The 72,089-nt window shown below is 38.4% G+C and overlaps 2 protein-coding genes across 2 annotated transcripts; one reads left to right on the top strand and one right to left on the bottom strand.

Moving 5' to 3' along the window:
• Nucleotides 1-26,311: 26,311 nt before the first annotated feature.
• LACC1 (laccase domain containing 1) lies at nucleotides 26,312-35,900 on the bottom strand. The gene is made up of 6 exons (XM_068984707.1): nucleotides 35,869-35,900; nucleotides 33,613-34,217; nucleotides 32,790-32,968; nucleotides 29,474-29,639; nucleotides 26,899-27,124; nucleotides 26,312-26,471 (listed from the first exon to the last, which is right to left on the bottom strand). The coding sequence occupies exons 2-6, from the start codon at nucleotides 34,160-34,162 to the stop codon at nucleotides 26,312-26,314; spliced, it is 1,281 nt and encodes a 426-aa protein (XP_068840808.1). The 5' UTR covers nucleotides 34,163-34,217; nucleotides 35,869-35,900.
• An 8,993-nt stretch (nucleotides 35,901-44,893) lies between these two features.
• On the top strand, nucleotides 44,894-66,035 carry CCDC122 (coiled-coil domain containing 122). Its single transcript, XM_068984781.1, has 5 exons — nucleotides 44,894-44,936; nucleotides 45,453-45,568; nucleotides 52,640-53,038; nucleotides 53,790-53,906; nucleotides 65,886-66,035. Exons 1-5 carry the CDS (start codon nucleotides 44,894-44,896, stop codon nucleotides 66,033-66,035), a joined length of 825 nt encoding a protein of 274 aa, XP_068840882.1.
• Nucleotides 66,036-72,089: the final 6,054 nt, after the last annotated feature.

The following is a 72,089-nucleotide window of genomic DNA, read 5'->3' as shown; positions in this document are numbered from 1 at the left end:
GGGTTTCCCTGGTGGCTCAGGTGGTAAAGAATCTGCCTGCAATGAGGGAGACCTAGGTTTGATCCCTGGGTCAGGAAGATCCCTGGAGAAGGGAATGGCTACCCACTCTAGTATTCTTTCCTGGAGAATCCCATGGACAGAGAAGCATCATGGGCTACAGTCCATGGGGTCGCCAAGAGTCAGACGTGACTGAGTGACCAACACTTGCACTTAATTCACTTTTCATAGTAGAAAATATACTAAAAAAGCATAGAGTAACAGCCCTAGATGCAAGTGGTCTAGTTTAAAAGATATGTGATATGGACACTATAAGAGCACAGAAGAGGGGCATCTGAATGAAAATGGGAGACAGTGACACTGAACTGACTGACGATGAATGAGTCGAAGGATAAGAGGCAGATCCAGAGAAGATGATCTGAAAAAGATCTTGTAATGTTCAAAGCTTGACCACAGACCAGGAGTGGGAAAGCACACAATATTTAGAAGATGATAGGAGTTCTACTTGGTAAATGCTTTGTATGAAGGGCTGGTAAAAGACAAAAGAGATGTCTGAAAATCAGATCATGAAGGGCCTTACATGCTAAGCAAAAAAACAAAATGTTGTTTTCGTCCTAAAAGTTAAAGGAATACATAACATGTGTTTAAGAAAGGGAGCATTTTTATTACTGAAATGTCACTCCACTGAGAGGTGTAAAAATCAAAAGGAGCAACGTAGGATCAGAAAGAAATCAGTTAGGCTGTTGCAGAGAGAAGTGATGAAAACCAAAGTGGCAGCAGAGAGAAAGAGAAAAAGAAAAAATATATAAGAGATCAAATCACTATTACTGGTGTTTGATTGAAATATAGTGGTGAAACTTCTGTTCAACATAGTAAGGAAAGTCTTAAAGCAATTAGGCAAGGAAAAATAAAAGGCATCCAAATCAGAAAGGAAAAAGGAAATGCATCTCTGTTTACAGATAATTTGCTCCTATATACAGCAAATTCTAAAGATTTCACACACACACACACACACACACACACACACACAAATCTTAGAACTAATTATGAATTCAGGAAAACTGCAGGATAGAAAATCAACAGACAAAAACAAATTCCATATGACAAAAATCACTACAATATTGTAAAGTCATTAGCCTCCAATTAAAATTAATTAATTAATTAAAAAACAAGTTCCATTTCTATATATTAACTATGAAATATACAAAAAGAAAATCAAGAAAACAATCCCATTTGCCGTGACATCAAAAGCATAAAATACTTAGAAATAAACTTAACCAAATAGTTGGAAAAACTTGTACACTGAAAACTGAACTACATTGAAGAAGGAAAGAAGAAAATAAAAATACAAAAAAATGGAAAACACCCCATGTTCAGACTCAATATTGTTAAGATATCCATATTATCCAAAGCAATCTACAGGTTCAATACTATTTCCATCAAAATCCCAATGGTATCTTTTTATAGAAAAAAAAAATCCTAAAATTCATATGAAGTCACAAAAGATCTTGAATAACCAAAGCTATTTTGATCCTGAGATCTTGAAAAAGAAGAATAAAGTGGAGGTATCCTAATTTTAAAATATATTACAAAGCTACAGTAATTAAAATAGTATGATACTACAAGAGCAAAACTGTCTAAATAATGAGTAGAAAAAAAGTACAGAAAGGGAAAAGTCACAGAATAGATGTTGGCCCAAAGGAAAGAAAAGTCTAACCATCATGAAATAATCAAATTATTGGGTCTGCCAAAAAGTTCATCAGGTTTTTCCATAAGATTATGGAAAATTAGCCTTTTGGCCAACCCAATATATCTAAAGATGTCCAAGTAAATTAAGAACCTTCACCATTAGAAGAAGTTTCCCTCTCTCATAGGAAATTAATTTAAATTGGACAATTGGCTAAGCAGTTTGGTTTTACCAAAAGAAAGAAAAAAAAAATAGAAGTGATTCTGGAAACTTTGGCCATTTCAACATTTTTTATAATAAGCCAAACAAATTACCTTCTAGCTAGAAGCAATTATATGAAATTCAGATGGAGAGAAATCAAGTTTGGTGTCATGGAAATGCTTAAATTGATCAATTCCAGCCCTTAAAAACAGGCTGAGGAAAATTCCAAACATAGTCAGGAGGTAATATCCACTATTGGCAAAGAAATAGGCTGAGTGTTCCCATCTCAAATTGTTCTAACTTTTTAATTTACTCTTTCCCAAATAATTTGCTCCATGATGAGAGAATGTTTACCTTCTGATCCAAAGGAAGAGGGCCATATGTTTCTCCATCTACTTCTCTTTTAAAAAATAAGACAAAAGAATAAAAAACAATAAAAAGAAAATAGAATAGACCCTAATTGCTAGACAGTAATAATAAATAGGTCCTAATAGATATAGTTCCTTATATCAGGGGCTTGCTCACACAGGTTCATAGACAAACCATTCTAACCTTGCCTTTCTTTTATGTCAATAAATATCCTCTCCAGAGAGAGAAACATCTGAGATTCTGTTTCTTTATCAGACACACACGTGGGAAGAGCTCCTAAAACTGTAAGGATATTTGCCCACTGTAAATAAAATATTCTGAGTATCTAGACCTGCATTGGGTGATTTTTTTTTTTCCTTGTCATTATTTTCCAGATTTCACCAGAGGTCAATTGAAAGTGTGTTCCAGCAGATTCAAGAGTGAAGGCTACCTGAATAATAGGCTCAACTTGGTTCCAGTGCTCCATCATCAAGGTGAGGAAGGGATACTTGCAGATTTTCCAGGCCTTTGTTAGTAAAAGGCCTTCCAAGGTGGTTCTAGTGGTAAAGAACCTGACTGCCTTTGCAGGAGATACAAGAGACGTGGGTTCGATCCCTGGGTTGGGAAAATCCCCTGGAGGAGAGCATGGCAACCCACTCCCGAGATAGACTTTCAATACTGAGTTTCCATGGAAGGGCTTGGGAACTGGAAAGGAGGGGAGAATCGAAGTAACAGAATACTGTCATTCAGCATTACGCTAACTAGAACTGAAGTAAAACAAAATCCAGACCTCAAATAGCCAATACAAAACTCACTATAAGAAATGAACAAAATGCAAACATCTCCAGTGTAAAACAATGGCACAAAAACATTGTCCTGATTGATCAAGCTTTCTAATCCTTTCTAGTTTTCATAATTATCCCAGTTCTTGCTGGAGCACTGAACGTGCTCATTAACTTTCTCTCCAATAGGCCACACAAAATTAAGTCTTAGTGGTCAGGTTTGTTTTTGTGCCCTTCATATTCCCCAAAAGTTTGTTTTAAAAACTAAAGCTCTGTTACTCCAGGCTAGGAGTCACCAGGATTCTGTCCTACCTTGGACTTTTCCAATGACTTATTACTGTACCCAAGTGAAGTGCATATTTTTATTTCCTTCTCTAGTTGGATTTCTCTTTCTTAACACAGGAACAATAGTATAGTACCTATAATTTACCTTAAGAGAGTTATGGTAAATGTTCTGGAAACATTTAGCTCATGGATATTTTTCTGAATGAGTATGAAGAGCCATTTCATATTAAACTGTTATGGTACCCTTAATAAATACTGATATAGAACATTATGGTAATAGCTCCACAGTGGCTAACAGAGCTGAAAGTTATAACTGTACATACACTCTAGCTCTCAGGATACCGTATGACTGTCCACAATACTTCTTACTTCTCAGGAATGGAAGACCTAATGATCCATTCAGTTTTCCCTTTATCATCAAAATACTATCATCATCATATTAACAAAAATCCAATTCACTAAAAGGCTATGACCTATGACTAAGATATTTTGAAAACTGACCAACATACCCTCCAGGGGACACCTCATATTTCTACTAGCCCAGGATAAGTATGCAAATCTAGCTTACTACTTAATATTACAAATGCTAGTTTGATGGACAACCTGTCAATGGGTAAAAAGAACACTTATAAACCAAGACAAAGCATATGTAATCCTCCATTTCACATTCATCATCTATGACCAAATTCACCAAAATTTTGGCTTTCTGCTGAAGGATGCAAGGATTCCAGCATCCAGTGAGGCATTGGGCTGGATCCCCTCTGCTCTCGCTTTCTGAAGAAGGTTGTATGGAATGACAGGAAGGGTTTAGGTTTTAACTCCCTATCTCCATGCTGGATTTCAGTTTTGTCTGCTGTATAACACTGAACAAATCATTTAATCTTGAGTCTCGGTATCTCATGTATAAAGTGGGAACAAGACCAGCAAGCTTGGAGAGTTGTAAATGCTTCTGTTGCATTCATTCCCTGACATTTTGATTTGTTCATAATTCTGTCCTGGAGCTTCTTGAAGTCAAGGCCTGTGTTTTACCCATCTCTAATTTTGAATGCCCAACAAATACCCAACAAATGGAAGACACTCAATAAATGACCTGTGATCTCTCAGTAACATATGTCACAATAATAATAGTGACTTCCTGTTCAAGGGCATGCCTCTTTATTTTTTTCATTTTTAACTTTTTGAGAAACCTCCACACTGTTTTACAAAGTGCCTGCATCAATTTACAATTTCATCTGCAGTACACAGTTCAGTTCAGTTCAGTCGCTCAGTCTTGTCCGACTCTTTGCGACCCCCATGAATCGCAACACTCCAGGCCTCCCTGTCCATCACCAACTCCTGGAGTTCACCGAAACTCATGTCCATCGAGGCAGTGATGCCATCCAGCCATCTCATCCTCTGTCGTCCCCTTTTCCTCCTGCCCCCAATCCCTCCCAGCATCAGAGTCTTTTCCAATGAGTCAACTCTTCGCATGAGGTGGCCAAAGTACTGGAGTTTCAGCTTCAGCATCATTCCCTCCAAAGAACACCCAGGGCTGATCTCCTTTGGAATGGACTGGTTGGATCTCCTTGTAGTCCAAGGGACTCTGAAGAGTCTTCTCCAACACCACAGTTCAAAAGCATCAGTTCTTCAGAGCTAAGCTTTCTTCACAGCATGGGTGGCTGCGACGGCGCACAAGCGTGGCCAAGAGGATCTACCCACGTCCAAGGTCAGGGGCAGAAGCCAGGAGGACCCCATGCCCGAGAGGCAGCAGCCAAGAGGAGCTACCCCAAGTCCGAGCTCAGGGGCGGGGCCGAGAGGAGCAACCCCATGCCCAAGGAGTGGTGGCTGCGCAGGCGCAGGAGGGCCTAGAGGAGCGACTCCACTTCAAGGTCAGGAGGGGCGGTGGTGAGGAGATACCCCTCGTCCAAGGTAAGGAGCAGCGGCTGCACTTTGCTGGAGGAGCCATGAAGAGATATCCCACATCCAAGGTAAGAGAAATCCAAGTAAGATGGTAGGTGTTGCAAGAGGGCATCACAGGGCAGACACACTGAAACCATAATCACAGAAAACTAGTCAATCTAATCACACTAGGACCACAGCCTTGTCTAACTCAATGAAACTAAGCCATGCCCTGTGGGGCCACCCAAGACCGGCAGGCATGGTGGAGAGGTCTGACAGAATGTGGTCCCCTGGAGAAGGGAATGGCAAATCACTTCAGTATTCTTGCCTTGAGAACCCCATGAACAGTATGAAAAGGCAAAATGATAGGATACTGAAAGAGGAACTCCCCAGGTTGGTAGGAGCCCAATATGCTACTGGAGATCAGTGGAGAAATAACTCCAGGAAGAATGAAGGGATGGAGCCAAAGCAAAAACAACACCCAGTCGTGGATGTGACTGGTGATAGAAGCAAGGTCTGATGGTGTAAAGAGCAATATTGCATAGGAACCTGGAATATTAGATCCATGAATCAAGGCAAATTGGAAGTGATCAAACAGGAGATGGCAAGAGTGAATGTCGACATTCTAGGAATCAGTGAACTAAAATGGACTGGAATGGGTGAATTTAACTCAGATGACCATTATATCTACTACTGCAGACAGGAATCCCTTAAAAGAAATGGAGTAGCCATCATGGTCAACAAAAGAGTCCAAAATGTAGTACTTGGATGCAGTGTCAAGAACAACAGAATGATCTCTGTTCGTTTCCAAGGCAAACCATTCACTATCACAGTAATCCAAGTCTATACCCCAACCAGTAATGCTGAAGAAGCTGAAGTTGAACGGTTCTATGAAGACCTACAAGACCTTTTAGAACTAACACCCCAAAAAAGATGTCCTTTTCATTATAGGGGACTGGAATGCAAAAGTAGGAAGTCAAGAAATACCTGGAGTAGCAGGCAAATTTGGCCTTGCAATGCAGAATGAAAAAGGGCAAAGACTAATAGATTTTGCCAAGAAAATGCACTGGTCATAGCAAACACCCTCTTCTAACAACACAAGAGAAGACTCTACACATGGACATCGCGCAGTACACAAGAATTCCCTTTTTCCACATTGTCACCAATACCTGTTATATCTTGTCTTTTTGATAATAGCCATTCTGACAGTGTCGGTGATAACTCATCGAGGTTCTGATTTGTATTTCCCTGATGATTAGAGATGTTGATTAGTGATGTCATTTTCCATTCCCTTCTCCTGCTTCTTGTTTTTTCACAGCACTTAACTCTTAAGCAGTGACTTTATATTATATATCTGTTAATTTACTTGTTTATTGTGCCCTTCCTGCTAGAATGTAAACTCCATGAGGGCAGAAATTTGATCTTGCTTTCTGCTGTGTCTCCAGCACCTAGAAAAGGATCTGGTATCGTATGGATTAGGTTGTTGGTGTTGCTAGTTTCAGTGAAAGTCACTCAGTCGTGTTTGACTCTTTGTGACCCCCTGGACTATACAGTCCATGGAATTTTCCAGGCCAGAATACTGGAGTGGGTAGCCATTTCCTTCTCCAGGGGTTCTTCCTAACCCAGGGGTCGAACCCAGGTCTCCTGCACTGCAGGCAGATTCTTTACCATCTGAGCCACTGTTGTTGCTAAGTTGTGTCCACCTCTTGCGACCTCACGGACTGTTGCATGCCAGGCTCCTCTGTCCTCCACTATCACCTGGAGTTTGCTCAAATTCATGTCCACTGAGTTGGTGATGCCATCTAACCACCTCATCCTCTGCCACCTGCTTCTCCTTTTGCCTTCACTCTTTCCCTGCACCAGGGTCTTTTCCAGTAAGTCAGCTCTTCGCCTCAGGTAGCCAGAGTATTAGAGCTTTAGCAATAGTCCTTCCAATGAATATTTAGGGTTGACTTCCTTTAGGATTGACTGGTTTGATCTACTTGCAGTCCAAGGGACTCTCAACAAGATCACCACAATTTGAAAACATCAATTCTTCAGTGCTCAGCCTCCTTTATGGTCCTCCACTCACATCCGTACATGACTACTGGAAAAACCATAGTTTTGACTGTATGGATCTTTGTCAGCAAAATGATGTCTCTGCTATTTACTACACTGTGTAATATATTAGGTACTCAATAAATACTGGTTGAGTGAATAATATCCACATTCACTCTTTCAAATTATTCAACACCCATTTATTTTATGTAACAGTTCCAGGCAAGCAATAGCTTTAGATCTCAGGGTGGGATTACATGGGCTGCTGTGTTATTTACCACTCAAGTTGCCTGAATGGAGGATATTGAGCTGAGGGGCACCATTAAAAGAGGGCTGGTGAGTGGCAACAATTCTAAATTGTATCCAAACCAGAGAACGGCAAACCCAGTGCAGTCCCCTGCAATTGTTGGTGTTAGGGTGGGGAAACAATGGGATGGGATAGCCCTATCATAAGGGCAGAGCTTCCCACTATCAGGAGAAGAGTAAAGACCACAGCACTCCAAACAGCACACAAGGTTAACTGGGGAAGCTGCCAGATGTACTGGAGAAGAAGATTTGCAAATCTCCCAAGAAATCTATCAGATGACCGCGTGTTTCCTTAATTTCAGTGCAGGATCATGGCTGCCTGTTGGCTTGACTGATGCTCGGTCCAGTACCAGACATGGGGAGAGACTGGGAAAAGATAAATGAAGATTGTAAAAAGATAAAATCTGTCTTCAAAGTGGTTGGAGACTTACAGCAAGAGAAGACACAGCTAATAGGACGAAGAGCATTACATAACATGTATGTGCTCAGTGGAGTCATAGAGTCTTAGCAAATTACGCCTGTAAAGGAGGCTATTTCTGGATTGTGTTTAAATATAGAGCTAGTCTCTTGGGTACAAGAAGAACAATTTACCAGTCACAAATCTCTTCATCTGCACAATTGTAGGCTTTAAACAGAATTCATTTTTCTGTGTCCCTTCAGTTCTAAATTGCTATCCTTATTTACATGCATGTAACCCTATATACATACACATGTATATGTGGATAATAAAACCTCATTAATTGGAATTTGCCAATTTTGGATTTATGATCAACCACCAGAATACAGCTAGCTGAATTTTAATTTTGCTATATCAGATATATTAGTAGCTTGTCCAACACACAGTGTCAGCAAATTATAAAAGGAATGTTCATCAACCTTAAAGAATGGACTGTTTTCAGAGTGTTCAGAACTCCCATTAGAACACCATAGCTGAAGTGGAGCCAGCCACTTGGACTAATGTTTCGATACACTTCTTACAGATCCCTGAGCTAGGGACCCTGGAGAGAAGGGGGTTGACACACAAGGCCTCTGACCCACACCTGCTCTCACAGCCTCGGGAGTCGGAGCTTGACTTAAGGAGAAGCCAGAGGCATCGTCTCAGAAGCATGACCTCACCATGTGTCTCTGAAGCCTCTACTGTATTTGTTGTTCTGATGGTAAAAAGTGCTTTTAAACAGTATATAACATGGGACTTCCCTGGTTCTCCAGTGGTTAAGAATCCACCTTCCAATGCAGAGGATGTGGGTTTGATCCCTGGTTGGGGAACTAAGATCTCACATGCCATGGGGCAACTATGCTATATGTGGCAGCTACTGAGACCCTGCACGCTGCAATGAAATAGGTAAATTTTTTTTAAAGTGTAGAGCAGAAAAGATGTGTTCTTTTTAAAATAGGTTATTACATAAAATTAATTCATTTACAAAAACTTATCAGATGCCTCCATGCAGGAGTCACTATTACGTATCTTCCTTACATTATGGATTTTTCAGTACCACACATTTATCTATCCATTATGCTAGAAGAATACCTCACTGTTATACAGTTAACTCTAATGGGAATTCCAATAACACTGCCTCAAAAGACTGTGTGTATACATCACAGGAAAACAGGAATCTTACCCAAAATAGAGACTAAGGTGACTAGGGAATCCTACAACCTAGCAAAAGCTTTTAGGACTCAGGTCAGAAAAGCTAAAATTCAGAACGAGATGCAAATGGGAAAAAGCCAGAAAGGGGATGAAAAAAAGGAACCCTGGAATCCACACAACTAGAAATTTTCATTCTATCATAGAAAAATGATCACATAGTGAATCCTGCTGAGGAGATGGATATAGGAATGCAGAAATAGGAGTCACAGCACCCAGCAGGAGAAGGCAATGGCACCCCACTCCAGTACTCTTGCCTGGAAAATCCCATGGACGGAGGAGCCTGGTAGGCTGCAGTCCATGGGGTCGCTAAGAGTAGGACACAACTGAGCGACTTCACTTTCACTTTTCACTTTCACACGTTGGAGAAGGAAATGGCAACCCACTCCAGTGTTCTTGCCTGGAGAATCCCAGCGACAGGGGAGCCTGGTGGGCTGCCATCTATGGGGTGGCCCAGAGTCGGACACGACTGAAGCGACTTAGCAGCAGCAGCAGCACCCAGCAGCCTCTCCTTGTGGCTGAGTCAAAAGACAAATCAAGAAAGGTCATGGGCCTCCATCTCCCTCGGACTTGGTGAGGTCATTTCCAGGTTGGCTCCTTTCCCAAGGCGACTCTCCTCACTCCGGGTCAGACTTTCAGATACTGCTCAGCCTTCAGAGCTTTGCTGCAGTTCCAGCTTCTCCTCGGTGCAGCCCTCTCTGCCCCAAAAGACAGATACTTTCTGTACACTACGGTTTATCACTAAATGGTTTCCCATTGGGTGTTGAATTCTTCCTCTGGATTAGGCTATGGATTCCTAACTAACGGGACTCAGATCTTAAACCTTTTAATAATTTATGGACTTACTTATGAGAACAGTCTTTACAAGAGATAAAAGTTAAATCATATTAATCATACATTTAATGACCTGTATTTATTAAAAAGAATAAAACTGCAGGAAGTAAAACTGTCTTGAAAAGTTTGGGATGTATGGTCTACAATACCCACTCCACTTAACCCCTAAAATATTTTTGACTGCATATTGATTGATTGATGAATGGCAGCAGGAGATTTTTCTCTATGGAATCTTTCATTCTAACCTGTGTATTAATAATGTATGAAGCTGATTAGTGCAAATAATTGAATAATATGTCCTCAAGTAGACTCAAGATGTTCATCGCCACTACCTCCTAAAAATTGCTCAGCCTCCTGTATCCTTTACCCTGATTAATGACATCACCACTCACCCAGTGACCTAAATCAAGAAACTGTGGTCACATAACACTCTCTTTACTCTCAAGTCTTATTCCTCATCAAATTCTGTTGAATCTGTCAGATTCTTCCCTGACCTCTCTCAGACAGCTTCTGGCTTCTACCCTGCCTCAGGCCTTCACGTCTCCACCCAGGCTGTATGCCCTTTTCCTAGCTGGTTGCCTCGTATCTGTTCCCACCTTTCTCCAATCTATGCCACACACAGTTGCAGATAACCTTTCTAAAGTGCAAGTCTGTGTCATCCCCCTTTCTAAATATTTCAGTGAATCCAAGTGTCCAAAGCATAAATTCTCCCAACATTGGAGTGTCCCAATATGTAAGTCGTAACACTTCTTTGCATGTCATTCAAAGGCCCTCAAAATCTCGTCCCTGTCTTTCTTCTTCACACCAATGTTGGCCATTTGCCTATATACCTCTTACCTTCCATCCATTGTCAGACTTTTAAATACCATGCCCTTTCATCTCACTGTGTAAAACCATATTTAATTCTGTATCCATTTATACTGTTTAGCTTCAGTCCTAACCCAAGGACCATGTTCTTTCTTGATCATCTCTACAAGGCCGGTAATTTGGCTACCATAGTTTCTGGCAAATGCTTTCAATATATTTGTTCATAAAACCATTTTATCAACAAGATATTCTCTACCCTCAGAAGGGTAGGGAGGGACATAGCAGTGTGAGGAGAGAGTATATAGTTTAGGACTTTTTTGTATTAGCATCACCTTAATGCCTACTTAAATGTTTGCTCAACATTGCTGAGTCAGTAATGAAAGAGTTTAGAGGAGGAATTTCAGGGAAAGAGAAAAGCAGAAGCAAGATCCAGAAATGGCAGTGAATTTGCAGTAGGCTGAGACCAGCCCAGGTGTTTTTCCCCTGAGACTGCCAAATTGGAGGCTTTTATGAACTACCTACAGGTGAGGGAAGGAGCCAATTTGAACAAGCAGTGACTCAATAAGTAAAATGCGAAGTGAAACAGAAAAGTAACTCAAAGATTTTGCTGGAAGCCTGGAAGATGTGTAGCACCTTCACAGAAAATGATAAACCTGGATAGCACATTCAGACCAATTCTCACTGTCCGAATTTGAAAAAAAAAAAAAAATGTCTGAAAGGAAAAGCTGAATTGGTTACCTATAAAATACTTACAAACATTCTTGCCAGTCTGAGGGTTTGTGCCACCTGGTGGCCATTTATCCACTTTTAGATTCAATTCTTTTAAAGTGGTATAAACTCTCCAAAAATTTAAATACCTGCAAATCCTAGCAGAGTGACAAGTATGGAGCAGTTACTCAGCTATTTTTGGTTGTTGTTGAACAAATGAATGAGTTGAATGCATAAGCCAGTTATTAAATGAAGCAAAGCTCTGTGGTGGGAAGATCTCTGATCTGAAGGTCAAGAGAGTAGGCATCCAGTTCCATACTGCTGATTAGGGGGTGACCTAAGGAAGTCACCGGATCTCTGGGCCTCAGTGTTGGCGTATGTAGAATTGCTAATAGTGCCAGAAGAGAAGCTACATATCAGTCCTGAAAATACAAAAAGCTTCCCTGGGATGGCTGAATTTTGTTTTTAATCGAAGTATAATTGATTTATAATATGATATTTGTTTCAAGTGCACAACATAGTAATTCAAATTTTTTATAGTTTTTACTCCCATTTAAAGTTATTATAAAAGATTGGCTATATTCCCTGTGTTGTATGATACATCCTGTAGCCTATTTGCTTTACACATAGTAGTTTATTTCTTAGTCCCCTACATATATCTTGCCCCTCCTCCCTTCCCTCTCCCCACTGGTAACCACTAGTTTGTTCTGTTTATCTGTGAGTCTGTTTCTGTTTTGTTATATTCATTCATTCATTTTATCTTTTCAGTTTCACATGTGAGTAATATGTATTTGTCTTTCTCTGCTTGACTTACTTCACTTAGTATGATAATCTCTGAGTCCATTCATGTTGCTACAGCTGGCGATTATTTCATTCTTGTTTATGGCTGAGTAGTATTCCATTGTCGGAGAAGGTGATGGCATCCCACTCCAGTACTCTTGCCTGGAAAATCCCATGGAGAGAGGAGCCTGGTAGGCTGCAGTCCATGGGGTCGCGAAGAGTTGGGCATGACTGAGCGACTTCACTTTCACTTTTCACTTTCATGCATTGGAGAAGGAAATGGCAACCCACTCCAGTGTTCTTGCCTGGAGAATCCCAGGGACGGGGGAGCCTGGTGGGCTGCCGTCTATGGGGTGGCCCAGAGTCGGACACGCCTGAAGCGACTCAGCAGCAGCAGCAGCAGCAGCAGCAGTGTTCCATTGCATCTACGTGCCACATCTTCTTTGTCTATTCATCTGTCAATGGGCATTTAGGTTGCTTGCATATTTTGGCCTTGTAACTAGTGCTACTGTGAACACTGGGGTGCATGTTTCTTTTCAAATTAGTGTTTCTGTTTTCTTTTAATATAAATAATTGAATAGATAATAAAAGGAGAAGAGTAGACAAATCTCCTCTGCATAAAAACTTCAAGTAATTTATGTAGATTCTCTGCCTTCACAGAGGTGGAACATAACTCCCTACTCAGTAAGCATCAGATCAGTTCAGTTCAGTCGCTCAGTCGTGTCTCACTCTTCGCGACCCCATGAATTGCAGCACGCCAGGCCTCCCTGTCCATCACCAGCTCCCAGAGCTTACCCAAACTCATGACCGTCGAGTCGGTGATGCCATCCAGCCATCTCATCCTCTGTCATCCCCTTCTCCTCCTGCCCCCAGTCCCTTCCAGCATCAGGGTCTTTTCCAAGGAGTCAACTCTTCACATGAGGTGGCCAAAGTACTGGAGTTTTAGCTTTAGCATCAAAGAACACCCAGGACTAATCTCCTTTAGATTGGACTGGTTGGATCTCCTTGCAGTTCAAGGGACTCTCAAGAGTCTTCTTCAACACAACAGTTCAAAAGCATCAATTCTTCGGCACTCAGCTTTCTTCACAGTCCAACTCTCACATCCATACATGACCACAGGAAAAACCATAGCCTTGACTAGACAGACCTTTGTTGGCAAAGTAATGTATCTGCTTTTCAATATGCTGTCTAAGTTGGTCATAACTTTCCTTCCAAGGAGTAAGCATCTTTTAATTTCATGGCTGCAATCACCATCTGCAGTGATTTTGGAGCCCCCCAAAATAAAGTCTGACACTGTTTCCACTATTTCTCCATCTATTTCCCATGAAGCGATGGGACTGGATCTTCGTTTTCCAAATGTTGAGCTTTAAGCCAACTTTTTCACTCTCCTCTTTCACTTTCATCAAGAGGCTTTTTAGCTCCTCTTCACTTTCTGCCATAAGGGTGGTGTCATCTGCATATCTGAGGTTATTGATATTTCTCCTGGCAATCTTGCTTCCAGCTTGTGCTTCTTCCAGCCCAGCGTTTCTCATGATGTACTCTGCATAGAAGTTAAATAAGCAGGGTGACAATATACAGCCTTGATGTACTCCATTTCCTCTTTGGAACCAGCATAACTGCTCATACCACCAAAGAGTAAAGCATGGACTGGAAAGAGTGACTTTACAATGGAGAAACCTAACAAACACTACCTCAGCCAGGTGACCAATTGTGCTAAGTAATGAGGATAACACTTACCCATGAAATGACTTCACCTCTGTGGTCTTCTTCCCCCAAATCCATAATATAAGTCTAATTAATAGAAGAACACCAGAGAAATACCCTTTGAGGGGCATTCTACAAAATACCTGACGAGTATTCCTCAAAGCTGCCAAAGTCATGAAAAATAAGGAAAGCCTGAGAAATTTTTGTAGCCAAGAGAAGCCTAAGGAGATATGACAACTAAATGTAATGGAGTGTCTTAGATGGGATCCTGGAACAGAAAAAGGACATGAAAACAAAGGACATCTGAATAAGGTCTAACTTTAGTTAAAAATAATGTATCAGTATTGGTTCAGTAATTGCAATAAGTGTACCAAACTAATTTAAGATGTTAGTAATAGGGAAAAGTGGTTGTGTTTTGGTTTGTCTTGTTTTTTACAATTCTCTGTAAGTCTAAAAGCTGTTCTAAAATAAATCTTTAACAGAAAAAAAAAAAAAAAAAGCACGAGCCAACCCTCCCAAAATACTCACCACCATGTGGTTGTACAAGGAAATTTCAAAATATTATTAAGTACCTTTTGGAAAATTAGATGGCAGAAGTATATATGAAAGAAAAAGGTTTTCAATCCAGGGAAGAGAAATAAATATGTTTTAGACAGAGTTACATATAATTTTTTCTTTTGAAAAAAGTATGTGCTTAGTTGCTCAGTAGTGTCTGACTGTTTGCGACCCCATGGACTGTAGCCCGCCAGGCTCCTCTTTCCATGAGGGTTCTCCAGGCAAGAATACTGGAGTGGGTTGCCATTTCCTCCTCCAGGAAAAAAGTGTAGTTCATTAAAATAAATAGAAAATATTTTAAAAAATACAGAAGAACGGAAAGGAGAAATGGAAGTTTCCATAATTTCACCATCTAATGCAACTACTATTATTTTATTTTCAATTACGTATATACATATATATGAATTTTTGTGGGTTTTCTCATATTGCAATCAGACTTGACAAAAAATTTAATTTCTTGGAAGTTTTTCCCTTTCTTAAATTGAAAATAAATCTTACATGTTGTTGTTTAGTCACTCAGTCATGTCTGACTCTCTTGCAGCCCCATGAACTATATAGCCCACCAGGTTCCTCTGTCCATGAGATTCTCCAGGCGAGAATACTGGAGAGGGTTGCCTTTTCCTTCTCCAGGGGATCTTTCTGACCCAGGGATCGAACTCAGGTGTCTTCCTTTGCAGGCGGATTCTTTTACCTCTGAGCACCAGTATCTGAATCCATGAGGCAAATATTAACAGATATAAAGGGTGAAATTGACAGGAACTTACAGAAATTAACTTTAACAGCCCACTTACATCAGTGGATAGGTCATCCAGACAGAAAGCCAATAAAGAAACACAGACCTTAAATGACACATTAAAACAAAATGGCTTAATATTAATAGAACACTGTATACAAAAGCAGCAGGATACACAATCTTTTCAAATATACATGGCACATTCTCCAGGATTAGATCACATACTAGGCCAAGTGCCCATCAATAGATGAATGGATAAAGAAGATGATATGTACATGTATAATGGAATATGGTTGTTTAGTCACTAAATTGTGTCCTACTCTTTTTGTGACCCCATGGACTGTAGCCCGCCAGGCTCCTCTTTCCATGGGATTTCCCGGGCAAGAATACTGGAGTTGGTTGCCATTTCCTTCTCCAGGGGATTTTCCTGACTCAGCAACTGAACCTGCATCTCCTATCTTGGCAGGCAAATTTTTTACTTCTGAATCACCAGGGATGCCCAAAATCTTACACAGAGCTAGTTAATTAGTCTCATGCTACATTTTGGACAGTTAAGTGCAACTACGTAACTTCCCAAGGCTGAATATCCTCAATCTGCTCTCCTTATCTAGGATGTACTAAAGAACCAGAGTGGATGTCTATCAAGTTATATAGGAGCTTAATGATGTGCCTCTTGATTTCACTATGAAGGAGATGTGACATTCAAGAAACAAGTTGGAAAAGAGGAAAATCCATTGTCAGGCACGAGCCACAGAAATGAGAGGTAGGGAACTAAGAGTGTTAGGGTTGGAAAACAGTTTAGGGGAATATAGAAAGGGCATATGTGTGTTTAAGGAGTGAGGTATGAATAATTATAGAGTGCATGGACTGAGAAGAGCATGAGGGATCATCTGTTTTGCAAATGTGTGGTCTATGAACATATTGGGAGGAGCATGTGGTTGAGAACAAATGGTCAGGTCAGTTCAGTCGCTGGGAGGAAGTATTAAAATTATTAAAGTCTCTGTAGGTAGGAGCTTGAATTCAGGTAATATTGTTTCATAAGGTTTGATACAATGCCAGTTTTCCAAATAAAAACGTCTGATGTCAAATTCAGTTAGATTGAGGGAACGAGAAACAGTAAATATTCCTGAGTACACATCGCCACCCAGTGGATGAATGTGTGTGACGCACAAACCATACGAAAAGAAAAAGGCAAAGAATGTGAGAGCTTATCACAGGAAGCTTGTGTTAAAACTTTGTGTTCAGGGATATCATATGTGGTGCAAATCTGAATCACACCACTCATGCAAAAGCCAGACTAGATTTTAATACATATGTTTCAAAGTATTCTGATAAATGAGAGGCTTTTAGCAGTGAAAGAAAAATATGAGTGTGCTTACATTACATACTAGAGTCTCACTAAGGCTAATAAAACTTAAGTTCATGAATTTCCAATAAGACAAATAAGAGATATTTAGCTTCTTATATGGCAGAAACAGGGCTGCCAAGGCAGAGATTCGAGATTCAAGTCTTGACTCCCCAGAGTGCTAAAAGCTTTGATGAGAAGTCACGGATGAATTAAATTTTGGCACAATACTTTTTGAGTTTTCCTTCATCTGCTAGCAAATAAAGATTTATGAGATTAGGGATATGTAGGGACAGTGGGTGGAAGTTGGGTATTTAAAGATGCATTGAATCATGATCATATAGGGATTTCCTAATGGTTCATCTTGGAGGGATACAGCAATATTCTCTTGGGATAACTCAATAAAAGTCTTCTGGTATTCTACAGACAAGTCTAAACCTATACACTGTGTTCCCTAGAAAGAAAATTTACTCAACTGGAATGACATTAACTAAGGAAAATTAGTGTGGGGCTTTAGTTTTTGCTATGTCTATGCAGTATTCTAACATAAACATCCACTTTTGAGTACCTCTCAACAGGGAACACACTAACTAATGTGTTTTTCCTTTGTTGGGTCTGGGATTTATTTATCTAATCCTACTTATGAACTAATAAATTAGTCTATCACTGTTTCATCAGTGCTGGCAGAAGATGTGAGATGTCTGAGTCAGAGACAAAAGATTCCATTATTCATAGTTAACAAGCAGGATAAACATCACATTTGAGTTAATTTCCCTTATGCTACAAGGTCAATGAGGGGACCAAAGAGGGGCCCAGGTATATTATAAGCACACAGTAGGGTTCTGTCCTAGGTTAAGAACACTGAGCTGGGGAATTCACTGCTTTTATAGTAAGTAGTAAACACATCTATCTTTTCTCCAAAGTGGGATCTCTAACTTATCCCTCAAGGTTGCTTGCCTCAAACTACCCTGATAAATGGTCTGGCGGGGGGAGGGTGGCAGGGAGGAAACAGCAGATGGGGCCTTGCTGGGGTACTGAAGGACTATGGCAGGTTGCCTTTCCATAATTTCCACTAACTTGTTCTTTTTTCTTTCTATCCGTTCAGCATTTTGTACATCAGATACCTGTAGTGTGTTTAAATTCCACTTAGACTTCTTTTCTCCAAACTAATCATTTCTAGTCCCTTTGACCATGCCTCACATAATCTGGCTTTGAGTCCCCTCACCAGTCAGTTCAGTTGCTCAGTTGTGTCCGACTCTCTGTGACCCCATGGACTGCAGCACACCAGGCTTCCCTGTCTGTCTCCAACTCCTGGAGCTTGCTCAAACTCATGTCCATTGAGTTGGTGATGCCATCATCCAACCATCTCATCCTCTGTCATCCCCTTCTCCTCCTGCCCTCAATCTTTTCCAACATCAGGGTCTTTTCTAATGAGTCAGGCCTTTACATCAGGTGGCCAAAGTATTGGAGCTTCAGCTTCAACATCAGTCCTTCCAATGAACATTCAGGACTGATTTCTTTTAGGATTGACTGATTTGATCTCCTTGGTGTCCAAGGGACTCTCAAGAGTCTTCTCCAACAACACAGTTCAAAGCATCAATTCTTTGGCACTCAGCTTTTCTTTATGGTCCAACTCTCACATCCATACATGACTACTGGAAAAACCATAGCCTTGACTAGATGGACCTTTGTTAGCAAAGTAATGTCTCTGCTTTTTAATATGCTGTCTAGGTTGGTCATAGCTTTTCTTCCAAGGAGCAAATGTCTTTTAATTTCATGGCTGAAGTCACCATCTGCAGAGATTTTGGAGCCAAGAAAACAGTCTGTCACTGTTTCCACTGTTTCCCCATCTATTTGCCATGAAGTGATGGAACTGGATGCCATGATGTTCATTTTTTGAGTGTTGAGTTTTAAGCCAGCTTTTTCACTCTCCTCTTTCACCCTCATCAAGAGGCTCTAGTTCCTCTTCGCTCTTTTGCCACAAGGGTGGTGTCATCTGCATATCTTGAGGTTATTGATATTTCTCCTGGCAGTCATGATTCCAGCTTGTGCTTCCTCCAGCCTGGCATTTCTCATGAGGTACTCTGCATGTAGGTTAAATAAGCAGGAGGACAATATACAGCCTTGACGTACTCCTTCCCCAATTTGGAACCAGTCCACTGTTCCATGTCTGGTTCTAACTGTTGTTTCTTGACCTGCATACAGATTTCTCAGAAGGCAGGCAAGGTGTTATGGTATTCCCATCTCTGGAAGAATTTTCCACAGTTTGTTGTGATCCACACAAAGGCCTTGGCATAGTCAATAAAACAGAAGTAGATGTTTCTCTGGAACTTTCTTGCTTTTTATCCTCACCATTAGTATTACTCTTCTTTGACCTTATACAAGGATTATTTCCAAAAATATATTATAATGCTCCAAATATTGTCTAATCAACTTATTAGAAGAAAAAGACACTGCTTTGCTTATTCTAGTATACTTCTATATGGCAACCTGTGATCCCATGAGCTTTTTTGGCAGTCCCATTAATTCTCATTGGAAAACACTGACTTTTATCATAAACTGCTATTAAGCCATACATTTGTATTCTGTCCTAGTCTATTCTTATGCCAGAGGATGGACTCTTCATGTAGTTTTTCATTAAAGTAATCATTGTATCAACCAGATTCCATTTTATATAATAGAAAAGGCGAAAGTAAGCTTATTAAGATAGTTGTTATTTAGCAGAAAAAGCAGTTCCTTGTTGTCTGATATTTTGTGAATTATTCCCCCTCTATATAAGAGAACAGTGTTAATACAAATGACATACAACCCTCAAACTTTTCTTTTAAACAGGAGCTCAACAGATTTTTGCTATCTTCTCTCCACTCTCCACACCATATATGTACAAGAATGAGTTGACACTGTTCATCTTCTGCTTTAAAAAAAACTGAAATATGTACATATTTTTTCAAAACAGAAATGTTACTTTAAATATTACTAGCAGGGCAAGAAATTATGGCTCAATTTAAAACATTCAGGAAAACAGAGAAAACAGCACAATGCACCCCAGATAACCATCACTCGGGTTCAACAATTATCAAGATACTGCCACATTTGCATCATATTATTATTGTATCATATTCATTTTATTATTAAAATAGTTCATAGCAACTGGCATACAACATATCAGTTTACTCCTACATAGTTCAATAAGGATCAACACAGACATCTTTAACAAGACTGCAATATCATTAACCCCTAGAAAAATTAATAATTCCTGTCATCATTTAATACCTCAACCATATTTAAATTTTTCCCAATTGTCTCAAAAATACGTTTTTTAGTTTATTTCTTCTCATTGGAATCAAATTAAGACCGCTCATTACATGGGATTGTTAGGTCTAATAAACATACTTTTATCTAGAACAGTCTTCCTTTTTCTTGTAAAATGGTATAGTCAATTTAGTTTTTAAAAAATTTTACTGAAGTGTAGTTGACATCTTGGTTTCGGCTATATCTCCTATCCTTTTTAAAGTTCTTAACCAGTTGGAAACTGTGGCTCCCCTTTTTACCTCCTCGAATTTGTGGTATCAACTTAATCCTCTCTTGCACATATTTCTTATACATCGATAATTAGCTTGAGAGCACTAACAGACTAAAACACGTGCTTAAGGAAAGTGAAGGAATAGGGAAGCACTGGTAAGATGTAAATGTAGTAATGAGTGATGCAAAAATAAGAAAATAAAGGATGAAAATTCAAAACTCAATTATCACTATAAATAAATCTAATTTACACTCAAATGTTTCTCATGAAATGAGTACCCTTTTTATTGTTGCTATTGTTAGAAAGGACTGTAGTAGTTTGAGCTATTGAATTGGCTAGAAATTTTAATTGCTTAACAAGATACAGTAACTGGACACCCCAGCCTTCTGAGAATTAAAAAGCTTGCTTCAGATACAGAGAGGACAGTTAGTTCACCTCAGGCCCCTGACACAAACACAGCGGGGTGTGACATAAGCATATCTTTTTCTACAAAGAAGATGCATCTGTGGGGAGAGTATGAGAAGCTTGTCTCCACATAACTGCCATGTGATCACTGAGTCCAAACTAAATGTATTAAATCCAGAAAAAACAGTACTGGCAGATTTCTTCTTCCTTAGTTACGCGATGACCTAGCATGGAACAGTGTATTACTTACAGGAGCTGCCTCATCTTTGCCATCACAAGTAAAGTTTAAAACATTGCCTACAATGGAAACGGGCATGCTCTAGGCCAGAGTTCCCAAAAACATTACAGTGAGCACAGGGACCATGCTTCCATTCTTTACTGCACGATTCACAAATTTTTATACAGAGAAACCTATGATTCCACTGCATCCAATTTTGTGTGAATTTACACTAGCTAGGGCAAAGAGGCTATGTATCTTACATGGCACGTAGATATTTCTCATTTACTATTTAGCACACACATAGATCCATGTCTACACACACAAACACACAGATAACTGAGTGGACTTCTACAGATTGATGGCATTCTCTAAAAGTTCACATGAAGAAGTAGGATGGATACATTGGAAGGATAACCTCAGGGAAACCAGGTGAAAACAAATATAAAGTCCCACTTTGAGATATAAAATGATGTAATTCAAAAAGAAAAAAAAATAAAATGATGTAATTCATATGTCATTGTCCTCTTATTTCCAGCTTCTGAATCCATGGGTATTATCTGTTTGCCATGTGACACAGAGTGAGCTCTGAATTTCCTCCTCCGAAATCTACTTACAGAAAAGCAGTTACTGGAGATTCTGTAGAAGTGAGACCCAGGCAGGTGAGGATTCCTAAATGTTTTTATCTACTTGAAAGTGTAAAGAAGTTCTATCTAAAGTAAGAGCTTTACAAGTATTTTGTACAAACACATAGGTTAAGACTGGTTCAACTTTATACCAAGAAACAGAGCTACTTGCAGAAAGTAGCAGAGCTACTACCTTGTCATGGAAAGACCGTTTTTTTGCATTGCTTTGTAAAGCAATGGAGTATAGCATAATTAGCCACTATGCTACCCCTCGGAATTTCAAATTACAATTAGATAAATTTCAGTTTGATAACTAGTACCTCTAAAAAATGATGTCCTGAACTCTGATTTAAAAAATTAATTTATCGTCTCACTAAAATGCAACTTGTATTTTCTATGTGCAGTTAGCAGCAGTACTGAGATTGAAAACAGAACAAAACTAAGTAAGTGATCATTGCAGTTACACCCTGAAAGTCCCAGAAACCTATATACAAATACAAACCTATATACAAACCTATAAACATGAGAATCTTGTAGAGGCAATAAGATGTGACTATTTAACAGTAATAGTCTGTTTCTGAGTTATTGAATCAATACTTCTCAGTAAAATTGCAAGGAGACAACTTCTCTTTATATGCTTTGACACAGATAATCCAAAGTCATAAATAATCAAACAATTTTCTTCAAAAATAATTTATTTGGCTTTGGAATTTAATATTTTGGTACCAAAAAAAACATGGCTGCCTAATACTCTGCATTCAACAGATTAATATAGAGCGACAAATTGGAAAATTATCCATCTTTCTCAGTGGAATTATTCTTTAATCTTATTGCTATCATGAAACAAAAGAGTATTTTGCATGAGTTTGAAATTGCTGTCTTATAATTTGTATTTAATGCCTTCCCTGAATTGGAAGACATGAGGTATTTTTTTTAATGTATTTATTTTTCAAGTATAATTGTTTTACAAAATGTTGTTTTCTGCCAAATATCAACATGAATTAACCAGAGGTATACATATGTTCCCTCTGTCTTGAACCTTCTTCCCATCTCCCTCCCCATCCCACCCCTCTAGGTTGTTACAGAGCCCATGAGTTTTTTGAGACATACAGAAAATCCCCATCGGCTACCTATTTTACATTTGGTAATTTAAGTTTCCATGTTACTCTCTCCATACATCTTAGCCTCTCCTTCCTCCCCCACCTGTGTCTGTAAGTCTGTTCTTTATGTCTGTTTCTCCACTGCTGCCCTGCAAATAAATTCATCAGTACCATCTTTTGAGATTCCATATATATGCGTTGAAAGTGAAAGTGAAGTCGCTCAGTCGTATCCAACTCGTTGCGACCCCATGGACTGCAGCCTACCAAGCTCCTCTGTCCATGGGATTTTCCAGGCAATAGTGCTGGAGTGGAATGCCATTTTCTTCTCCAGATATATGCGTTAGTACCCGATATTTATCTTGCCTTTCTTACTTTGAAATGAGATATTTTATATAAATTTCTCTTGAGTTTCATAAAAGAATTAAACAAACAAGGTTATCAAGTTGTCACAACCATACAACACATATTACAGTACTGAAATTGTTGTTGTATTGTCACCTTTCACTGGATATTAAAAAAAACGTGGGCTACAACTGTATTTTTTAATCTACCCTAGCACCTCAACAAAATTTTGACTGAGTATAAGAATACTGATATTAATAAAAAGTTGTAAAATTTTAATTTAGATAGCTTTGATTAACTGTAAAATCTGAAATGAGATTTGGGGTCACAAGACATAGGTTCAAATCTTACTTTATCACAATTTATGTGATTTCAATCTCTAACTCATCGAGGGTCATCTGAATAAAAGGAATAGCACCTGACCTATGTACTTCAGAGTACCTGTAAAGGTTAAAATGAGGCAATGGATGAGAAGTATCAAACAAATGTAATTTTCTGCATATTCAGGTAAGAAATATATGTATGAAATAAGAAATCCTGTTAAGGTTCACTGTGACAAAATTCATGTTAAAGATAGGTACCATACCATTTTTCCCAAGTGAAAACACCTTTTCTCTTCAGCCTACACATACACTTAAAACTACTCACCCCGCCTCTCTCCCCACACACACACAATATACATATACACCCCTTGTGTCAAAATACAGCCCCCGGTGTTTTATGTTCTCTGGACTTCCCTGCTAGCTCAGATGGTAAAGTGTCTGCTTACAGTGCGGGAGACTTGGGTTCAATCCCTGGGTCGGGAAGATCTCCTGGAGAAGGAAATGGCAACTCACTCCAGTATTCTTGCCTGGAAAATCTCATGGGCTGGGCGGAGGAGTGTGGTGGGCTACAGTCCAGGGGGTCGCAAAGTCGGACATGACTGAGCAACTTCACTTACTTCAATAAATACTAACAAAGTCGCATTTGACACTGGTGCATCCTCTTCCTCAAAGCACTGAAATCCATCACAACGACCCATCGAACAGCCTCAACACAGTTATTAATCTACTAGTTTCTTATTTATTTTTGTGTTTTGGCTGCAACCAGCGGCATGCAGGATCCCTCCTACCCCTGGCCAGAGATCAAATTCAGGCCTCCGCGGTGGAAACACCAAATCCTAACCACTATGCTACCAGGGAACTCCCTGAACATTTCTTTTTGAGTACCTCTCATATTTATGCTGGCTTCTCTCCCCAAAATGACTGTGTATTTTTTTTTTCTAATCTTTTTTACTGGTTCAGTTTCTGGCTCTTCAAATGCAGGTATGTAAGGTTTCATCCTTGGACCTCCTTTTTTCTCACTCTGTGTTTCTGTGAAGATGACCCAGCTTATTCCAGTAGACCCAGGCACTATCTCTGTGCAGCCAACTCCCAAATCCCTCTTTCTTCATGGATCCTTCCCAGGTTCCTGGTCTCTATATCTAATTGTTGACCACATATTTCCATCTGCAAGCACTTCAGTCTGTGTGTCAAATTCATTATTCCTCCCGTGTCCCAAACCTCCTCCCCATCTTTGCTGCCACTCCAGGTAGTCAGCAAGCAGAGACTGGGGAGTAATCAGAGATTTCCCCACTGGTCCTCACCTCTCACCTCCATGCTCTAGAACAGGATCTGCAGATTCCGTCTCTGAAATGTCATACTATTTCATTTACTCTCATCTCAATTTTAATTTCCACTGCATTCGGGCTTCATTATTTCTTTTTTAAAGTATTCTGACTGCCTCTTAACTAATCTCTCTGCTTTTAGTCTCTCACGAATCCATCGTGTTAAATATAATGCCAAGGACATAAAAACACTCCCCTACTTTCTATGCCTACTCTTTGCCTGGAAAATTAACTCCAAAATTCTTTGACATAGCTTTCAAGACCCTAATTGGTTTCTAACCTGTTTTTCCAGTAACTCCTACCTACACCCTCCTCTTTCTAGAACACTTTCAGTTTCATGCCCTAGTTTATGGTATTCCCTTAACCTGTTATGGTTGTCCTTTATTTGTCAAAAGTCTATACGTCTTTCAGATCCATGTGACAAGTCATTTTCTCTGCAATACCTTCTCAGTCTGCGTTCCAGAAAGAATGAATCCTCCTTCTCCTGTACTTTTCTATTAAACTAAAGTGTTAGAAGTGTTTATCTCTTCCACTGCATTAGACTCAGAGGGAAAAAAGTATTACTCATCTTGATTTCATCTATGATTCACAGAATGCTTGACAAATAGAGGCTACCCAATAAACACTAAACTGAATAGACTTATTCCTGATGTATGTAACAAATACAGAGGACAAACGTTAAGAATAATTCTTATCTGTATAACATACAAACTATATCATATTGATTTTGTGTCAGTTATTGTTAAAATCAATTAATCATTTGGCTTTGGATAATAATGAAAGTATATCTGAAAGTTGAATTATTCATTGTAATCCTTTTGGTTTTAAGTATATCAAACAGCTACATTTCTCTCTTATAGTTGGTTTGGAAGGAAGCAGGAAATAGTTATGCAAAAATCCAGTCAAGTATCTGTAAAAATACATAGAAATCAAATATGAGACCATTAGTAGTGCTATTAAAAGAATCACTAAATTTATTAAAGACTTTTGTATATTAAAGAGTTAAAGACATTGTAAAGACTAAAAACAATATTCAGTTAAAATAACCTTAAGGAAAATCAGATATATGCTAAAGAGTCAGTGCCATATCACTGTCACAAAATTTTGTATAACCAAAAAAATCCATCTCTAAGAAATACTAATTTAATGAAATTACACTCAATCCTGCTCTATGATTGTAGCTCAAGTGTCAGCAAACTATGCCCTGTGGACAAATCTGGCCCCTCACCTGTTTTTTTTGTCAACAGAATTTTACTGAAATACAGACATATTCATTCATTTCTGCTTCTGCTCTACAAACGCAGACTTGTATAGCTGAGACAGAGACGATGTGTCTCACAACACCTAATATGTGTACTATCTAGACCTTTAAAAAAATTGACTAACTGCTGCTACAGATAACCAGTTGGAAGTTTGGTCGTAAAACTAGGTTGCTCTGTGTATGTATTATTACTCTAGAATTTAGGGTTTTTAGCAAGGATTTCTTAAAACTCAAAAGAATTTTTAAAATTATAAAGATGTTGTGATAAAAACAGAAGATGTTGAGCGTATAGGAGAGTTAAATGGCATACAAAAAGGATTTAATGAAAAATTGTTTTACTTTTATACTCATATATGCTTATACTGCCCTGTTATATTAGAGTACGTCACTGAAAATGAACTGCTCTACCATTATTGTTTCACTAAAGAGTAGAAAATTAATTCTTCCTACAGGAATAAAGGAGTGAAGTTAAATACAATTATTTTTCAAAATGAGGGGAGGGAAAGGTGGAAGCAGGGAGGAGAAGGGAGGAGGAGCGGGGAGAGAGAAGCTACTATACCTCATTCTCTAACTGAGATGAAGCCGATCTGTGTACCAAAGTTGGGGCCATCTCGTACGTGGGAAAAAAACTTGTCAGGATGACAAGATGTACAGAGGTTGAGATCCTGGTTCTGGTCCTGAATATTCTGTGGTAGAATTCCTCCCCGTTCTAGAAGAATCCTTAGGATAAAGATTTTTCCAAAGACAGAAAGTTTACTTTACCAACAGACAAAGCAATATGGAAAAAGCATTGATATTAGTGTAAAAGAACTCTGGGAAAGATCTGCTTGGAATAATGCAAATTGTCATTCAGTTATAGAACAAGGACACAACAGGAAATGGTAGATTTCACCATTACAGTTCCGGACCGAAATCAATCATTATTGTTGTTTAATCGCTAAGTCCTGTCTGACTCTCTTGTGATCCCATGGACTACAGCCTGCCAGGCTCCTCCATCCATGAGATTTCCCGGGCAAAAAAACTGGAGCGGGTTGCCATTTCCTTCTCCAGGGAGTCTACCCAACCCAGGGATCAAACCCACATCTCCTGCATTGGTAGGCGAGTTCTTTACCACTAAACCACCAGGGAAGCCTGAAATCAAACATACCTAGTGGCTTTACGGATGTCAACATAGGGATCTGGTGAGTCAAACAGCCGTACACATCCGGGATCAAGATTATGAAATGCCTTTGCTGATTCCCTTGGAAGAGTAAAACAGCACGGTCCGACTGAAGGCCCCAATACAACAATAATGTCTTCCAAACTGCAGCCATATTCTGCTCTCATAGCGTTCACTGTAGCCATAGCAACACCTAACAAGGTACCTCTCCAACCTAGTAAATAGGACAAAACAGAGATAAGCAAAGTCAAAACAACAAAATGTTATCTTAATTTATATCTAAGTTAAAAATGAGTAGGGTCAGTTTATGTATTTTTCCTAAGGGTCATTTCACCTCTTAGTTATTGTGAATAATTTCTATTTTGAGCATGGGTGTGTAAATATCCTATTGACATCCTGCTTTTAATTCTTTGGATATGTGTTCAGAAGTGGAACTGTTGGATAACATGAATTCTATTTAAAACTTTTTGAGGAACCATCACACTGTTTTTCATGGCAGCTGCATCATTTTATACTCCCACCAATAGTGCATCATGGTTTCCATTTCTCTTCACCAAAACTTATTTTCATTTTTTAAAAATATCAGCCATTCTAATGGATGTGAGGTGATATCCTGTGGTTTTGATTTGCTTTTTCCAAATTAGTGATGTTGGGCATCTTTTCACATGTTTACTGACCATTTGCATATCATCTTTGGAGAAAGATCTACTAAAGTCCTTTACCCATTTTTCAATCAAATCTTTTAGTTTTTGTTGTTATTGAACTGTAGGTATTCTTTTTGTATTCTGAATATTAACTCCTCATTAGATGTATGAACTGCAAATATTTACTCTCAATCTTTTGGGCTGACTTTTTACTTTGTTGACTGTGTTTCTTTGATGCATGGAAATTTTTGTTTTTGATAAAATCCAACTTATCTATTTTTACTTCTGTTGCTTGTGCTTTTGGTATCATATCTAAGAAACCATTGCCTCATCCAAGATCACAAGGATTTACACTTATACTTTCTTCTATAATTTTTAGAGTTTTAGCTCTTACATTTAGATCTTTGATCCACTTTGAGTTAGTTTTTATATATGACATAAGGGTCCAACATTGTTCTTTTGCATATGCCTATCCAGTTTCCCCAGTATCATTTGTTAAAGAAACTGTCCTTTCCCCATTATATGCTCTATGTACCTTGTCAAAAATCATCTGACCCTCACACAAGGGTTTGTTTCTGGAATGTCTGTTCTGTTCCATTGCTCTATTGTCTTTATGCCAGTACCATACACACTGTTTTGATTACTGTAGCTTTAAATAAGTTTTGAAATCAAGAAGTATGAGATATCTAACTTTGTTCCTTTTCAAGACTGTTTCATTTACCTTTCATAATTTAAAATTTAATGTTTCAAAACCCAGGAAGTAACAAATAATATTCACATTTTATATCCAAGAACTAAGACTCATATTTTAAATAACTTTTGACAATGTTAAATAGTAAACCTGACTTCTAGTCATTCAATTCCATTACTTTATTTAGATCAAAACAAACAAACAAAAAACCACTTTCTTATTTGTCTATAGTCTAAAATGCAAACAAAGTAGCCATAGATTTACAAGCAGACAATAATAAAAGATCACTCATTTTACATAGACTCATTACCACTGGATAATCTAAATAGTATTTTTTAAAAACTTCCAACAAACAAAATTCCAAAACCTTAACAAACATAGCACCTAAAAATTCTTTGTTCTTATTTTCAGAGAATAGTTAAAGCTAATCAACTATAACATGTTAAACTAAATGCAATTTTCCAAACATATCTTGTTTTTTATCTTTACACTTGCTGCTGCATTTTCAAAAACACCTTCTGTGACATGTCTAACCTTCCTATTCCCTATTACCTAGACTTCAAGGGTAGACTTCTCAAACCAGAGACAATACAACTCAGTACAACTCCCTGGGAATGTTTTGAAAAGCATTGAGGCTTTTCTTTTTGGTTATTACAACAAGTACAACTGGTATTAAGAATTTTGAAAGCCAAGCAAACTTAAGTCTGCAATGTAAGACTATCTTGCCCCAAATGTTAATAACACTCCTGGCTGAGAGAAACATTGGTACCTAGCCAAATCCTACAAATCTCCCAAGAATCAGCCTAGGTAACTGCTTTCTTTAAGGATTATATTCTGAGTCACATAATTTGACATAAGTACTCCTTGTATTTGCTCCTGACCTATGAGTCTACTAGCCCTCGTCTATCTTTACTTATCACCATGGGTAGTAATTAACTATTAATGCTGGGAAAGACTGAGGGCAGGAGAAGGGGATGACAGAGGATGAGATGGTTGGATGGCATGACTTAATGGCCATGAGTTTGAGCAAGCTCTGGGAGATGGTGAAGGACAGGGAAGCCTGGAGTGCTGCAGCCCGTGAGGTCACAGAGAGTCGGACCATTACTTACAGAATGAACAAAAACAATGCCCATCAGAAAGAAATTATAACTTTTATAAATTTGGGGAAAAATTATAACTTTCCCCCCAAATTGGTAAAAATCCTAGGTGCTTAACTAAGTACACTTACCAGAGTGAGCAACCCCACATGCTTTTTTGATAGGATCTGCAAAAACTATCGGAATACAGTCAGCACCAAGAGCTGCTATTGTGACTCCTCTTTGATTTGTGGTGATTCCATCATAAGATTCAGGCTCCTTCCTTCCCATAATCCAGACGTCATTGCCATGATCAGTCTAATACCAAAGATGTGAAATAAAAATGTTTTTAAAATAGAATTTCTCATACCATAAGCTTTTCTGAAAATGTGTATTTTGTACAAAATTATATAACCAGTTTAAGGTTACTAGCATTCCTTAATAACATCAGGTCCATATATATGTAATAACAAATTTACTTAATTCTATGATATGGTAATCTCTACGTATTTTTCTCAAAGGAAAACAGACTTCAACATTTAAAAAAAAGTCAAAATAGTACTGATGAACCTATTTGTAGTGCAGGAATAGACATGCAGATGTAGTGAACAGACTTGTGGACACAGCAGGAGGGCAGGGAAGTCAGGGTAGGATCAGTTGAGAGTAGTATTGACATATATACACTTCCATATGTAAAACAGATAGCCAATGGGAGGTTCAAAAGGGAAGAGATATATATATATACTTGTGGCTGATTCACATTGTTGTACGGCAGAAACCAACACAACATTGTAAAGCAATTCAGTTCAGTTGCTCAGTCGTGTCCCACTCTTTGCCACCCCATGAATCACAGCACGCCAGGCCTCCCTGACCATCACCAACTCCCAGAGTTTACCCAAACTCATGTGCATTGAGTCGGTGATGCCATCCATCCATCTCATCCTCTGTCGTCCCCTTCTCCTCCTGCCCCCAATCCCTCCCAGCATCAGGATCTTTTCCAATGAGTCAATTCTTCACATGAGGTGGCCAAAGTATTAGAGTTTAAGCCTCAGCATCAGTCCTTCCAAAGAACACCCAGGACTGATCTCCTTTAGGATGGACTGGTTGGATCTCCTTGCAGTCCAAGGGACTCTCAAGAATCTTCTCCAACACCACAGTTCAAAAGCATTAATTCTTTGGCACTCACCTTTCTTCACAGTCCAACTTTTACATCCATACATGATCACTGGAAAAACCATAGCCTTGACTAGATGGACATTTGTTGGCAAGTAATGTCTCTGCTTTTGAATATTCTGTCTAGATTGGTCATAACTTTCCTTTCAAGGAGTAAGCATCTTTTAATTTCATGGCTGCAATAACCATCTGTAGTGATTTTGGAGCCAAAAAAAATAAAGTCTGACACTGTTTCCACCGTTTCCCCATCTATTTCCCATGAACTGATGGGACCAGATGCCATGATCTTCGTTTTCTGAATGTTGAGCTTTAAGCCAACTTTTTCACTCTCCTCTTTCACTTTCAGCAAGAGGCCCTTCAGTTCCTCTTCACTTTCTGCCATAAGGGTGGTGTCATCTGCATATCTGAGGTTATTGATATTTCTCCCACCAATCTTGATTCCAGCTTGTGCTTCTTCCAGCCCAGTGTTTCTCATGATGTACTCTGCATAGAAGTTAAATAAGCAGGGTGACAATATACAGCCTTGATGTACTCCTTTTCCTATTTGGAACCAGTCTGTTGTTCCATGTCCAGTTCTAACTGTTGCTTCCTGACCTGCATATAGGTTTCTCAAGAGGCAGGTCAGGTGGTCTGGTATGCCCATCTCTTAAAGAATTTTCCACAGTTTATTGTAACCCACATAGTCAAAGGCTTTGGCATAGTCATTAAAGCAGAAATAGATGTTTTCTGGAACTCTCTTGCTTTTTGGATGATCCAGCGGATGTTAGCCATTTGATCTCTGGTTCCTCTGCCTTTTCTAAAACCAGCTTGCACATCTGGAAGTTCACGGTTCACGTATTGCTGAAGCCTAGCTTGGAGAATTTTGAGCATTACTTTACTAGCGTGTGAGAAGACTGCAATTGTGTGGTAGTTTGAGCATTCTTTGGCATTGCCTTTCTTTGGGATTGGAATGAAAACTGACCTTTTCCAGTCCTGTGGCCACTGCTGAGTCTTCCAAATTTGCTGGCATATTGAGTGCAGCACTTTCACAGCATCATCTTTCAGGATTGGAAATAGCTCAACTGGAATTCCATCACTTCCACTAGCTTTGTTCATAGTGATGCTTTCTAAGGCCCACTTGACTTCACATTCCAGGATGTCTGGCTCTAGGTGAGTGATCACACCATTGTGGTTATCTGGGTCATGAAGATCTTTTTTGTACAGTTCTTCTGTGTATTCTTGCCATCTCTTCTTAATATCTTCTGCTTCTGTTAGGTCCATACCATTTCTGTCATTTATCAAACCCATCTTTGCATGAAATGTTCCCTTGGTATCTCTAATTTTCTTGAAGAGATCTCCCCCAATTAAAAATAAATTAAAAAAAATTCAAAATAGTCCATCCATCATGAATACCCCTCACTCGAGATCAGTAAATCTCTAACTGCAGTAGTTGTTCAGTCGCTCAGTTGTGTCCAACTCTCTTTGATTTCGTGGACGGCAGCATACCAGTCTTTTCTGTCCTTCATTATCTCCTGGAATTTGCCCAAACTAATGTCCATTGAGTTGATGATGCCATCCAACCATCTCATCCTCTGTCACCCTCTTCTCCTGCCCTCAATCTTTCTCAGCATTAGGGTCTAAACCTAATAGCAGTACCTCCCACAAAGTACTAATTGACTGAAAGAAATTAAATTTCCAAATCAATAATATTTTTACTTTTTCTAGAGTCAGAGAAATCTAGAATTCTGTAAGAAACAATTATCAGTTTTACCCTAGTTCCTCCTAGTGTTGATATAGAAAACAATGGCTTTTCTCTCCCACCATTCAGGAAACTTACCTCTAAATCAAAAAGGCAGTGGTACTATACTCTGGGGCTTTCCTAATGGTTCAGTGGTTAAAAAAAAAAAAAAAACTCACCTACCAATGCAGGAGACTCAGGTTTGATCCCTGGGTCGGAAAGATCCCCTGGAGAAGGAAATGGTAACGCACTCCAGTATTCTTGCCTGGGAAATCCCATAGACAGAGGAGCCTGGTGGGCTACAGTCCACGGGGTCACAAGAATCGGACACAACTTAGTGACTAAAAAACAACTGTACTTTTAGATGTAAGGAGTTCCAGATGTGTGTGTGTATTATATCATAGAATTGATCTTTAGAATATGATATGTATCTCTAAGAAAAATAATCACAAACATTATCCTAAGTTTTAGATAAAACATTAGATGCAAATATTAAATAGCTTATTTAAAGTCCATATAGTCATTAGCAGAGTCAAGAATATACTTTAAATCTTCCAAAATATGAAACAAAATTGTACCTTTATTTGGTAAAATTTATTCGCATTAAATCCTGCAGCCTTCCCCAACCTACGCAGATTTTCTTGAACAACTGCCTTGGGATCTCTCCGTTTGGAACTACTGAAGAGATTGAATGAGCTAAGAGTTGGTATGTAAGATATCCCACCTGTTCTTGTAGTAAATCCATGTATGAAAGTATCTGTTGAGGATAAACAATGAAGATTAAACAATGAAGATTAAAACCAGGCTGTACAAAAGACTATAAAGCCTTACAAACCCAGTCTCTCCTTAAGACTTTCCCTAATAATCTCACCCTGCATTAGTTTATCCAGCTTCTAATTTCTACATCTGTTCTTATGACACAATGTTTTGAGTTTGTTTTACCTTCTCCGTGGGATTAGTGCTCCTCAAAGGGTATCTTTTCCCCATTAGTTTTTGTTATCCCAATAGCATATAGCTCACAGTAAATATCCTTTTACTAATAAGTGAGATCAACTGTTTTAAATTTCACTCTTCTGTGAAGGCACTACGGAGTTAAGGTTTCAGAATTTCTAAGTAGGAAATGCTTAGGGTCATAAATCTCATTTAAAACCAAGGCTGGGGGATTTGTCTTAAAGCTAAATTTGCATAAAGCGAATTTATTTAGAGTAGCTTTGAAGGGACTATCCCTTCACACTCGTGACTCTATAAGACTGTCCATGACACTCCCATGTTGTAACTGATGCTAAGGAACACATAATCTCACACCAGTCTACAAAAGAAACAAGGAAAAGCAGTGAACAACCTGTAAAGAAAGACTGGCTTTTCATATTCAAGTAAAACTACTGATAGTGTTTAACATACCTGAGATCAAAGGAGATGTGATAATGGTTAATTCTCCCTTCAGTGCTGGCAAACTTCTCAAATATGTTTCTATTTCATTCTGGATTGCTTCTAGTTCTTGAGATGTGATTATGTTTACTTCAGTAGACTGTTTCAAAAGACCTCCCTTCAAAGTCATCTGTAGATCTTCAAACTCAAAATTGTAAACATCAGTAAAGAGTTGATCAATGAAAGCCTTCATTAATGTCTTCCGCTGCACAGGCACAATTACCTTAATGCAACTCAAATTTTTTTCATCAACTTTTTGTTTAATTGTATACAAAGAGGCAGCCATGCTGGGATTGCTAACAATCTCAAATTCTCTCAAGAGAGCTGATAATCCATTGCCTGTTTCTAATTCACAATTATCATGGTCACAGCTGATGTTACTACAACACATTATGCAAAAGAACTTGGCCTTGGCACCATCGTGGTATCGGACCGCATTCAATGTCTTTAATAATGTCTGATGACAGTTTTTCTGAGAGTTCAGTTTCAAACCAAAGAGATCAATCAACACGGCTTCTGCCATCCTTCAATTCTGTACAAAGTTCTTCAAAGAAGTTTATGTGTCCCCCAAAATTCACCTGTAAAGAAAAATTAGCATAAGTAAGAATGCAAAATTATATCAATATAGTTATAGTTACACAGAAACTTGTGGATGGGTAAAAAGAAGAATTGCATTGATTTAAAAATGTAACCAGAATAGTGAGCCTGGACTCCTCCCAGAAAAGCTAATCCACTATTTATCAGAAGAGAACCATGCCAATGAAAGCAAAACCAGCTCTTAATTCATTTTGTGAATGTACTTTACATCTTTCCAGTAGAACAACAGGTTTTGTTTTGTTTTCAGATAATTAATTTTAAGCAGGCAATTACTTATTGACTTAGAGGAAGTCCTGTTTTTTAATTACAGGGTGTCAACGTATCATTGATATATCATTAATCCTGACATGACAGGCTTGTTAGGTCACATCCCTTCCTACGAAATACCTGGACCTTCAGTTCAGTCGCTCAGTCCTGTCCGATTCTTTGCAACCCCATGAATCGCAGGGCACCAGGCCTCCCTGTCCATCACCAACTCCAGGAGTTCACCCAAACTCATGTGCATTAAGTTGGTGATGCCATCCAGCCATCTCATCCTCTGTCGTCCCCTTTTCCTCCTGCCCCCAATCCCTCCCAGCATCAGGATCTTTTCCAATGAGTCTTTGCATGAGGTGGCCAAAGTATTGGAGTTTCAGCTTTAGCATCAGTCCTTCCAATGAACACCCAGGACTGATCTCCTTTAGGATGGACTGGTTGGATCTCCTTGTAGTCTAAGGGACTCTCAAGAGTCTTCTCCAACACCACAGTTCAAAAGCATCAATTCTTTGGCGCCCAGCTTTCTTCACAGTCCACCTCTCACATCCATACATGACCACTAAAACCATACATAGCCTTGACTAGACAGACCTTTGTTGGCAAAGTAATGTCTCCGCTTTTCAACATGCTATCTAGGTTGGTCATAACTTTCCTTCCAAGGAGTAAGCGTCTTTTAATTTCATGGCTGCAATCACCATCTGCAGTGATTTTGGAGCCCCCCAAAAAAGTTTGACGTTGTTTCCAGTTTCCCCATCTATTTCCCATGAAGTGATGGGGCCAGATGCCATGATCTTAATACCTGGGCCTTAAGATCAATAAAATTAAATGGAGTTGTATTTAAAATTAAAATTTTTTTTAATTTTTTTTTTCTCAGAAAAATTGTATTTTTTTTCCCCCCCAGAAACAGACTCACAGGTATGAGCGGTTACCAGCAGGTTGCGGGAAGGCGGGGAGGGGCAAGACAGGGGTAAGGGGATTAAGATACAAACTACTATTTATAAAATCAATAAGCTACACGGATATACTGTACACCACAGAGAATACAGCCAGTATTTGAGAATAACCTTAAATGGCGTATAATTTATAAAAATGTTGACTCACCATGTTGAACCCAAAATTAATATTGTAAATTAACTGTACTTCAATTTTAAAAAAAAGAATCCGTTTTGAAGGTTAAGAGCAGAGATGACCAAGAGGTTTTGCCTCCAGGATTCACAGGTATGGCAACACCTCGTTACATTAGCTCTTGGCACTCGGTCCCTTCCTAAGTCCAATGATCAGGCAAGCAACGGCCATTTGGATCACGTGAGCACCCCCCCTACTCTCATCACTCCCCCCACCCCCCGCTCTCCACACTCCCCCACTACACTTTCTTACCTCAGCCCCTGCCCGCCCCTCCGGGCTGCCGCTCCGTCTCTGGTGACCCCTCCGGCGTCAGCCTCTGCCCCTCCTAACCCCTCGCCCCGACTCCTGCCGCCCCTGCGGGCCTTTCTGACCGTCCGGCGCACACTCGAGGCCGTCCTCCGTCACTTTCGGTTGCACGCTCGGCTGCGAGCTCGAGCTCTGAGGCGTCTACCGGCCCCGGTCCTGAGCGTGAACGAGACCCAGAGGCCGCGAGCGTGCGCCCCGCAGTCCTCAGCCGGGTCCCCGCCGCTGTGAGGGCGGCGCCCGTCCCGCCTCAGCCGCTGCACCCGCTTGACTGCGGACGGGGCACCCGCTCCGCATCCACCCGACGGCTGCGGAGGCCGGGCCGGGGGGCCGGGGGGCGGGGAGCGGGGAGCGGGAGCGACCCGGGGGACAGATGCGCCCGAGCGCCGGGAACCGTCAGCAGTTCCGGGTCCAGCTCGTACCTGCCGCGCGGCTCCTGGAAGAGGAACGGGAACCGAGCAGCGGCCGGGCCGAGCGGAGCTATAGGCAGGTCCGCGGGCGGGAGGCCGGGCAGGAGGCGGGGCGGGTGAGGGGCGGGCGGGCCGTGAGGGAGCCGGGCCGGCCTCCCGACGGGCGCGCGGCGGAGCGGCTGAGGCGCCGGCGGCGGCCGCTCCCCTCCCCGGGCGACGACGCCCTCTCCTGCGTCCGCGCTCGGCGCGCTCGGGACCCCCAGATTCATCCTCAGAGCCCTGGCCCGAGAAGGTCCTTACGTTAGCACTTGACACCGTGTCTCGTCCAAGTTCACATACTGCGCCTCCTGAGGCAGATTTTTTTTTTCTTTCATCTTTCCTGTTTCCTGTCCTCTGAACAAGTTAGGTGGCTGAATCCTCCTTTGCCTTTTTCGCTGATCCCGCCTAACTTTCTGACTAGACTTCATAGCTCCTTCACGTGTGTGGATAAACCGATGTCCTTATAAAAATATGGGCCAAGCATAGAAAATTAGAAGGCACTGACCTTAAGAGTTGTGATAAAAATGTAAATGAGCATCCCCTTTCTCCCCTCAAAGAGCGTAACATTTATTTATTTTAAAATACTGAACAGCTTCTACCTATGTAGATGGCAGATGCTGTGGCCAAAGGGAAAATATCTCCAACCGTCAAAGCGTAGGAGACAAGGTGCTTCCTGTGGCACTGGTTATGATGGAAGGAGGGGTCCCTTTTTTCTGACAGTTGCTCACATGATAAGTTCTGAAGACTGTTTCCCTGAAAGAATCTCAGCAATCTGGGAGTTTAGAAGAGAAGTGGAAACTGAGACGACTGCTATTCTGTTTAGAGAATGGGGTCCCCAATCCACCCACCAGTTAACCCACTCTTCAGTTCTGGCAGATTTTTGTATTTTCATTATTTTTCTGGACATTTATTAAGAACACTGAGTGGTAAACGTTGCAGCGGATCCGCTCTGCCCCAAGCTTGTTTTACGTTGAATATCACTGTAAACAAAATGGAGGTCTTTAGTTACAAAGCTGGGTTAAAACATTTATGTCTGTTTTTATAGACGATGGTGGGCATTTATTTCCTGTCATGTAACAGTAAACAAGCTACAAAAGAAATATTTCAAAATAGAGAAGCCATCAGGGAAGAGAAAGTTTTTCATTATATTGTATTTATAAACCCATTTCCTTTCACCATCTGGTCCTGGACTATGGCCTGATCTGACACTCATCTCATCCCCATTCCCCCACTCCAGTGGTTCTCAATCCTGGCTGCACATCAGAACTACAAGTAGAACTTTAAAAACCAGAAATGCAGAGACCACCCCCCTCTACCACCTCCAGATACACATCTGAATCAGAAACTCAAGGAGTCAAGTCTCAGCCTGTTTTGCTTTGCTTTTTGTTTTGTTTTAATCTCTATAGATGATTCAGATGCATGATTAGATTTGAAAAAATGACTTCCCTATTACCAAACCACTCAAACTAAAGGCTGTTCCTTGGAACACCATAGGATCATCACTTTACATAAACTATTTCTTCTATTTAGAATATTGTTCTCTATATATACTTTTTTTTAAGCTCAAATATAACCTTCCTTGTAGCCCCATCCCCTCACCAAGCACATCAACAACTTCTTGTAGCATTTTGTTTGTACAGGAGAAGCTCATTCATAGATGCAGTCTGTATCCATAACCAAGCAATACATTGAAAACATCAGTTAAAGATTAAATTGTATACTTCATAAATATGAACAGGGTAGTATATAAATTATATCTAAATAAATCTATTTCAAAGGAAAGTTAAACCAGTCATGAAAAAGTATAAAAAGTATACCATAATACCTTAAAGTTTCTTTTTTTAACCTGAAACAGCTACATGCTTGTTTGCCAGTCTGTTGAGTGGCACAGCCTTTTGCCACAGCCTTTCCTTTGTACATGGCCTCCAGATTAGAGTTCTGCATCATATTGCTACCATAAAGTACACTTCCCAACCATCAGCTAAGCTTTCTCAAAATTTCATTCTTTTAAGAGGAAAATGAGGCTTCCTGAGTGGCGCTAGTGGTAGAGAACCTACCTGCCAATGCAGGAGAGACATAGGTTCTATGAATCCTTGGGCCAGGAAGATGCCCTGGAGAAAGGAATGACAACCCACTCTAGTATTCTTGCCTGGAGAATCCCATGGACAAAGGAGTCTGGCAGGCTACAGTCCATGGGATCGCAAGGAGTTGGACACAACTGAAGTGACTTATGCACGCAAGAGATACTTGTGAAGCTATCTGAGTGCAAATTACTTCTTTATAATCTTTTTATAGTTATGCATTCAAACAACTCACCTTAATTGGGTCTTGAAAAATATAAATGTAGCTTTTAAAGAACAAACTTTTTTCCCACACTATTACATTGGTTTACTTAATAACTAAATTGTGAAAGCACAGTGACAAGTTCAACTGGCATAAACAGGTTTGAGAACAGACACAAGTGACATTGTCAGATGTAAAATTTTCACTGGTAGGAGCAGAAGTGGGCAGACTCATTGGAAAGTGGCTTTCTAACCCTGTAGCATTCAGCATGCACATTCAGCGTGATGTGGGTATTTGCAGCTTATGATTTAAAAGGAAATAGAATGAGTTCATTGGTGAGAGGTTAAGTGTATGTAGACTTAGCAAACACACACGGTACCTCTACATTTTCATTATTTGACTTTGCATCTACTTCACCCATAGAGACTTCAAAAGTCTTTGGGGGACAGAGATAGTGCCTGGCTGTTAAGGGGAACCATTGGGAAAATCACCAGGAATTGTTACATCACCATGTAAATCCTTCTCTTGATAACTTTAAAACTGGTAACAGTTGTCTTTAAGCCATTTACACTAGAGTTTATGAGTCCTTCCAGAAATGGACATAAAACATGCAAATTTCCTTGTGAAAAACTTATGTTAGTTTCCATAACAAATGAGCAAACTGGATGGCTTAAAACAACAAAATCTATTCTCTTGTAATTATGGAGGCAGAAATCTTTTTAAAAAATATTTATTTATGTATTTTAATTGGAGGATAATTACTTTACAGTATTTTGATGGTTTTTGCCATATATCAGTATGACTCCATCATAGAACCTCTCCATGCTGAAGCCCCCTCCCACCTCCCTCTCCACCCTATACCTCCAGGTTATCACAGAGCACTGGCTCTCGGTGCCCTGCTTCATACGTCAAACCAGCTCAGAGAAATCCCACCTTCAACTTAAAGCTATAAACAATGAATAATACATAAATATTCTCTACATTCTCTCTGAAAGGATGTTAAGAAACAGTACTGATCCTCTGGTTACTTTCTATTTTCAGCAACCTGAAACTTTAATCTCATTGGCCTAGCCAGAGAAGAGAATAATACCTAGTTTCAGCAGATTCTAAGACTCTGCTATATAATAGGTATGGTATTATGATAATTTTTTTAATTTTAATGATTCACTTAATTTATTCTTTTGGGATGACTCTGATGTTCTAGCTTCTCTTGAAAACATGCGGTAGAAATAGTCTTTTTTACCTGAATTGTGTATTATTGATTCTTACTAATATGTGCAGTATGTTATATTTTTCCCATGATGCCTCTTTAGTTTTTTGTTGGAAATGAACCATCCGGAACTGATTCCATCATGTTTTTTTAAGTCTCAGTTTCAGGAAAACTTTTATCTTTCCCCAGGTTATTTTTTTGCTTCCCCAGTCGAAATCAACTTGAGATATTAAATTTCCTCTCCCACTTGGAAAACAAAAAGGCAATTTCATACCCAGTTGAAAATTATCTACACAATTTTTCTCTCCTTGTTTTCTCATAAAATATTTGTTCTAAAAGAGGTGGGAGGAAATTATAAACTTAACTAAAACTACCTGGCAGGTCCACATAGCAGTTTTTCCATTCTGGATGAAAAATGATGTTTATGTGACATGGGTGCACATGGATGGTTGCCTCTTCATTCTTTTAAGCCGGAAGCTCTCAAAACCCTGGGGCTGGAAGGGTGGGGGGAAGGATTTGACAGCCTTGCTTTATTTTGCTCCTTAACTTAGAGGGAGGTACTGGATGATGAATTTCCAAAAGCTGGAAACATGGCCTTTTAAAAATCTCCTCCCAAGGGCCAATTATAGGCACTTGCCTCTTGAATTCAAATTAGATGGTACAAAAATGTTGTTTATTGCCGCGGCCAGCACAAGCAAGAGTTGCACCTGCACAGGGAGAGAACGGAGCGTCCCCGCTAAGAAAAATAAGAGAGAGACAAAAGATGGGGTTGAGAGGATCAGACCACAATTGGCTGATGCCTTTCTTTATTAGGCTATAGTATTTATAGGATAATGTACGTGACTTAAGACATGTACAAGATTATTTTTTAACCTCAGGATACAATCACTAGACCCTTACCATTGTGTACAGAGTATACTAAGTAATCTATCTTTTATGACATGTTGCAGGACACCCTGACCTTAGGGGCTGTAAAAACTCTTCAAGGGTGGCGGGACAGGGAGCTTAGGAACAATGCCTAAGGCTCTGCATACCTGCGGAGCAGCTCCCAAGACTTAACCCTTCACGGGCGGTCCCCCGCAGTTTATTACAATGCCTAAGTAAATATTAAATACCTAATGTTAATTTGGATCCTAATTCAAATTTCATGCTTCTTGCTTGGATGTATGATATTTGGCAAATTTCCTAATTTCTCCAAATTTTAGTGTCCTTATTTTCAAAATATAGGTAAAAATAATGTCTAGACTGTAGGACTGCTCTGAAGGATAAAACAGATAATCTATGTGAAAGTTGTTGCTTAGTCACTAAGTCACGTCCAGCTCTTTGCAACCCCATGGACTGTAGCCTGCCAGGCTCCTCTATCCATGGAATTTCCCAGGCAAGAAGACTGGAGCAGGTTGCCGTTTCCTCCTCCAGAGGATCTTCCCAACCCAGGAATCAAACCCATGTCTCCTGCATTGGCCAGTGGATTCTTTATCACTGAGCCACCAGGAATGACCCCACTATGTGGAAATAGTTACAGGTAATTAATAAATGTTGGCATGAAATTAAAAGACGCTTACTCCTTGGAAGAAAAGTTATGATCAACCTAGACAGCATGTTGAAAAGCAGAGATATTACTTTGCCAACAAAGGTCCGTCTAGTCAAGGCTATGGTTTTTCCAGTGGTCATGTATGGATGCGAGGGCTGGACTGTGAAGAAAGCTGAGCGCCAAAGAATTGATGCTTTTGAACTGTGGTGTTGGAGAAGACTCTTGAGAGTCCCTTGGACTGCAAGGAGATCCAGTCAGTCCATTCTGAAGATCAGCCCTGGATGTTCTTTGGAAGGAATGATGCTAAAGCTGAAACTCCAGTACTTTGGCCACCTCATGCGAAGAGTTAACTCATTGGAAAAGACTCTGATGCTGGGAGGGATTGGGGACAGGAGGAGAAGGGGACGACCGAGGAGGAGATGGCTGGATGGCATCACCGACTTGATGGACGTGAGTCTGAGTGAACTCCAGGAGTTGGTGATGGACAGGGAGGCCTGGCATGCTGCGATTCATGGGGTTGCAAAGAGTCGGACATGACTGAGCGACTGAACTGAACTGATAATATTTGAAGGAGAAAGGAGAAGAGGGAGGAAGAGGATGAGGTGGTAAGATGGCATCATCGACTCGATGGATGTGAATTTGAGCAGACTCTGGGAGATAGTGAAGGACAGGGAAGCCTGGTGTGCTGCAGTCCATGGGGTTTCAAAGAGTCAGACACGACTTAACGACTAAACAACAGTAGTTATAATAGGACATGGTGGTTTATTATAGTAATTCCATTGCATGTTTTCTGTAAAGCTAGTTATTTAGTTGAAAGTGTTTTTCCTAATTGATTTTTTACATGTAATATTTGTCTATTTATTATCAAATACTGTAGATATTATAAGGTTTTTATTTTTAAAATCAGTCACTTAATTCATATTTATATTTCCCACAATGTTTTGTACATATATATATGTACCCCATATGTAACTTGAATGAAAGAATAACTGATATTGTCTAACTCTTGTTTTCATTGATTTATGCAATTGTAAGGAATTATCAGTAGATGGCAGTAGTTTATTTTCATTTTTATTTTTTGTCCATTTTAGGAAGATTCAAAAAAAAACGATTACTTTCTCAATATTAAGCTAGGTATCCTTTCATGAATAGCTTGTTTAAAGAAATATCACCCAACAGTTCTTCAGTGTATGCTGCTTCAGGAGTAGAGATGGAAAAGTACCAATTACTTTATTTTTACTGTAAAAATCTAATTTTCTAATTTCGGGGGGGTTCTTCATCAAATACTTTGTAGAGAATATGACAATGAATAAGACACTGTATTTGCCTTCCTGGAGCTTATAGTATAATAAGGAAATACAGTATAAAATAATGTAAATTCAGTAATAGGAATAGAAATAGTTGAGTGACAGAAATTTGCTAAATACATTCATTATTTCACTTCATCCTCACAGTAATCTAATGAGGTGCCTGCTATTATTGATAAGGATTCTGAGTCTCAGGTTGGAAATAATTTATCTAATAAACTAGCAGTTGCTCAACCTTGGTTCAAGATTAGCCCTGTCGTACCCCAAGACCTAGTAGTATCTACCTCATAGGGCTAAATGAGTTAATATTTATAAACTGAATATTTATAGAGTTCCCATACATAGCACAGAATCAGCACTATATAATGTTCATTTTTTTTTAATCTAAAACATTTAGAACAGTGGGACAAAAAGCTAAAGCACTATTTATTTGTTTATCTTTATAATCAATTGAGAGAACTCACTGAAAGTATAAATGTAGACGGTATGCATTTTCAACATAGGTAACACTAAGAATAATATCTTTAACTATGAAACCCATACAAAAAAGCTAGAGAGCTTGGATTCATTGGCATTGATCTGGGGGCAGAAAAGACAGAGTAATGGCATGAACAGAGTGAATGGACTCAGTATCAGGGAAGACTTCCTGGAGGAGGCAGATCAGAAGTGAGGTTTGAAGAAAGGAAATAATGTGAATAAACAGGAAAGAATCATATATTCTCAGAGGTGATTATGACACTGTTGAGTATTTCTCTCAGGACTTCTTTAGCTTGATAAGATATTTCTGGATAGATTTGAGTTTCCTGACTTATGAAGCGATTTAACTTTGTTTTTGTTTTTATCAGATTGTAATCTTTTAAAATTTTGTTTTTTAAAAACACTTGTAACTAGTATACAAGTACTCTGTGTCAATATTTAACCAATCTTTAGGAAAGATATTTAGTGATTTTGTACATTTCCTAGTGGAAGCTTCCTTATATACATGCCTTACTGTTATGATAATATTTTACTTCTTCTGGCTGGCAAAGTTTATCATGATTTTAGTATGATTTGGAAAGATTCACAAGTTCTATAAAAAAATCAACTAAGATTTTTTTAAAAAGATTCCATCTAAAAAGAAAAATCCATATGTTCAAATGTTAAGCAGAAACATTACATTCCTTTTATTAATCATGCAGAATTGTGTGATTTCTTCTGTACAGGGATGGACAGGCAAAATCAGATATGCTTTTTCCAAAAACTGGTAATGTCTTTAATTCTGCCAACTCAGCATTCATTCCTTGCATTCATTCACTAGTAGAGGAAAGAACTCTTTCTTTTCATCTTTCAAGACAGAAAAATATCTCATCAGTTTCTCCTAAGTATAGAGGAGGTTGGTGATTTTAAACCTCTGTAAGGCTTACCTTGGCTGGCACTGGACAGGAATGCCATATTCCCTGCATCCTGTACCCATGGCAGAAGTTGCTAATCCATCTTATTACTGTTTTTCACAGATTCTGGTTGTAGTTTTAGAATACACTTCACAATAGTACTGGAGGTACCAGTTACTGATCCATAATAATTATTTACTTAAGATATATGTCAGATACTGTGTGGAGTATGTTACATACATTCATTATTGTGTGATCAGTCATGTCCAATTCATTGTGGCCCCATGGACCACAGTAGTCCACCAGGCTCCTCTCATCAGGAAATTTTCCAAACAAGAATACTGGAGTGGGTTGCCATTTACTACTCCAAGGGATCTTCCTGACCCACTTCTGGGAACCTACATTCCCAGGTCTCTGGGAAACTCCTCTCTTATGGTTCCTGCATTGGCAGGTGAATTCTTTACCACTAGCACCACCTGGGGAAGCCCACATTCATTATTACACTAGCCCTATGAAGTTTTACAGACGAGGACATTGATGATCAAATGAATTAAGAAACTTCTCAGGGTCATACTAGCTAAAAAGCAGGACTAGCAAGATCCATAGAGAGTTCTACTTTCTTCCCCAGTCTCTCACTCAATCATTGTATTTTACTTCCTGGAAGTGATGATGAATGCCATTGCCATCCCTGTGACACATTTGACAGTTAATTTACTTTCAGGATCACCAATACACAACACACAAAAAAGAAAAGTGAAAGATTATCAGCACTGATTATTTTGTATGAGAAAAGGTGAACTGAAAAGGTGGAAAGAGACACAAGAATGTCAGAAAATAAAAGGAAGAGTCAAGGAGTTCCCAAAGAAGGTAATGAAGCACTTTTCATAAATATAGAGCTGAAAGATGAGCAGTAACAGAAAAAGTAGTGTCATAGGAAAATTGGGTTAAAATTAGTAGCAAATTAGAATAGAGGAAAGCTGCCAGGAGGTAGCTTCTAGAGTGTTTAGAAAAGGCATAACAACCTGAAAATGCAGGCCTATAATGAAAATTCATCAACTGTAATTGAGAAATAGTTGTTATGGTAGCACTATAATTATAGTATATGTGCAGATGGTCTAGATAAAAAATTTTAGGACAATCAAAATATTTATAATGTTCCATAAAGGAACAGGTGTAGTATTGCATTAGGTGACTTTGAATTGTCTATTATCATGGCCTTTGATTTTAGTTTTGTTTATAGTCAGAAAGGGAAGAATATCAACCCTAAATTTAATTTATTAATGAGAAAACATCACAATTTTCATGATTTGGGGTGATGAAACATTAGTTTCTTAGAATGTTTGCATTTAGATTTTTATTATGTACTTTACTCTTTTTGTCTAGCTCTGGCTAAACAAGACACATCTTCATTAACCGATGCTGTAGAACAAGTTGCAAAGCAACAACAATCACAAACATCAGAAATAGAAAGAAACAGAAAAATTCTGTTCCATTTGCAGGTAACCTATTTCACAAAGTCTTGTAAATGAGTTTTTATGTTCTTCAAAACTATATTAGTAAGAGGACTTTATTTTGGGGGGCTCAAAAATCACTGCAGATGGTGACTGCAGCCATGAAATTAAAAGACGCTTACTCCTTGGAAGAAAAGTTATGACCAACCTAGACAGCATGTTGAAAAGCAGAGATATTACTTTGCCAACAAAGGTCCGTCTAGTCAAGGCTATGGTTTTTCCAGTGGTCTTGTATGGATGTGAGAGTTGGACTGTGAAGAAAGCTGAGCACTGAAGAATTGACGCTTTTGAACTGTGGTGTTGGAGAAGACTCTTGAGAGTCCCTTGGACTGCAAGGAGATCCAACCAGTCCATTCTGAAGGAGATCAGCCCTGGGTGTTCTTTGGAAGGAATGATGCTAAAGCTGAAACTCCAGTACTTTGGCCACCTCATGCGAAGAGTTAACTCATTGGAAAAGACTCTGATGCTGGGAGGGATTGGGGGCAGGAGGAGAAGGGGACGACAGAGGATGAGATGGCTGGATGGCATCACCGACTCGATGAATGTGAGTCTGAGTGAACTCCGGGAGTTGGTGATGGACAGGGAGGCCTGGCGTGCTGTAATTCACAGGGTCACAAAGAGTTGGACACGACTGAGCAACTGAACTGAACTGAATAACTTCTGAGGAAGCAATATAACATTTCTAATGTTCATATTTATACCTTCTAAATTATTTCTGGTGTCCTTAAGTAAGGGGTTCACTGGTGTCTTAGATGGTAAATAATCCACCTGCAATGTGGGAGGCCTGGGTTCAATCCCTGGGTTGGGAAGATCCCCTGGAGGAGGGCATGGCAACCCATTCTAGTATTCTTCACTGGAAAATTCCCATAGACAGAGGAGCCTGGTGGGCTATATCCATGGGGTCACAAAGAGTTGGACATGACTGAGTGACTAAGCACACGTAACATCCTTAAGTAAAATCTACATGAATATTCCAGTTTTGAGGAACATTTTTGCAGAGATTCAACAATGTCATCATACTACAGATAAGCATAGAAAACACAATGATCACATAGAATTATTTTAAATTTGCTTGATAATTTTTCCTAAAATGCTGAATTGAAGGAAGGTTAAGTTTTTAAGCCAGTATTTTTAAAGATGTGGCTTAGAAATTACTAGTTGCCAGTGAACATTTCAGATAGATAAGGAACATTTCAGGAAGATAAGGAACATTTCTGTGTTCCTTAAATTTTTCCTGGAGAAGGAAATGGCAGCCCACTTCAGTATTCTTGCCTGGAGAATCCCATGGACAGAGGAGCCTGGCAGGCTATAGTCCACGGGGTCACAGAGAGTCAGACACGACTGAGCAACTAACACTTAAATTTCAAAATATGTTCATAATTCCATCGCAGGAATCTGAAAACCATACCTGTTTTTGTATTCAGCATAGACATAATTATTCTGTTAATAAAGCTGAAGAAGGAAAAATGAAAGTGTTTTTACTTTTTAAAGATTTTTAAAGTTAAATGTATCATTGATATGAAAAGAATATACTCTAGATCTGAATTGCCAGGAGATGATTTGTTACTTCTAGCTCCTTGATATAATCTTTCCATGCTTCTGTTTTCTCATTTGTAAAATGGAAATAATAATAGGACCTATCTGTAAGGTTTTCATGATAATTAAATGAAAGAATACTTGTAAACATTACTTAAGGTATCCTTGCTGGGACCCTGGTGGGCAGTGTAGGGCCAGATTTTGAATATGGTTTTAGGCATTAATGCAACAACAGATATGATAATAATTACACTATGTGCTAGTATAGATTTCTTGTAAATATTTGCATTGCGTGAAATTAAAAGACACTTGCTCCTTGGAAGAAAAGTGATGACCAATCTTGACAGTATATTCAAAAGCAGAGTCATTGCTTTGCTGACAAAGGTCTGTCCAGTCAAGGCTATGGTTTTTCCAGTGGTCATGTATGGATGTGAGAATTGGACTGTGAAGAAAGCTGAGCATGGAAGAATTGATGCTTTTGAACTGTGGTGTTGGAGACTGTTAAGAGTGTCTTGGACTGCAAGGAAATCCAACCAGTCCATCCTAAAGGAGATCAGTACTGGGTGTTCATTGGAAGGACTGATGTTGAAGCTGAAACTCCAATTTGGCCACCTGATGCAAAGAACTGACTCATTGGAAAAGACCCTGATGTGGGGAAAGATTGAAGGCAGGAGGAGAAGGGGATGACAGAGGATGAGATGGTTGGATGGCATCACTGACTCAATGGACATGAGTTTGAGCAAGCTCCAGGAGTTGGTGATGGACAGGGAGGCCTGGTGTGCTGCAGTCCATGGGGTTGCAAAGAGTCAGACATGACTGAGTGACTGAAATGAACTAAGTCACTTTAGGAAAAAATACATGTTGACAGTAGGATATAATATAAAAATAATAATGTCTTAGATTTCTATAAAGAATCATTTCATAAAACTTGTCAATCTTCAAGGAGTTTTAGAGATGTTATTTCATTTATATTGAGAACCTAATTTCTGTTAAGCATTTTGCCGAACATTGTCCTCACTCTTAAGCTACTCACCATCTGTTGAAAATGAAAGTGAAAGTGTTAGTCAGTCATATTGGACTCTTTGTGACCCCATGAACTTTAGCCCACCAGGCTCCTCTGTCCGTGGAATTCTCCAGGTAAGAATCCTGGAGTCGATTGCCATTCCCTTCTCCAGGGGATCTTCCTGACCCAGAGATGGAACCTGGGTCTCCTGCATTGCAAGTGTTTTACCATCTGAGCCACCAGAGAAGTCCTCACCATCTGTTGAAGAGGGAGACAAATAACTAAACAAATAATTACATGCAGGGAAGTATGTCAACAGTAGAGACATAAACACAGATTTAACATTGAAAAAGGAGTGATCAGTTGAGTTTTAAAGAATAGCTGGAGTTCACTAGAATGATTGGGTGTATGGGCTTGGTTTGAGGGTTAAAGGGAAATGAGGATGTGATATTCTAGGCAAAAAAAAAAACTGAGAAAATTCAGAGGCCTGAAATAGCATTGGTACATTCATAGAGCTATAAGTAGTTTGGTAGTGGAATAGCATAGAGTGTATTTTGAGAAGCAATAAGAGATGTATAGCATGAAAAGAAGCTTAAATTTTATTTTAGAGTTGATGAGAGGGTTTTGATAGACTTCAAAAGAGTGAATGATTAAACTTATGTTTTAGAAAGAGAATTCTAGATGCATGAAAGATACTTGTTATAATCCAACATCAATTTAAGATAAAAACTACCAGCAAATTAGGAATAGAAGAAAGTTCTAACCAACCAAACGGGGCATCTACATAAATCCTACAGGCAACATACGTAATAGTGGAAGACTGAATATTTTTCTCCTAAGATCAGGGATAAGGCAAGCATATATCTTCTTATCACTTCTGCTTATTCTGTGGTACTGATAATTCAAGCCACTCCTTCACAGAAAAAGAAATAAAAGGTATCCTGATTGGAAAGGAGGGAGTAAAAGTTTTTATTCACATACAGCATGATTTTTTTGAGTAAATCCTAAGGAATCTATTATTTTAAAATCTGTTAGGACTAATATGAATCCACCTGCAATGTGGGAGACCTGGGTTCAATCCCTGAGTTGGGAAGATCCCCTGGAGAAGGGAAAGGCTACCCACTCCAATATTCTGGCCTGGAGAATTCCATGGATTATATAGTCCATGGGGTCGCAAAGAGTCGGACATTACTTTCACTTTTTCTGGACTAAGAAGGGAGTTTAGAAAGGTTGCAAGATAAGATTAATTATAAAAACCAGTTGTATTTGTACATTTTAAAAGAAACAATCAGAAATTGAAATTTAAAAAGCATTATTATTTACAGTGGCATCAAAATTATGAAATAGGGGTAAATTTAATAAAAGTATTATAGACTGAATGTTTGTATCACCCCAAAAATTCATATGCTGAAGCCTTAAACACCCATGTGGCTGTGGTTGGAGATGAGGTCTTTGTCAGGTAATTAGGCTTAGATGATGTCAGGAGGGTGGGATACTGGTGGTAGGGTTAGTGCCCTTAGAAGAAAAGATACCAGAGAGCTTGCTCTTTGTTATGTGATGACACAGTGAGAAGTTGGCCCTCTGCAAGCCAGGAAGAATTCTCACCAGAACCTGACTATGCTAACACTCTGTCCAGCCTACAGAACTGTGAGAGAGAAATTTGTGTTGTTTTAGCCACTAAGTCTATGATATTTTGTTATGGCTGTGCTATAGCAAACTAAGACAAGATATAAGACCTGTGTACTAAAAACTGCAACACACTGTTGAGAGAAATTAAAGACCAAAATAGAGAGATATACCATTTTCATGAATCATAAGATTCAGTATTGTTAACGTGTCAGGTCTTTCTTGTCTGTCCATTGTTTAAAAGCAGTTCTACTCAAAATTCCAGCAGGCTTTTTTAGAGAACTTGACAGACTGATTCTAAAAGACCTATGGGAGGGAGAGGAAGAAGCATGGAAACAGGGAGACCAGTTAAGAGCTGGGCCATGCTACAAAGACTGGTCACAAGTGAGTTGGGATTTTATTTTAGAGGCCCAGGCTTCAAGGTTTGCTGTTAAATAGGTTGTGAGGATAAGATTAAGGGAAGAATCAAGAATGGCTTCTAGGATTTTAGTATCCAAGGTGGAAAGTTTATTGAAATCAGAAAGGCTGAAAGAGGAGCATATTGGGCTTGAAAATTGAAAGCTCTTTTCTGAATATGTATATTGAGATGGCTGTTAGATATCCAAATAGAATGTCAGATGGGCATTTTAAATATCAAAACTGGAGATAAAGATTGAAGTTCATCAGCATGTTGTATCTTTCAGTGTACTTCCCTCTCCTGTCTCTGTCAAGAAAAGGATAGGCTGAGTCTGCCTTCTTAGTGAAGTGCTCCCCTCCCATAATTATACATTAATTTAAAGAGGATGACCATACTAGACAGAAGAAAAAGAATAAAAGCCTATAGTAATAGTGATGGGAAAATCTACAGAATTTGATGAATAGTTAAATATAAAGAGGGCTTCCGTGATGGCTTAGACAGTGAAGAATCTGCCTGCAATGCAGGAGACTCAGGTTTGATGCCTGGGTCAGGAAGATCCCCTGGAGAAGGGAACAGCTACCCACTCCAGTATTGTGGCCTGGAGAATTCCATGGACAGAGGAGCCTAGTGGGCTACAGTTCACAGAGTCACAAAGAGTTGAACACAACTGAGCAACTAACACTAAATATAAACAGAAGTGAGAAATTAAATATGGCTCCCAAATAAATACCATTAACTAAGTTTGGGAATATAGAGGTGTGGTAATTTGCATTTTTGGTCCCAAATATTCATCCTTGTGTATATTTTACCCTTTACCATTTATCATTATAATCACCTCCCATAGTGGATGGACATGCTTTCTACCCCTCCACTGAGAAGTTTGATCATGTGACCAGATGGTATGTTAGCAGATGTTATTCTAACAGAAGTTTGAAAAAGTTTTTACGTAATTGGGCTTCCATTCTTTCCATCTACTGTAATCATGAGAAGGACATGCCTGACCTGGCCCACTGGAGGATAAGATACACGTGAAGCAAAGCCAAGACACCCAGGTCAGCCCAATTGGAGCCAACCTAAACCATTTTACAGACCGCCAATCTCCAGACATTTGAACAAATCCACCTGAAGTTAACAGAACCACCTAGTGGGTAGCAATACACACTAGTGTGTTACAGCGTTTTTGTGGTTCTGACAATTGGCAACTGATACAAGGGAGAATAGGATGGGCCACAGGAGGGGAGGTGTCGTCTGATTTTTGGACAATGAATTTGAGATGCCCAGTGGTAGCTGGGCATAGGACTTAATAGCCACTTACATTCTGTGAATCATCAGTATATATGTATCTCAAGATCTAAGTATGTGTAAGATTATCCAAGGAGCATAGATAGAATGAGAGAAGAAAATTATGATGACTGCCCCCCGAGGGAAACCTGTATTTGAAGAAACCAATGAGCCAGAGAAGGAATGCTCAGAGGTATCTGAGAAGCAGAGATGCGTGTTGGGTAGGTTTAAAAAGCAGATGCTGGTTAGAAATGCCAAATGTCCCAAAGAGGTAAGAGTTATGTGTGCTCTGTCATGTCTGACTCTTTGCAACCCTGTGGACTGTAGCCCACCAGGCTCCTCTGTCCATGGGATTGTCCAGACAAGATTGTGGAAGTGGATTGCCATTTCCCTCTCCAGGAGATCTTCCTGACCCAGGAATCGAACCCATGTTTCCTGAACCTCCTACATTGGCATGCAGATTCTTTACCACTGCACCACTTGGGAGGCAAAGATAAATATACCTTCATACTTATCTTACAAGTGAAGAAAGTGAGGCTTGAATAGGATAATTACGTTTGCTATTTGATCATGGGCTTCCCTGGTGGCTCAGACAGTAAAGAACCTGCCTGAAATGCAGGAGACCTGGGTTTGATCCCTGGGTTGGGAAGATCCCGGGGAGGAGGGCATAGCAACGCACTCCAGTATTCTTGCCTGGAGAATCTTCGTGGACAGAGGAGCCTGGTGGGCTACAGTCCATGGGGTCACAAAGAGTCTGACGTGACTGAGCAACTCAGCACAGCATGTATAAGCTCCCCAGTAAACAGCAGTTAAGGGCACTAGAACTTAGATCTTTTGTTCTTTTAACTCAGAGTTTTATTGTTTTTATCATAAATTTTTCTTTAGTTTGTACTTCTGATGCCCACAAATATATTGTTAAAATTATTGTAAAGTATTTTTTATATATAAAATGTTGAGACAAATGATAAAATTTTAATACTGAGAATTAGATGAACATTAAAAAATAAGAAATATGTAACCCTGGGCTCCCTCTGATTATAAGATAATTTCATTACTTTATTACATGTCTCCTGTTATGCATCAATTTTTCTATATTTGATAAAAAATATTTTTTATGTTAAGTGATTTTTCTACACACACTGTGGATCAAAACAATGGCTTTTCTTTCATGTTGAATATCATGAATTAATAACAATAATGTTGAAATATCTTACAGAATGAACTTCATGAGCTTGAAACACAAATAGCATCTGTCTCTGCAGAAACTAAAGAAACAGAAAGGCAAATTTATCAGCAAGATGCTGCCATACAGAATACCAGACTTCAGTGTGGAGACCTGGAAAATCAAATCAAATCCTTACACGCAGAAAATGTGAAGCTTAAATCTGACATAGAAACTGCCCAAGAAAATTTTGAGGAACAAATGATAAAATATAATGAATACTATGCCAGGATAAAAGCACATAAAGATAGTTTGAGAGAGGTAGAGAACAAATGGTCATTTATGACTGAACTCAATGAGAAACGAGACCTCGTAAAAAAACTAAAGACAATGAAAGAGGAACTTAAGCTGGATCTCCAGAATCCAGAAGGAAACCTGATGAGACAAGCACAGGTTTGAAATATCACTTATTAAAACATTTTCTAGTATTCCTTTTTTTGTGAGTACACTTACTCAGCGATAAATTATCATTAACTTGGTAGAATACCCATGAGTGCTCTAACTGGATTCACAGCTTTTAAAAACTTGTATAAGTGCATGAGTTATGTAACAACTATGTCAAAAGTACAAATGCGTAAAGGAAACATCCCCAAATCCCTTGTGGATTAATAAAAATATATGGTCCAACAAAATCAGATGAACAATTAATCCATTTGTTACAGAAAGTATGACTCACAAAAATGTTAACTAGCTTCCAGTCTAATGGATCCAGACCAATTAAAATCTATTTAGTGTTCTTAATGCTGTTACACAAACAATGTGAATTAATAATTGCACCCTAAGCATCTTTTTCTTAATATTCTTTGAAGACTTTGGGAGACAAAAACTTAAAATATCTATTATTTCTCCCTAAGAATTAAAAAAATATCCTATACACCATTGCCAAACAGTTGCTGCTATGACTTCCGCTTTCCTTTGTGTCTTATTTTCATTTGGTTTTTACTTCTGTATCTTCAAATCTAAGGTTTGCTTGTTTGAATAATGCTTTCTCGTTCCTTATACCTATAGAAGTAACATTGTAATCGTATTAATCAAAATTAAATGTGACGGTTAATCTTCTTAAATTATAGAAACACTGAAATCTTGGATTTATATTGGCGATTCATTGTTTGACATGTATATTTTAAATTTTATAAACATACAGGAAGATATTACAAAACTGAAGGATGAAATTACAACTGTAGAAGAATCCATCAGTGAACAAACTTGTTTTCTTCAGGAAGAAATAAAGACACATGAAAAATTAAGAAAAGAAATAGAGGTAAGTCTTAAATATCTGCATTTCAATGTTTTATGGGATCATTTTTTAAACTTTTATTAATACTGTAGTCATAATTTGTGTAGTTTACTAGCTAGAGAACCAAAAAGAACTACGAAAAACAGTTGATACATCCAAACTATTAATAGATAAGTATAGATAACTCCCAAAATATTCAGATAATTGAATGTATTCAAGAAAAGCAAGTACTCAGTCTTATTTCAGTCTGACTTAGAGTTCTTCCCTGGTGGCCCAGAGGTTAAAGCCTTTGCCTGCAAGGCGGGAGACCTGGGTTCAATCCCTGGGTCGGGAAGATCCCCGGGAGAAGGAAATGGCAACCCACTCCAGTATTCTTGCCTGGAGAATCCCATGGACGGAGAAGCCTGGTAGGTTACAGTCCACGGGCTCACAAAGAGTCGGACACGACTGAGCGACTACACTTTCACTTTCACTTTAGAGTTTTTCCAGGTCTCATTCCATCTGGTGGTGGTGGTGGTGGTTTAGTCGCTAAGTCACGTTCAACTCTTGCAACCCCATGGACTGTAGCCCACCAGGCTCCCCTGTCCATTGAATTCCCCCAGCAAGAATACTGGAGTGGGTTGCCACTTCCTTCTCCACATTCCATCAGCTTTGTAACCAATTAATATGAATAGACAGCAGAGGCTATCCAGTCAAAAAGGACCACTCATAGACAGAAATTAAAGACTCTTCAAAGTAAAGACAATGGAAGTGTTGGTATTTTAAACCTCTGATATCCTATCTGTAATTTTCAATAGTCCAATTAGAAAACAAACTGAATGATAAATTAAAAGTGAGACTAAATTTGAGATGCCACTGGTAGACCTTATAGTCATTGTTTAGATGAGTGGAGAACAAAAAGGGAAAAGTGTATGTTGTTAAGGGCAAATAATTTTCACCCATTAAAATTACTTTGGAAAATAACAAGATACATATTTTCAACTTGCTTGTGACTAATTTGACACAATGAAAAAGCAACAGGAATTTGAAGACAAAAGCCCTCACCTTTACAAAACATTCTCTTTAAGAAACACCATGATTTTATCTTCTATTTTACTAGCAATGTAAATAAATGGGTATTTTTACCCTTCTAAATATCAAGATTTATTATAAACCTATATATGTGGCATAGAAATAGAAAAAATGATTAATGAAGCAGAAAAAAGGAATCCAGAAATAATCCATCATAAATGGAACAAATGAAATGTTAGTCATGTGAAAAATTACAACAATTTTGCAGTAAAATTAGATTCCTACCTCTGAACACATACATACACAGACTTCCACAAGGATTAAAGATAATGTAAGGGACAAAATTACTTTGCATTTGCATTACAGAAGTATTTATTTTAAAAGACACAGACATATATCCAAACTGCATGATTAAATACTACTTTTGGCTATATCATAAATTTCTAGATTATTGAGATGCAGCATAACAATAAAGAAGACTAGACTTGTTTTGAGAGGGTGTATTTGTAACATACATAAGTGACTAAGTGATAAGAAAATTTCAAACAAGCCATAGAACCTTGGGAATATGGTTTGAAAAGTCTTACCTTTTAAAACATAAATGTATATAAAAAAAGATAAAACCCAATGGAAATGATGACCAACCTCATTAACAGTAAGGGATTGATAAATCAGACCCCTAAATAAGGCCCCAAATTTGGTCTGTCAATTATCCATATTAAAATTTGTAAGATGTGGACCACCTGAATTCTAAAATATTATTGGTATGAGAATAAACTGGTAAAAGCATTTTGGAAAGAAATTTGAGATTCTTAATAATTTTTATTAAAGTAGAGCTGTCATAAGAGTAGGTACATTATTTGTAAGGCTTTAGTTTGTTTCAGAGAAGGCACTGGCAACCCACTCCAGTACTCTTGCCTGGAAACTCCCATGGACGGAGGAGCCTGGTAGGCTGCAGTCCATGGGGTCGCTAAGAGTCTGACAGGACTAAGCGACTTCACTTTCACTTTTCGCTTTAATGCCCTGGAGAAGGAAATGGCAACCCACTCCAGTGTTCTTGCCTGGAGAATCCCAGGGACGGGGGAGCCTGGTGGGCTGCTGTCTGTGGGGTCGCAGAGTCGGACATGACTGACGTGACTTAGCAGCAGCAGCAGCAGCTTGTTTAATTTTGACAATTTATATATATACCAAGGAAATGGCAACCCACTCCAGTATTCTTGCCTGGAGAATCCCAGGGACAGGGAAGCCTGGTGGGCTGCCGTCTATGGGGTCTCACAGAGTCAGACACGACTGAAGCGACTTAGCAGCAGCAGCAGCAGTGATACAATGACTGAACAAGATATAAAACTTCTGCATCATGCCTAGAAAGATCTCTTGTCCCTTTTTCTCAGGCTACCACGATTCTGATTTTTTAAACAGCTTTATTGAGATATAAATCACATAACATATAATTCACTCATTTAAAATGCATAATTAAATGGTTTTTAATATAAATACAGGTATTGAACCCACGTCTCATGCGTCTCCTGCACTGCAGGCGGACTCTTTACTACTGAGCCACCAAGGAAGCCCATGTAACCATTACCATAGTCGATTTTAAAAATTTTCGTCACCTCAAAAGAAACCTGATACCCTTTAGCTATGCCCTTTTCATCTGTCTATTGTATTTGTCTGTATTTTTGCTCCACCATATTCTTTCTTCCTACCTGATGTCCTAAGATTTGCTCCTTTATTGCTTTCTTTATCTTTCAAGCTTCTAAATTCGTTCTTTTAGGAGAGGTCAGCTGGTGGCAGTCTTGGGATTTTTTTTTTTTTTTCATCTGAAAATGTCTTCGTTCCCCCTTTCATCTCTGAAAGATGTTTTTGCTGGATATAGATTTCTGGGTTAACTGTTCTTTTCAGTTGAAAAATGCTGTGCCACTTCTTTCTGGTCTCCGTAATTTCTAATGGGAAATTCACTGTCATTTGAATTGAATTGTTTTCCTCTCAGACATTTGTTTCTTGCCGCTTTCAAGCTTTGCTGTCTTTGAGTGAAGTCGCTCAGTCTGTGTCTGACTCTCAGTGACCCCATGGACTGTAGCCTACCAGGCTTCTCCGTCCATGGGATTTTCCAGGCAGGAGTACTGGAGTGGGTTTTTTCTGGAATTAATTTCTTTGGATTTATCTGATTTTGAAAATTCTTAACGCCTCAGTTCTGTAGGCTTATGTCTTTTGCTAAATTTTGGAAATTTTCAGTTCTAATTTATTTGAAACTTTTGCAGGTCTGCCTTTTTTCTCCTACTCTTCCAGAACTCTCATGGCAGAAATTATAGGTCGTTTTTTTGATAGAGTCCCACGGGTCCCTGAGGCTCTCTTCATTTCCTTTTTTCAGTCTTTTGTCTCTGTTGGTCATATTGCATACTCCTTAGTGTTCTATCTTACATCCACTGATTCTGTCCTTTATCCCCTCCATTCTGTTATTGAACCACCCCACTAAGTTTTTTATTTCAGTTATTGTGTCTTTTCCATTTGTTTTTTTTGTATCTTTTACTCCTTTTCTGAGACTTTCAATATTTTTATTTGTTTCAGGCACATTCCTTAATTACTCATTGAAACATTTTTATGATGATGGCTTTAAAATGCCTGCCAGATAATTCTAATCTCTGCATTTTCTTGGTGTTGGCACATGTTGATTGTTATTTCTTATTTAGTTTGAGAGCTTCCTGGTTCTTGCTTTGGTGAGTGATTTTCTGTTGAAATCTGGACATGTTGGGTATTATGTTGTAAGGTTCTGTATCATTGTTACTTCCACATAGTAGTAGAAGTTCAGAGACTCCATGGACACTCGTGGAGGGAATAATGACTTCCTGTTATTGCTGGTCAGAAGTGGGAGTCCTGGCTGCCCACTCGGCTTCTACTGATAAGCCCCTGGCTGGGTGGGGCAGGAGCACCTCATTACTGCTCCCACATAGATGCGACCTCGCTACTACTGAGTGATGATAAAAAAACCTCGACTCTCCGCTAGGCCTCCTCTGACACTCTCCCAGTGGGAAGGGGGAGAGTGCCTTGTTAGCCACTAGATGGAGCAGAAGTCTAGCCTCCCCAGAGTGGCTCCCCTCACACCAGGGGATGTGGTTGTTACTTTCCAGAGAGAATGAAGAGTCCTGTCTCCCCACTCAGCCTTCTCTGACACCAGCCCAGCAGCAGGACTGGGGCCCTGTTGTAGCCCAGCAATGGTGAAAGTTTAGGCTTTCCACTCAGTGTTTGCTGGTGTGGGTGGTGGTGGAGCCATTGTTTTTTCCGTGGTGTTTGACTTCAGTAGAGTGGCTACTACCTCAAATTTTCAGTCTTAGGCTGCCCTTTCCTGGGCCTTTGATTAGAGAGCAGGCTTTTCCTGGATTTGTTTTGTTTTGTTTTGTTTTGTTGTTGTCTGCATCTGTTGGCATTTCAAGCTTGCTTTCTTCCTTCCTCTTATCTGTGATGTATGAGGCCAAATGAAAACCCAGGGAGCTATTACCAAGTCGTTCCTTGAATTCTAAGGCCTCCAGTCAGTTTGCCTTCTTCTCTCCACCTTTCAGAACTTCTTATGTTAGTTAATATTATATCCAATGTCCAGGGTTTCAGTTCTACTTGGCATGAGGAGTAGTTATATGAAATACTTATACTTTATTTTGACAGAAGCAGAAGTGTACATGGGTATATTTAGTGGTAAAGGGTGATGTAAGTGACTGCTAATGTTAGATTTAGATGGCATGTCACTGAGCTTAATATTCAGTTTTTAATGTTTTCATCATTATACTTATTAAGGTGAAATTCAATAAACTCTTTTTAAGCTTTCATAATAGAGTTACTAAAGATTCTTTTATACTTTTTTTAAATTTTTATTTTTACTTTATTTTACTTTACAATACTGTATTGGTTTTGCCATACATTGCCATGAATCGGCCACGGGTGTACATGAGTTCCCAATCCTGAACCCCCCTCCCACCTCCCACCCCATATCATCCCTCTGGATCATCCCCGTGCACCAGCCCCAAGCATCCTGTATCCTGTATCGAACCTAGACTGGTGATTCATTTCTTACATGATAGTATACATGTTTCAATGCCATTCTCCCAAATCATCCCACCCTCTCCTTCTCCCTCAGAGTCCAAACTTTTTAATCTTAGTTTTATTAACTCTAATGTATTAAAAATAGTCCTTAATTCTATTACTATATTATGGTTGAAAAATGAAATGAAAAAATGAAAATCTAAGAAATTAGAGATTATCTATAATAAACTATAGCACTGAAGGACAAATGCCACAGCATTGCCTTGAGAACACTGCATTTTTTTTCCCCAACAATTTCTCTTATTGCTTGATGAGAATTCATCATTGATATAAGTAACCTCTTTCTCAAAACAACCAGTTTTTTGAGAGGATAAATTTAAACAGATATTTATTACTTATTTCTTTTTCGAGTCTTTTTTTTTTTTCTTCCCCTTCTGGATGTATTCAGCTGTGGCCTTGGTGCAGTTCTTGGTCATCTTTTACCTAGGTTATAGCATTCTTTCGTTCTAATGTTTAACTCTTTCAAACATTTTGTGCTTTGCATGTTTAATCTTCATATTAATGCTACTGTTCACATTTTTGATTGAGAAAAAATGAAAATGGTTTTTGGATTTTACGGTTTTTTTTAGTAAATATGTTTGGTTGTTTTAGGCCATGTCTGAGTGAAAGAAGTATTTCAAATACTTACCCGCAAATGCCTTTTTGCCCCTGTCTACTGTAAGTCTTTAAATACATTGTTGAAGAAAGGAACTAAAGATAAGAGAGAGGAAAAAGTTATGAGTCACTGATGAAAAAATTGGGAAGCAAAATACAAAGCATACAAACTCAAAGCTTCAAATACAAAGCATTAGGCAACGATCAGTAATTTTTAGTTCAAGGTTTAAAAACATGTTATTTGCCAAATCTAAGCATTTTCAGGAAGGAGAAACTAGAGCATTTAAGAAGTTTTTAGCAAATGATGAGTGCTGCAAGTAACATTTTGTAATAATAGGTATTATGTAAAGCACCTTAAGATTCATTGCTAGTTACTCTTGCCTAAATTTTGTTCAATTTGAGCTCCAAATTTAAAGTACAGGAAAGATTTAAGTGTGCTTCCGGAGCTAGTAGGAAGCAGGAACAAAACACATTTAACTTGTTACAGTATACCATACAACTTACACAACTAACTAATCCATTCACTTATTGAGGTCAGCCACAGAAATGACTATACAACTAGAACGGCTGTCCTAGGTGAAAAACCCAAAGAAACAAAGATAGAAAGGTAAACTAAAGGCAAGGTAAGAATGATTCAGATAGCGAGATAACATGGTAACAAAAATACAGGGAGAAATAGTCAGTATTATTAAATCTGTTGTTGTTTATTGATTGCCTGGTATTTTTCAAGCACTTTTTAAAAGCTATCCCATTTAAATTCTCATAGTAACATATTTTATAGAATTTCAGAAAATTTAGATAACGTGTAATTTTATATAGCTAGTGATAAGAGACAGTATAGAATATGAGTCTATGTCTTTTGGACTCTACCCCAATCTTTTTATCTTCTGAGCAACCAGGGAAGCCCTGAAAGTCTCTCAGTTGTGTCCAACTCTTTGTGACCCCATGGACTGTAGCCCGCCAGGCTTCTCTGTACATGGGATTTCCCAGGCAAGAATACTGGAGTGGGCTGCCAGTCCCTTCTCCAGGGAATCTTCCCCACCCAGGGACTGAACCCGGGTCTCCTGCACTGCAGGCAGATTCTTTACATCTGAGCCACCAGGAAAGCCCAATCTTTTCTAAAAATGGTTCTACTGTCTCCATGGTTTTACCTTTTCCAGACTGTCATATAGTTAGAATCATATACTTTGTGGCCTTTTCAGATTGGCTTCTTTCACTTAGTAATTGCATTTAAGGTTCCTTGTGTCATTTCATGGCTTGATAGCTCATTTTTTCTTTTATTTATGTATCTTTTTATTGCTAAATGCCTGACATTTCTCATGATGTACTCTGCATATAAGTTAAATAAGCAGGGTAACAATATACAACCTTGACATACTCCTTTCCGAATTTGGAACTAGCCTGTCTGGATATACAACAGTTTATTTTTCACCTACTGAAGGGCATCTTGGTTGCTTCCAAGTTTGAGAAATTATGAATAAAGCTGCTATAAGCATCTGTTTTTGTGTAAACATCAGTTTTCAACTCGCTTGAATTGAATTGGTTTAGTTGATCAGTCCTATCTGGCTCTTTGTGACCCTATGGACTATACTGCTAGGCTCATCTGTCCATGGGATTTTCCAGGCAAGAATACTGGAGTGGGTTGCGATTTCCTTCTCCAGAGGAACTTCCTGACCCAGGGATTAAACTGGTCTCCTGTATTGCAGGCAGTCTCCTACATTGCAGGCAGATTCTTTACCACTGAGCCACCAGGGAAGCACTTTGGGTAAATGCCAAAGATTATGATTGCTGGATCATGTGGTAGAATATGGTTAGTTTTGTAAGAAATTGCCAAATTGTCTCCCAAAGTGGCTGGACCATTTTGCATTCCCACTAGCAATGAAGGAGAGAGTTCCCATTGCTCCACATCCTCACTAGCATTTGGTGTTGTCGGTGTTTCAGATTTTGGCCTTTCTAATAGATGTGTAGTGATATCTTGTTGTTTTGATTATTTCCCTGATGACATTTCATGTTGGGCATATTTTCATATACTTATTTACCATATGTTTGTCTTCTTTGATATGGCGTTTGTTCAGGTTTCTGGCCTATTTTTTAATTTGGTTATTTTTTCTCATTGTTGTGTTTTAAGAATTTGTTGTGTATTTTGAATAGCAGTTATCAGATGCGTCTTTTGGAAATATTTTCTCCCAGTCTGTGTCTTGTTTTATTCTCTTGACAGTATCTTTTATAGAGCAGAAGACTTAACGAGGTCCAGCTTATCAATTATTTCTTTAATGAATTGTGCCTTCAGTGTTGTATGTATGTATGACATCACCAAACCCAAAGTCATCTAGATTTCTCCTTTGTTATCTCCTAGGAGTTCTATGGTTTTGCATTCTATACTTAAGCCTGTGATCCACTCTGAAGACAGAAAATAAGCAAGAAATAAAAAAGGCAAAAGAGACTAATAGAACACAGATATTGAAATGGTAGACTTAAATCCAAGCATACCATTAGTTACATCAAATGTAAATGGACTAAACAATCCAATTAAAAGGGGAAAATCATCAGATTGGATTGAAAAAACAGTTTGGTAACATAACTTTTTCACAAGAGATACATTTTGAATATAGACACATGATTTGAAAGATGGAAAAAGATAAACTATGAAGACATCAATCTTAAGAAAGCTGGTCATAACTGTATTAGTATCAAGTAGATTCTAAGATATGGACTACCCCCAAAGTTGAAGGGAGCCAGACAGTTTGTCAGAAATGAATAATAATAATGAATGTAAACTTACCTAATCACAGTGCTTCAAAATACAGAATTAGAAATGGACAAAATTAAAAGAAAAAGACACAAATCTACAGTCATACTAGAGAGCTTAACCTTTTTGAGTAATTGATAGAACAATATAGAAAATCAATAAACAAGCATATAGAAAATTTGAACAACTAATCTACCAACTAAACTTAATTACCACTTATAAAATACTCTACCTAGCAACTGTTGATTATACTTTGTTTTCAAATGTACATGAAACTTTCACCAAGACAGACAGTATACTGGATGATAAATTTCAAAGAATTTTATATTCTTTAATCACAGCAGAATTCAGTTAGAAGTCAGTAACAGTAGCAAAACTAGAAAGTTCGTCAACATTTTGAAATTAAGCATCACAATTATAAATAATCCGTGAGTCAAAGAAGAAATCACAAGAATTATTAGAAAATATTTGAAATTGAATGATAATGAAAACAGCATATAAATATTGTGAGGTACAATTAAAGCAGTATTTAGAGAAAAACTTACAGCTTTAAATGTGTATATTAAAAAGGAAAAAGGTTTAGAAACAATTATCTAAGCTTCTATCATAGAGGACTAGAAAAATAAGCCAATAGCAAATAGGGAGAAATGACATAATAAATAGTAGAAATGAAAGAAATAGAAAATGGAAAAACAGAAAAATTGACAAAGCCAAAAGCTGATAAGACTGATAAAATTGATAAACTGTAACAATACTGATCAGAAAAAGGAGGATAGTGGGGATACTACTTTAGGTCCTATAGACTTAAAAGGGTGATAAAAGCCTCTTTTAAACAACTTCATGTCAATAAATTTGACAACTTAGATGAGATGGGCAAATTCCTTGAAAAATACACATATCATCATCAACACAGGAAGTTACTTTTATGTTTAGCTCTATGATCCATTTCAAATTAGGCTATATAAATGGTATGAATTAGAAATCAATGAAATTGAGCTCATAATTAAAACCCTTCCCATAAGGAAAGCTTCAGATTGACATAACCTCACTGGTAAATTCTATCACATATTTAAGGAAGAACTAATATCTAGATTATGCAAATTCTTTCAGAAAATTGAGGCAGGAACTTTTCCAAGCGTATTTTGGGAGGCCAACCTAACCCTGACACACAAAATGAACAAGAACATTATCAGAAAAGTAATTACAGACCAGTGTTCCTCATGAACATAGATGCAGAATATTTTCACATTGACTATAGCTGGTATATATAAAAAAGTTAATACCTCATGACCAGGCAAAGTTTATCTCAGGAATCAGAGTACATAAAAACTCAAATGCCAGTTTATTAATTTATAAGAATGCACAAAACTCTCAAGGAAATCAGAAAACTTGTATCAGTCATTAGTGTTTCTTCTCCTTGTAAGGAAACGACACTGGAAGCCAGATATCACGAAGCTGGTTACTGAGCATGGACATCAAGTCCATCACTTGAGTTTGAGTGCTCTTGACCTCTGGCTCTGGACACTCAAGGAGCCAATCTCCATAACAGTGTTATTCTTATCAGAGAGTCACTGAGTGGGAACTATCTTCACTTGCCCATTCTTATGCTGTGTTCTTCACATAATCCCTTCTGATGGATTATTCTTTCTTTAGTTTATATTATAACCCTCCATGCTCCTCTGCCCATGGAATTTTCCAGGCAAGAATATTGAAGTGAGGTGCCATTTCCTACTCCAGGAGATCTTCCCAACCCAGGGATCAAACCCGCATCCCTTAAGTCTCCTGCATTGGCAGGTGGATTCTTTACTGCTAGCACCACCTGGGAAGCCCAACTTGATATATATCCCTTTGAATATATTTGATATATTGAAATCTTCTTTTGAATATAGTTTCATTACCTAATATGATAATGTTTCTGTTTACTAATTTATTTATAATTCTTTTAAAGTCAGTTTCTGTTTTGCCAACATATCAGGAGGCCTAGTTCACCAGTTTGAATGAACTATCTGAATTTCCAGAATTAAAAAAACTGAAAATTTAAAAAGATGTAAAGATTTTAGTTATTTATGTGAAGTCTTAGTTGATGAGTTTTTATGTCAGTATTTTGGAATACCTAGAGTGTCTCTGTCCTAGTTCCCCTGATGCTCTGCAGAACTGTGTTTCCATATAATTTATTTCTTTTGTAATCCCGTGTATTGTATTTTATACATTTAAAAACATTCTAAGGAGTCCGTGGTCCTTGCTATACTATCAAAATGAGCCATGGCATGATAAAGGTAAAGAAGCTCTGAGCTCACTAAGGGAGGAACTCTGAGAGACAGAGGCGCTCCCCTGAGGGTCCCAGGAAGAGGGCCCCCAGTAGAAAGGAAAGCTGAGTTACAGAGGGGGAAGGGGAGACAGCCTGGGGAAGAGTCTTAAGGTCCCAGAAACCCAGAGTCTTGTCTCCCTACAGCCATCTTAAGCTATAAGCTTTTTTGGCAAATTGGTTACTTTGATAAATGTGGCCTGGTGTTTTGACAAACTGATTCTTTTTTGTATTGACCTAGAATCACCTTCCTGATTGACTAGAGCTCTCTCTTAAACAGATATGAGAATGAAGGGGTAACTTTCGCAGTCCCGTTATTCTATTAATATTATTCTATCAGTTCATTTAAAAAGGACATTTTACCACAACACCACTGTCACACTCAAAGGAAGTACCACGTCATACCCACTAAGATGGCTTCGATTTTGACCAGAAAGGCAGATAATATAAAGTGCTTTCAGTATGTGCAGAATTGGAACCCTCCTCCATGCTGGTGAGAACGTAAACTTGTACAACCAGAGTAGAAAACAGCATGGCAATTCCTCAAAACAGAATTATTAAATGATCCAACAGTTCTATTTCAGGGTATATGCCCCCCATAATTGAAAACAGTCTCTCAAAGGAATATTCATACGCCCACATTCATTGCAGCGTTAGTCACAATAGCCAGAAATAGGAACAACCCAAATGTCCTTAGATGGATGAACAGATAAACAAAATGTGGTATATGTACTGTGTCATGCATAAATACTGACCTACTGGCAGGAAAATGGCCTACATTATTTCCTAGATCTTTTTGATCAGTTGGGTCTATATTTCAGTGAACCACTTGATACAGGAAAAAAAACCATTTCTCTTAACTGAAAACTACTTTGATAAGTAGAAGGCCCTTCATCACAAATGCTTGCCTTGGGTTCAAACCCCAAACACCACCATTTACCAGCTGTGAAACCTTGAGTGTGTGACTTAAACTCTTTGATCTTCAGTTTATACAAAAATGAGAATAATAATCTTTATATCATAAGGAGTTATGAGGGTTTAATCATATGTAAAAAGCTCTCATCACAGTATCTAACATGCAGTAAGCATTGAATAAATAGTTATAATTACTGTTTATTTTTTATTATCATTATTATTTATTAAGTAATTTTTAATTGAGTGCTTTCCTATTTAGAGTAGTCAAAATATCCTTTATGGCTGTTTACTATTTTTCTTTCTCAAACCCTGTTGATATGTGCTCTTCTTTTAATAGGTACAACATAAAAGATACGGTGCAATTCTTAAGCGTTTGCACTGTCAGGTAAATAAGCTTCACTCAAATAGAAGACAATGGCAATGGAACATCCAACAGCTGGAAAAAACCGCTGCTGAACTGAGAAAACGTATTGGAATGAAAGATTAGCATGGCTATAGGGTGTTGCAGAGCCTGGACTATGCCACAAAAATTATGGGATAGAAAGTTGAGAAAATCTTGTGGTCTTAACAACAGCATCCACTATCAAGGGGTTGTCTTAAGGACAGATACATTTTCTCCTTTTTTGAACCAGTCATCTGTTTGTTAAAGTTCCTTCCGACACTATGATTGATAGCAATAGAGAGATAGTAGGAAGGCTCACAGAATAGTGAAAGACTCTGTATGAATATTTTGAGTGTATAAGATGTCCTGAACTCATCAATGCCTATTTATAAACATGTTGCCTTCACTATTATATGAAGCAAACATTTAGAAGATAAGAAGCACTTGAATTTTCAATGATTTGAATTTTTAAGGTATTTTAAATGGTTGTCTATTTCAGACAACCTGCTTTTTTACCTTGGCTTCAAAGAAGTCCATAAATATTGACATTTATTATAATGTTGTTATGTAGTCAAGGCTTTCGATATTTACTTAGTTTTCTCTTTTATCCAGAAGGTAACAATCATTTTTTCTTTGCTGTTGGATAAATGTATTTTAAAGCTTTGCAGTGTATACAATCTTTTGTTCACTTTTCTGTCTATACATTCTTACTATTTTATAGCTAAATGCAAGTTATAGCATCATGTATGACAAACATACCAGCTCTTGAAAAATGAATGTTAGCAAATGTAGACTAGCATGTATTTTTTCTCATGCATGTCCACAGCAACAAATCAATACTTAATTTGTTGCTTCTAGAGTAAAAGTGTTCCTTCTTGTGGCTCCATTGAGTCAAATTTTTAGAAGCAGAAATAAATTATTAATTATTTAAGATACGATTTTAAAATATTCACTTTTAGGATTTAATGAGTTCAAAGCAATAACATTAAAAAAGTATCTCAGGTCCATTTTGTCCTCACCTATCTATGTGCAAAGACTCAGTTAGATTATAGCTGATTTAAAACCTGATATTAATAATCTTATTATGCCTAATAATCGTAGTCCTATTAGGAATTTGCATGGCTAATCATGGCTAACACTTCAAGTGGCTTATGCTGTAAAACAGTCAGCTTTGGTCCATGACTTAGAACTAGGTTTTGTTTGGTTTTTTTTTCTTGCTACTTTTTTAGGACTAGGGTTAAGGTTAATAGATCACAGACATAACTTCAAAATGCAAGATTATTAAACTGATAGAAGATATATAGGAGAAAACCTAGATGACCATCGGCATAGGGATGTCCTTCTTAGGTACAACACCAAAGGCACAACTCGTGAAAGAAATAATTGAAGAGCTAGACGTCATTAAAATTAAAAATGTCTGCTCCATAAGAGACACTGTCAAGAGAGTGATAAGACAAGCCATAGACTGAAAGAAAATATTTGCAAAAGACAAACCTGGTAAAGAACCATTATTTAAAATATAAAGTAAAATTTTAAAACTCAGCAATAAGAAAACAAATAACCAGATTAAAAAATGGGCCAGAGACCTTAACAGATGCCTCACCACAGAAGATATACAGATGGCAAATAAGCATATGAAAAGATGCTCCACATGAAATGCCATCATGGAAATGAGAAATAAATCAGTGAGGTACTGCCATATACCTAATAGAATGGCCAAAATCTGGAACACCAACACCACCAAATGCTGATGAGAATGTGGAGCAACAGGGACCTTCCATTTATTGCTGCTGGGAAGGCAAGTCATTTTAGAAGACTGTTTGGCAGTTTCTTACAAAACTAATCATTCTCTTAAGATATGGTACTGCAGTCACACTCTTTGGTATTTATCCAAAGGAGTATAGAAAACCAATGTCCGCACCAAATCACAGATGATTATGGCAGCTTTTTTTCATAATTGCCAAAACTTGGAAGCGGCCAAGATGACCTTCAGTAGGTGAATGAGTAAATAAGCTGTGGTACAGGCAAATAATGGAATATTATTCAGTGCTTAAGAAAGAAATATTATCAAGCCATGAAAAGATGTGACAAAACTTCAGTGTATATTACTCAGTGAAAGAAGCCAATCTGAAAAGTTTACCTAAGTTCAACTATATGACATTCTGGAAAAGGCAAAACTATGGAGACAGTAAAAAGGTCAGGGGTTGCCAGGGTCACCAGGGGGCGAGGGGTTAGAGGAGAGATGATTAGGCAGAACACAAGGAATTTGGGGGGGCATTGAAAATATTTTCTATGATACTATAATGATGGATATATGTCATTATAGTGATAGTGAAGTCGCTCAGTTGTGTCCGACTGTTTGCAACCCCATGGACAGTAGCCAACCAGGCTCCTCCATCCATGGGATTTTCCAGGCAAGAATACTGGAGTGGATTGCCATTTCCTTCTCCAGGGGATCTTCCTGACCCAGGGACTGAACCCGGGTCTCCCGCATTGTAGGCAGACACTTTACCTTCTGAGCCACCAGGGAAGTCACATATTACTAAGTGAAATATGTCATTATACATTTGTCCAAATGCATAGAATGTACAATACCAAGGGTGAATCCTAAGGTAAACTGTGGCCTTTGGGTGATTTTGAGGTAGGTTTACCCTTTGTTTAAAAAAATGTGCCATTCTGGTGAGTAATGTTAATAAATGGGGGGGCTACACATGTGTGGGAACAGGAAGTATATGGGAAAGCTCTAACTCTCTCAATTTTGTTGTAAACCTACAACTGTTATAAAAATGTCTTTTATTTTTTTTAAATCACTTAGATCCATAGATAACAGTGCATGCAAGTTAGTAAAGCATTTTGCAAGGAAAGGGAAATTTTACTTATAAAGATTGTTTTGGAACCTTGTAAAGTTCACAAGTAAAGTGTTGGTCGCTCAGTCATGTTGCTCACCAGGCTCCTCTGTCCTTGGAATTCCCCAGGCAAGAGTACTGAAGTGGGTAGCCATTTCCTTCTGCAGGATATCTTCCCAACCTAGGGATCGAACCCAAGTCTCCTGCATTGCAGAGAGATTGTTTACTGTGTGAGCCATGTAGGGTATTGCAGTTAACATGCAAAGTTCCTATATCATTTTCATTGAACTTGGAATCCTTTGTTCATCCATAAAAATAATTAAGGCCTCCATCAATACTGTGGAAATTTAGGACTATTTTTTGGTGGGGAGAGTCAGTAGATTAAGAAAAACTTGTGGTTTTTCAACTAAAGACTATCTGATTTATTAGTTGCTCATGTTTTCAGTACTATAAATATTTTATTTTTCAAAAATTAAGCTAATGATTAGTAAAGCTAATGATCAGAAGCTAAAAGTTATAATAACTTAAATCATGAATAACCATAACAAATAAATAATAATAAATTGTATAAATAATCATAACAAAACTTGTCATAAATAACCTATCCTGTATTTGTTTACTTAAATTTATAATGTATTTCTAAGAGAAGGATTTTTTCTTTTACTTTTCTGATAAATTTGGCAGGTAAGTAATGGGTCTTCTATATCACATTAGCTTGCATATAGCACTTTCTCCTGAATGTTAGTGAACTATGACCGAAACAAGGAAAAATAAACTGAAATAGATACTAATAGCAGAATAGATTTATTCAATACATAGCTAAGAATGGGATGCTTCAAATTGCTTTTTCTCCCCTGTAATGTTCGATTTAAGTGATGACTGTGAGGTCTAGATCTTGAGAAATATAAAAATAGCATATGATTTAGTAATGACAGAGTTGCTGCTGACATAACCCAGTAAAGACAGACATGAAGTAATGAAACTTCAATCTCTTAATTAATTAGATGATGTAGTCCAAAAGCAAAACCAGAGTTAATATGATAAATCATCTTAAAAAGCTCTCTGGCATAACAATCATGTAAGAATCAGAATAAAACACTTAAATTACAGATATTTGCCAGTATTGCTCAGTCACGTAGCACAAGGTAATTTAGAGGAAGTGATAATGCACTGCCCATCTAAGATACATTTTCAAATTTCTCTTGTCCAAAACATTTACGTCAAGACATACCATGCACCTCATCTGCTTGTTACTCTCTGTGACATTTTTTTATGTAGAATAGAAATTTGTAATCCCTGTACTCATATCGGAGAAGCTTCCTCAAGGTGCTCTCAGGACTTATTTCTCCTTGATTCCATAGTGCCTCATTGTGTGTGTGATACAGGAGAAATGTAACAATCCTGCAGAACCGAGTTATTTTGTCTTCAGGGACTGCTGCTGCTGCTGCTGCTAAGTTGCTTCAGTCGTGTCCGACTCCGTGCGACCCCATAGTGTTAACTAATTCACGCCCAGTCAGCCAGCCAGAGGTATCCCTGGGCTGGAAACACTACACAGCTCTCTCCTCAGCCATCTTTCCACGCGGACAGTGTACAGCCATTGCCAAGTGTCTGTCGTTCCTTAGAGGGATACTGCTCTGAGGACGCCTCTGTCCGTTGGATGTGATATTGACTTGGTTGGGAAGTTAGAAAATGTTGCTATTTTATCTGTGGTTCATACAAGTTTATATGAAGCACTCAATTCTCAAAAGAGTCCATTCTTTTTCTAATCTTTCACCAATTTAGATTATTCATCCTCTATGCCTTTCAGTCTCAATTAATCTGCCAGTGTAATTACTCATGCACAGTTTCCTAATAATTAGCCTAATTCTCTCACTTTTCTTTCTCTTTCCATCAGAAAAATGCCATCTCCACCTTCAGAGCTTTCCTTTCCTCACTCCCTGCACAGCTCCAGTTGCATCATCTTTAAGCTCCAATTCCCATTTTTGTTGTAACTCAAAGTCTAATTCACTGGCCTAAATACAGATCCTGAACATTGAAGACAGTCTTTTAATTTGCAACTGTCTTATGCAGGAGGCTCCATCTTTACTTTGAAATGCGTCACAAAGATAAATTTTCTGCGAAACACTGTGTAGTAGACACAGTCAGTGCTCTGCCCAGATCCTCTCAGATCTTTTTTTAAAATCCTGTTGAGCACCCCTCTCCCAAGTGAGCCATAATTTTACCTCCACTAGCTCTCACGTAATACTGTCTGTGGGAGGTATGCTACCCTCAAAAGGACTTTGCCCAATACAACAGCCTCACTTGGCTTCTTTCTTCTTTACATTCTTGCAACCCTTACCAGTTTCTCCTGGGAGAACTTCACTAATAAATTACTTGCTCAGAGTCTGCTTCTGGGGATCCCAAACTAAGTCACCTTACAAAAATAATTACACACTGAAATCTCTATTTTCAAGAGATGAGTATTACTTTACTCCTGTTGCTCATTGCAGCTCAGTTCTGCTTCCAGCCACAGCAGCAACAGAAAATAAGAATAACTTTTTAAAAAGTAAGAAACTTAGCACCTTTGAAATCTAATCACTATTCCATTTAGTATAATTTTAATACTTGTATTTAAGTTAAAAAGGCAAGCCAAAAGGTACAAACTTTACTCCAGATATTTAGTACAACAGTAAAAATACTATGAGCCTTCAAGTACACTCAATCAGTTACTGTTTTGTACAGTCATCCTGTTTCTTTTTTCTTTCAAAGATCCTTCCGAATCTTATCCATTTCTTAAAATTAGCTGTTCTCCCTTTTAATCATTCATTATTTCACTACACTACAGCTCAAAACACTACAGTAATAGCCTGCTGCAGATCAAGAGTAATTAGCTCAGAATATTACAAAGAAACGTGGGTCTAGAAGACAGAACATTGTAAAGAGTCAGAGTCATAGCACTTGTCATCATGGCTCCAGAAAATTTACAGTCATTGTAAAAGTATTTATTGCTAAGGGTATTTAATAATGTCTTTGTGATTTTTTTTTTACTTTAGAAACACTGAAAAATGTAAAATTAGTAACAGTGACAAAAAACAATCATTACTGTTGTAAAATGGTTTTAACCTAGGCTAAAGTAAATTTTAAACTTTTTGCTCTGGGCCTCCAAACACTTACAAACATTAATATTGCTAGTCCTCAAAACTTTTAAGCTGATGTAAATAATTTAAAACTCTGCAAAATGTCAGATATTTATGGAAGTAGGGCCCAGTGGTATGAACAAAATTTGAACAATGGCTTTCATTTTGTAACATAATATTAAAAAGAAGCTGACTGG

Source organism: Capricornis sumatraensis, chromosome 12, assembly GCF_032405125.1.
Source record: "Capricornis sumatraensis isolate serow.1 chromosome 12, serow.2, whole genome shotgun sequence".
Taxonomy (NCBI): domain Eukaryota; kingdom Metazoa; phylum Chordata; class Mammalia; order Artiodactyla; family Bovidae; genus Capricornis; species Capricornis sumatraensis.
This window is presented reverse-complemented; position numbering and strand designations above follow the sequence as displayed.

Excerpts from the sequence above, each read along its gene's own strand:
- LACC1 (XM_068984707.1), bottom strand. The coding sequence starts at position 34,162 with ATGGCAGAAGCCGTGTTGATTGATCTCTTTGGTTTGAAACTGAACTCT. Across the intron at positions 27,125-29,473 it reads ATGTGGGGTTGCTCACTCTG|GTTGGAGAGGTACCTTGTTA; the intron begins GTAAGTGTACTT and ends CCTATTTACTAG. Across the intron at positions 26,472-26,898 it reads GACATCCGTAAAGCCACTAG|GATTCTTCTAGAACGGGGAG; the intron begins GTATGTTTGATT and ends CTTTATCCTAAG.
- CCDC122 (XM_068984781.1), top strand. The coding sequence starts at position 44,894 with ATGTCAGAAAATAAAAGGAAGAGTCAAGGAGTTCCCAAAGAAG. Across the intron at positions 44,937-45,452 it reads TCAAGGAGTTCCCAAAGAAG|CTCTGGCTAAACAAGACACA; the intron begins GTAATGAAGCAC and ends CTTTTTGTCTAG. Across the intron at positions 53,907-65,885 it reads AATTAAGAAAAGAAATAGAG|GTACAACATAAAAGATACGG; the intron begins GTAAGTCTTAAA and ends TTCTTTTAATAG.